The sequence below is a fragment of the Pinus tabuliformis genome, chromosome 3_1, assembly GCF_031772625.1.
Source record: "Pinus tabuliformis cultivar Carrire ecotype Pingquan chromosome 3_1, CPIR1, whole genome shotgun sequence".
NCBI lineage: Eukaryota > Viridiplantae > Streptophyta > Pinopsida > Pinales > Pinaceae > Pinus > Pinus tabuliformis.
The window spans coordinates 411,128,957-411,201,045 of record NC_142301.1 but is presented as its reverse complement, the minus strand read 5'-3'; the positions used below and the strand labels follow the sequence as shown (position 1 = coordinate 411,201,045).

General features: G+C 37.1%; 2 pseudogenes; both read left to right on the top strand.

Moving 5' to 3' along the window:
* Positions 1-46,004: 46,004 nt before the first annotated feature.
* Positions 46,005-46,739, top strand: LOC149187482 (O-fucosyltransferase 23 pseudogene; annotated as a pseudogene).
* A 32-nt stretch (positions 46,740-46,771) lies between these two features.
* LOC149187481 (O-fucosyltransferase 23 pseudogene) lies at positions 46,772-47,725 on the top strand (annotated as a pseudogene).
* Positions 47,726-72,089: the final 24,364 nt, after the last annotated feature.

Sequence of the window (72,089 nt, the reverse complement as noted above, 5' to 3'; positions counted from 1 at the left end):
AAGACTTTCTTTTGAATTAGTTCATCTCAGAGTTGTACGAAGTCCACAAAGTTTGTGTTCGGCCCAATGTGCGGCGGTGGTACCAAATATTCACCATGATTTTTCATCAAAATTTTAAAATGCCAATAAAACCCTCAACTCTCTTCTTGGAAATCCATCCTTAGAATTCTGGCCACACGTTATAACTATATTTAAAAAAATTAAAATTAAAAAATATGTTAATTTCAAATTTATGAAAGAATTTTATGTTTCAGAACATAATTTTATGTTTCTTCTGGAAAGTGGTATAGAGTTTTAATATTTAATAGAAAAATTTCTGTGAGCTAAAATACATTATTTTCCGAGCAGGTGACATCCATCACTTACCTGATTAGGGTTTCAAATTGAAAATTTTATAATTAAATCACTTCAAACAAGTAAATAAAAATTATTTTATTTGGAATTTGATTTTTTTAATAAGTAAATTTTTATTGAGCTTTATTAATTTATTAAATTAATTTATTTTTATAAAATAAAAAATAATAAAAATATTTTATTTGGAATTTGGTTTTTTTAATAAGTAGATTTTTATTGCGTTTTATTGATTTTTTAAATTTATTTATTTTTATAAAATATAGAATAATAAAATTATTTTTTTTGGAATTTATGCTTTTTAATAAGTAATGTTTTATTGTGTTTTATTAATTTATTAAATTTATTTATTTTATAAAATAAGGAAAAATTTGCTAAAATATTTGTTAATACACGATTTTATAATAAACTATTATTACTTAAAATCATAATTCTAAATTAATTATTTTTTATTCCATCAAAAATATATGTTTAACTTAAATTTAAAATCCAATAAAAGAGAAAAATAATATATTTCGCTGAAATGTTTTCATTCTTCTCAAATTTCAAAACTAAAGATCAGTTGAATTTGACGGTGTTGACCACCCCAATACCCGTTTTAACCATTTCAATGAAAAAAATAAATGTCCACGATGTGACGGTTCTAACAATATTTTCAACGGTATTCCATTGCATCAAACTGAACGAACTCTGCCTTATCACACCCGAACACTAAATGGAATAAAACATTTCGTCAACCACATCAGTTAAGAATATTTGCCACGTTTTCCTTCTCAAATTTCAAAATTGAGTCTAATTTACTCAATCTAAGGTAAATGATGAACGATAATAAATAGAAGGTTTCAAAGGTTAATTGGCAAAAATTATATGCGATTATTTTGAAAAAGTTTTTCTCTTTCATCACCAATTCTTGTTAGAGGAGTTTTGGTGTTTGGAATTAATTTGTAATAGTCTTACTGATGTTCAAATCTCTGGCGACATCCCTAGAGTAGGAGGATACAAGCAATATGAAAGCAACTCCCATCACCAATTCTGCCTTTTGGAGTTTTTTGTTTGGAATCGATTTGCAATAGTCCCATCGGTGTTGTATAGTTTTGGCTTTTAAGTGTTTATTTTTTGGCTTTTTAAGTGTTTATTTTTGTTTGGAATCGATTTGCAATAGTCCCATCGGTGTTGTATAGTTTTGGCTTTTAAGTGTTTATTTTTTGTTTGGAATCGATTTGCAATAGTCCCATTGGTGTTGTATAGTTTTGGCTTTTAAGTGTTTATTTTTTGCCTATTCTGTTTTTGGAGTTTTTGGTGTTGTGAATTTTTTTTTTTTTTATTGCTTAAAATTGGTTTTTGACTATAGCATTTTAAACACTTGAATTATGGAATATTCACAACTTAAATTTATGGTTCTAACAAATTTATGTCAAATTTTAAACTAATTAAACCAAAAAATACATGAAAAAACCCTAAAAACATATCACAAATTTATCACAATTTATTTCTCTTCCAGCATAAAATAGAATAACATGAAAGTATTTTAATTATCTAAATTTAAAAATAACTAAGAATGAAACTGTAAAAATACTAATTATTTTAATTTAAGATGAAGTAAGAATCCTTTGAAATCATAAAATAATAAAGTTTAAGTTCAAATTTTAATAATTTAGGTAAAGACTTTTACATTATACAATTATAATTTTATCTTTTTAAAACGAAATTTTTAATAAAACTTATATAATTATAATAAAAAATTTGCTCAGATTTCTTAGATTTTATTACCCTTCAATTGACACACTCGTAAACCTAATGGAATCTGAACAACAGTACCATCTTCCACTTTAAACTGGCAATATAAGTGACAAGCCATTTGGTTAGCCACAACGGTTAACGAATAGTTGCCACGTAGCTATTTTTTTCCAAATTTTAAAACCTTGTACAAAGCCCTCCACTCTCTTCTCTGAAATTTATCCCGAGAGTATTGGGGTGCTCACACCCTCATTTCCATATGCTCTCTCCCTGGTATTGGCCAATAGGCACCAATTACTTAATTATTTTCCAATTAATGTTATATGAGGATCGAACATGCTTTTTTTGGGGAAGAGAGTAGGATTCACAATTTATTCTACCATTTATGATTTCGATCCTATCTGAACCACCATGTATCTTTTCAACTATAATCATCCTGAAATTGCAATACAAGGCTTCCTCCTTGTTCCCCAAAACTAGAGTGGATTTTGTTGTTGTTTTTCACGGTACAAAAATCAGACACCATTTCAAATGGTGAATAATCTGATATAATTTGATATAGACAACCATCCATGGCGGGCACTAAAAGGGAAGAACACTAATAGGTTCTTCGAAGAGGCAGAGTCCTGCCAAATTGTGCAGGGACTTTGTGTATCGTTTCAGTAAATTGGGAAAACCTAGAAACATGTTTTAATAAATGGGGAAAGTCTATAAGCATGTTTATAATTAATAATTACTAAGTATGCAGGTTTATAATTGATTTTATCATATCAAAATTTTATATACTGGGTTAAAAATATATATTAAAAAAATTAATATATATAAAAAATCAATTTACATATCTAATAATAATAAAATTTGAATTATTACATATATAGTAAACATATATATATAAATGATTGGAATTCTATTTTAATGAACAACAAGAAGTTAAAATTAGATATCAAATTCAAATCCTCACCAAAATTATTTATTTATTTTCTATGATATATGAAATGATATGTGAAAAGTAGAGAAAGAAAAGGGCAAGTAGATATTATTATATGAGTGAGGCTAGATTATGTCAATTCATTTTCTCTGATGTATGAAAGGATATGTGAAAAGTAGAGAACGAAAGGTGCAAGTAGATATTATTATATGAGTGTGTGGAGTATGCCTTAAAATTACTTCTACTTGGTTAAGAGATCATATTTCTTGGATATAAGGAAACATTTTAATGATGCAATACCTAGAGACATCTATTATGAGTGAAAGACTATCCCATTATGGACTACGAGTGGGTAATTTCAAGTGGCATGGTTTTCTTTGAATGACAATGATGAGTCAACCTACATTATGAAATAAAAGGGTAATTTCAAGTGGCATGGTTTTCCTTGAATGACAGTGATGAGTCAACCTACATTCTCATATAATAGCCAGTCATGGATGTCCCCACTGTTAGTGTGACAAGTGAGTTATGACAGGTTATCCCATAGTTTAAAAAAAAGATAGATGTCCTTATAGAAAGGATATAAAGTATTTATTTTCCAAATTTTGTTATGTTGTCACTTCATTAAAAAAAATTGGGTTATTTTCAATGGGTTAAGTAAGTGAGTCCAAGAATGGATATGTGTTAACTTCAAATTAGGTCTGTTAAATTGGCTATCCCTTCGCATGCAAACAGATGATTAGTCTCGGAGGATATGTGGTTAATTTGACTTGCTTTGAGTCTCAAGATAAAGTAAAGAACACTAAAATATTCTATAAGTTAGAAGCCTATAACGTTTTTCAATAGTCTCATATTAACATTTTACTATTTTGAACTCCCGATCTGAATTTATGCTCATTGACGTGCCGAGAATCCATGCATAAATAGAAAGAAGCAAACAACCTATACAGTGAATTGACCAGCAAACGTGCCAATATATCCAGATTGGTTATTTTATCATTTTAAAGCGTCTATACCTAGCCAATTAAAATTAAATTATGTCCACTATATGTTCTATATGATTTCAAAAAAATTATACAGTGAGAACGTTGCTCCATCTCTTTATTCAAAGTATCGACTCTGATCAATTTGCACAGATAGTGTAGTCGGTGCTGACTTCAAAGGTTCGACTGTGATTATATTATTTTATTGGAAGTAATGCTTCCATGTCATGTGTAGTTGTTATTAGGAGTTATTTTGTTTCCAATGTGTGAGTTGTAATGGTGATCTATTTATGTCAAAGTCAGTAATTTGTGTCTTATATATTTGTGCCTTTGATGATCAATAAAAGTATCAAGCAAGATTTGTATTGTGTGTAATCGCTCTTTGCCCTCTCATATCTCATTTTCTAACATGGTATCAGAGCATGTTCTAGCTTGATTCCTTTACGGGAAAGCTAGGAAGATGTGAGGAAGCTTTGAGTGTTATTTTCTTTTTTTTTTGGGCGTGGTTGACGGACACCTTTGGTTCCTTTGATCAACGATGGCGCTACATCCACTGGAAAATTCTAGGCTGACACCCTGCGGCCTACTGCAAGACCTGACCCCAAGAGCTTTTGGGAATTGATCTTGTGACCTCCCACCTCGCGAGGCCCCATCTTGAACATTTAGGCTAACCCTTGGAGCTTGGAAGCTTTGAGTGTTATTGTTCTATAAATAGATAGATTAATTTGATTGTGTGAGAGTTTATTTCTGTTGTGAACTTTATTTCTCTCTGTTTAAATCTATGTGAGAGTTTGGTTTTGTAGATCTTTATGCAATAAGTAGCAAGAATTTGTAGTTGTGAGCTTTCAATCACAGCTGAGCCTTTTGTTATGAATCCTTTCCATATTTCGCCTCTGAATCAAGCATGATAGCATGCATTCCTGAAGCCTCAAAAGAGGGTCGTTACGTTGTCATTATTCTCGTGGAAGAAAAATTACATGGGCAAAGATAAATTAAAATGCATAAGCCACATCTCGAAATAAGAAGAGTTGACGTTTAAAAATTAAAATAAAAAAATCTTGAATAGAACTTCAAGCAGTCCACACATTTGGGAAAATTTAATGGAAGAGATTTCCTCTTCATTAGCTTCTGCAAATGAATTCAAAGAGAATTTGATTGTCAAATTCTATTTCTGGAACACTTTTGTCTACAGGATCTCGTATGAAGTAGCTCACATCAAAAGCCATGCTCACATTGTTGCCAAAATCATTATTGTGGCTCGACTTTATGCACGTATCTTCAAAGTTGCAAAGAATTGGTTGTTCATGGATGGATGCGTGCAATCATATGCTAAATCATGTGTGAAAAAAATCTGCCATGATCATGATTTCTCTATTGTGCATTCTTCTCTGGCGTTCTTCTCTCACTATCTCTCGGACTTGTATTTTATGTTGCCCACAGTGGAAGTATGTGCTAATTCGACCTTATCCATCACATCTTCTTATGGCCGAAGGCAAAAGTAAATTATTGTAAATTATTTTGAATGAAAGGTTGACGGATCAGACCTAAGGTGGAATCGACCTGGGCACCGTGAAATAGTTGATCTAGATCTGTTAATTGGTTGTTGGATCTAAGATCTAGCTGTCATAGAAAACCGAAGATCATCCAGAGGGAGGTGTCAACAGCAACAATGCCAACCGAGAATGGTTAAATTCAAAGAGTTTGGTGATGTATGTTGAAATGGTACTTTCAACTGCAGCACCCATTAAACGGTGACTGCAAAACCGCCAGTTCCCCTCGCACCGCCTTTTGCTGAACAGTGGTATTTCTCGAGAGGGAAGCGAGCACATCCATCAGCGAACAAGTGTCTGAGCAGTTTTTGTCAAAACAACTTCCCCCGCACGTAAATATCAGTAAATGAGTCCGTGCGATATTGGCTAACCACTGTGTGATTAACATGGAGTAAAATCCACGGTTAATAATAAAAAAACATATCGCCATGCTACATTAATTAATGTGAAGTACCCTCATTCCATAAATTAATTAATCTGAAGTAATTACGGTTGGTAAATGTAGGTAAAGTTTTTAATTTTATTTTTTTATTCATGGGAGTATTGCACAAGTAAAAAAAGTGTATTGTCATGTTTTTCTTGTTGTCGAAAAAGGGTATTGTAATACGCAACAGCAGCGCGCGAATGAAACGAGTAAGAAAAAATTTTACACACAGCAGTGCAAATGTAATGAATTTTTTTTACACACAGCAGTGTAAAGAAAATGTAATGAATTTTTTTTACACACAACAGTGTAAAGAAAATTTGCAAGCAGAGACATAGTGTTTTGAAATGCACAGCAGTGCAAAGTAAGAAGGAACAAAGCAGTGTATTTTCTAGGAGAGACAGAGTGAAATTTTTTTGGGACTGCCTCTGAAGTAGGTTTGGTGTAATCCTTCTGTTGGAGGAAGAATTTTTTTTTGTAACAGTAGTCTTGTTAATGAATGCAAAGCTTTTTTTTGGTGCCTCAAAAACTTTGTTTCCTATGTTAAAAAAAAATAGAGAATTATTCTTTGTTCAGTTATTTTTGTTTCGAATTATCAGAAATTCTCATCATGGTACCAGAGATTTTCCAGGATCTTTGAAGGTTTCAAAGAAGCTGAAGGAAGGATTTCTTGTTGTAGCAGCTTCTCCAGTAGAGTGAAGACTCAGTCAAGAAAGAATCCAAGGTATTTCTCAAGTTAGTTTTTGTGTTACTGTTGAGTACAGTCAGTTATTTTAAATACACAATCAAGTATTTTGAAGCATAGTAAAGAGTGCAAGAATAGATGGAACAAGACTAGCATGGGTATTTGTAATACTTAGCTCCCACAATTTAATGGGAATAACTATGACTATTGAGCAATAACTATGACAGCTTTGCTTGCTTCCCAAGACTTATGGGAATTTGTTGAGGATGGTTTTGAAGAACCAACAAATGAAAATGAGTTTAATAATTTAACTCAGGTAGAGAAAGATCTGTTGAAGAGCAATAAGTAGAATGATTCTAAAGCCCTCTACTTTTTGTATCAAGCAGTGCATGAGAGTGTGTTTCCAAGGATAGTAGCAGCCAAGAGATCCAAAGAAGCATGGGAAACTCTCAATATGGCCTATCAAGGCATGGAGAAAGTGAAGACGGCAAAACTACAGTTGCTGAGGAGAGATTTTGAGACTCTTTGCATGAAGAAACCAGATAATATTGACTCATTCTTCACACATGTGATTGGTCTGGTCACACAGATAAGGTCTCATGGAGAGATTCTTTAAGAAAGGAGGATTGTGGAGAAACTACTGAGGATCCTTCCCTCAAGGTTCGATGTGATTGTCACCACCATAGAAGAGACAAAGGATCTCACAAACTTCTCAGTTGATGAACTATGTGCATCACTGATAACACATGAGTAGAGATTGAGTAGAAATGAAAACTCATCTCTATAGCATGCCTTTAAGACCCACATGTTCTTTGGAAGAGGAAGAGGTCAAGGCAGAGGAAACAAGAGAGGAAGAGGCAGAAGCCAAAACAGAGGTGGAAGAAACAGTCCAGCAAATGCTCAAGGAAGAGGCATCAATCCAAATCAGAACCAAGGCCAAGGCAGCAGCCAACAAAGTGGACAACATCATGCTCAAGGACAAACGTATGATAAATCCAATATCGAATGTCACTATTGTAAAAAATATGGGCATTATGCAAATGAATGTAGGAAGAAGCAGCATGATATGAGTAATAGAAATAGTGCAAACTTCACTAGAGAAAATATCTGCCAAGATAATTTGTTTTTAGCCTATAATATGACTGAAGCAAAGAGTGAAGATGTATGGCTTCTAGACTCTGGTTGCAGTAACCATATGACAGGAAACATAGCCATGTTTCTATGTTGGATCAGAGTGTGAAGTCACAAGTCACAGTAGGGACTGATAATAAAGTTTTTGTTATGGGAAAAGGAGAAGTAAATGTCTTAACAAAGAAAGGTGAAAAGAAAACCATATCAAATGTTTATTATGTTCCTGGAATGAAATGTAACCTTATAAGTATTGGACAACTTACTCAAAAGGGGTACAATGTTTTCTTTATGGATGAAGTATGCACCATCACGGATAAAACACCCAACAAACAATGTATTGCTAAAGTGAAGATGACAAGGAACATGATGTTCCCTCTCAGAATGAAAACATATTTAAAACATGGAGAAGAAATAGCAGCAGTGACACAAGAGGCTTTCCAAAGCGAACCAAAAGATGAAAATTGGTTGTGGCACTTGAGATTTGGACATCTCAACTTTGGAGGTCTTAACTTGTTGAATAGAAAAGGAATGGTAAGAGGATTACCATTGATAGAGAAACTAGACAACCTTTGAAGGTTGCATCTTGGGGAAACAACACAGAGAAAGTTTTCCATCTGGGAAAAGCATAAGGGCAAAAGCACCCTTAGAGATTGTCCACTCAGATTTATGTGGACTGATGCAAACTCCATCACTTGCAAGCAGCCACTATATACTAACATTTATTGATGATTTTACTAGAAAAACTTGGGTTTATTTCCTGAAGAACAAAAGTGAAGTGTTTGAAAGATTTTGCAATTTCAAAGCACTTGTAGAAAACCAAAGTGGGATGCATATCAAAGTTATAAGAACTGATAGAGGAGGTGAGTATATCTCCAAAGAATTTCTACGGTTTTGTAGAGAAAATGGAAATCATAAGCAGTTTACCACTAGGTACACCCCACAACAAAATGGAGTTTCCAAAAGGAAGAATAGGACAATCATGGATATGGCGAGGAGTATGTTAAAGGCAAAGGATTTGCCAAATGATTATTGGGTTGAAGCTGTACATTGTGCAGCGTACATTTTGAATATATGCCCTACAAAAGCAGTCATGAAGAGAGTGTCGGAAGAAGCATGGAGTGGGACAAAGCAACGAGTCACCCACATGAAATTTTTTGGATGTGTGGCTTATGCACACATTCCAGATCAACTAAGGAAGAAGTTGGACAAAAAAGGGGAGAAATGTATTTTCATTGGATACAATGAGGAATCCAAAGCTTATAGGTTGTATAACCCTTCCACCAAGAAGCTTATTATGAGTAGAGATGTTCAGTTCATTGAGGAGGAAGCTTGGGATGGAAGCATAGAGAAAACAGTGAATGCTAAAAACTCTTTGTCACATGATGAAGATGATGAGGAGATGGCTGAAATACATCCCCAAACAGCAGCACCAACACAAGGGCAGCAAGAGACACCCTTGAAGAGAAATGAAAGTGCTTCTCCAAGCACACCACAAGGAGGAAATTCAAGTGCTTCTTCAAGCACTTGTACACCAAATGAAAGAGGTAAGAAGTTCAGAAATTTAAGTGACATTTATGAACAAGAGGCAGCAAATGAAGGTATGAACTATTTGTTTTCTTTATATTTTCATGTTGATGACCCTGTTCATTTCGAAGAAGCAATTAAGGATAGGAAATGGATAGAAGTTATGGATGAGGAGATCAATGCCATAGAAAGAAACAAGACATAGGATTTAGTTGAACTACCAAAAGAAAAATAAGTCATTGGAGTTAAATGGGTCTACAAGACTGAGAGTAATGTTGAAGCAAAAATAGAAAGACACAAGGCAAGACTGGTTGTCAAAGGATATAAGCAATAGTATGGGAGAGACTATGAGGAAACTTTTGCAACAGTTGCTAGAATGGAAACCGTGAGAGCAGTGTTGTCCATAGCAGCACAAAACAAGTGGAAAGTTTACCAAATGGACGTGAAGTTAGCGTTCCTAAATGGAGTGTTAATGGAAAAGGTTTACATTGAACAACCTTTAGGCTATGAAAAGAAATGCCAAGAGCACAAATGGTGCAGATTGAAGAAAGCTCTTTATGGGCTGAAGCAAGCACCAAGAATGTGGTATAATAGGGTAGATTCCTATCTATTGGAAAATGGATTTGAAAAATGTGAGGGAGAACTCACCCTCTACATCAAAGAAAAGTATGGTAAAATACTAATCGTTCTGTTATATGTTGATGATGTTATTTTCACAGGTAATGATGATTATCTTCTTGAAAATTTCAAAACAGACATGAAAGAAGAATTTGAAATGACTGACATGGGTTTACTGAGGTACTTCTTAGGAATAGAAGTAGAACAAAATGGAAATGGGATTTTTATCTCACAAGCAAAATATGTTAATGAAGTGCTGGAAATATTTAATATGCAGGAGAGCAAAGCAGCAATCACTCCCACAGTGATCGGACTAAAACTTAGCAAACATGACAACAACAAAGATTTTGATCCTAGTTTGTACAAGAGCATAGTTGGCAGCCTCATGTATTTGACTACAACTAGGCTAGATATAATGTATGCTGTTAGTTTAATTTCCAGATTCATGGAGAGGTCAAAGGAAGCACATTGGGAGGCAGCAAAAAGTATTCTGAGGTATGTTAGAGGTACTAAAAGGTTTGCCATTTTATATACTACTTCAAAATGTTCAGATTTAATTGAATACACTGATAGTGATTGGGCTGGAAGTGTAGATGATCAGAAAAGCATATCCGGTTATGTTTTTCACATGGGTTCAGGAGCCATTTCATGGGCTTCTAAAAAACAACCTATTGTAGCAAGGTCTACAGCAGAAGCAGAATATGTGGAAGCTACAGCAGCAACATGTCAAGCAATTTGGATGAGAAGGATGTTAAGGAGTTTATTCCAAGAGCAAGCTAAAGGAACTGTGATTTTTTGTGACAATAGCTCAGCTATTGCATTATCCAAGAATGTTGTGTTTCATAAGAAAACGAAACACAGTGACACAAAATTTCATTACATCAGGGAATTGGTAAACAATGGAGAAATTGTTTTAGAACACTGCAGAACTCAGGAGCAGGTTGCAGATATTCTGACCAAGCCATTGGGGCAGAAAAGTTTCGAGTTTTTGAGGAAATTTCTGGGTATGACTGATAACCCAACGATTGAAATTAAAGGTGAGTGTTGAAATGGTACTTTCAACTGCAACACCCATTAAACGACGACTGCAAAACCGCCAGTTCCCTCCCGCACCGCCTTTCGCTGAACATTGGTATTTCTCGAGAGGGCAGCGAGCACATCCATCAGCGGACACGTGTCTGAGCAGTTTTTGTCAAAACAACTTCCCTGGCGCGTAAAGATCAGTAAATGAGTCTGTGCGATATTGGCTGACCACCGTGCGATTAACGTGGAGTAAAATCCACGGTTAATAATAAAAAAACATATTGCCATGCTAAATTAATTAACGTGAAGTACACTAATTCCAGAAAATAATTAATGTGAAGTAATTACGGTTGGTAAATGTAGGTAAAGTTTTTAATTTTTTTTTTTATTCATGGGAGTATTGCACAAGTAAGAAAAAAACGTATTGTGATGTTTTTTTTGTTGTTGAAAAAGGGTATTGTAATACGCAGCAGCAGCGCGCGAATGAAAGTAGTAAGAAGAATTTTTACACATAGCAGTGCGAATGTAAGGAAATTTTTTTACACACAGCAATGTAAAGAAAATTTGCAAGCAGAGACAAAGTGCTTTGAAACGCACAACAGTGAAAAGTAAGAAGGAATAGAGCAGTGCATTTTCCAGGAGAGACAGAGTGAAATTTTTTTTGGGACTGCCTCTGAAGCAAGCTTGGTGTAATCCCTCTGTTGGAGGAAGAATTTTTTTTTGTAACAACAGTCTTGTTAATGAATGCAAAGTTTTTTTTGGTGCCTCAAAAACACTGTTTCCTGTGTTAAAAAAACAAAGCATTATTCTCTGTTCAGTTATTTTTGTTTGGAATTATCAAAAATTCCCATCAATGTAGATCAGAAGGCCGAGAGCTGGAAAGTGAGAGGATTGTTTGATTGCAATGGTAGCTTTTTTGCCATCATTTGTGGGGAAGCCCAACACTGTTAAATTTACTTCAAATAATTTCCACGTTGCAAAAATAAATAAGTCCAGGAGGATGTGCGCTACTATAGAAAATTGAAAGGCTTTTGTTCTTATTTTAGATTTGAATTCATAAAATATTTGTTCATTTTGTTTGTTTGTAGTGTGAGTTGTAGTAGTTTTTTATTTTTGTAGTTTCGGTAGTAAAACGATTGGTGTTTCTTAAACTAGAAATTTCGGTGTCTGAAACATCAATTCTTGCGTGGTAGTAATTTTGGTTATAAAAAGAGTTGGTGGTTCTTAAACTAGAAGCCTAGTAATTTTGATTATAAAAAGAGTTCGTGGTTCTTACACTGGAAGCCTCAGTATCTGAAACATCAATTCTTCTGCAAGTTCATGTTGTTTGATCAAATCTTGAGCACATTCAGTATTCAGATCTCTACCTTATCAACTGATGGATAGCTGAAAGAGAAATATTCTACAGATGGTGTTTGGTCCATAGGATGGTTCATTACTTTATGGGTCTTATCGCAGAAGCCCCAGTGAGTCAATTTGTCAATATTGTTGATCCTGCAAAGTTCATTAACGATGGTCAGGGGCAGTTACGTTTTAAATGGAAGTAAAGTGACAGCTCAAATATGTGGTGGTGAAAGAGCAGTGTTTGTGAGATTCCAAAGTGGATGTGCATGCAGATGAAGACCAATCAAACATATATTTATTTATTGTTGTAATATGTTTTCCATGTAACCATTAAGGGAGGGTGTTGGAAGTAATGCTTCTATGTCATGTGTAGTTGTCATTAGGAGATATGAGGAGTTAGTCTTATTTCGAATGTGTGAGTCATAATGGTGATATGTTTGTGTCGAAGTCAGTAATTTGTGTCTTATATATTCGTACCTATGATGACCAATAAAAGTATCAAGCAAGATTTGTATTGTGTGTAATCACTCTCTTCTCTCTCCACTCTCATTTTCTAACATATTATGCAATATGAATACATTATGTTTTATTTCTTGGTCCTTCCTAAAATAACAGATTTCGCTAGAATATTGAGGGGATACACACTAAGCATCTATCGCAGAAGTCTATCATTTCTAGACTTTTCTAGGTCAAACGGGTTTCTAGGGCAACAACTTATTCAACCGGTGGAGTTTATCCACTTGTACATTATTATATATCTTTAAAAAATAATTCACACAATGAAAAAAACATTGAAATTTGAAATGGCGAATTTTAAAAAAGCATAGGCGAAGATGTGGTTAGAATCCCCGAGCGTGATAAAATTCGTCGTAGTTGACAAAGCTTAGAAGACCGCCAAGGGTGTCAATGAATATAGATAGACATGAAAATGTTAAGTTAAATACATAAATGTGGTGTGTCATTTATAACAGACTACTTTTAGCGTTTTATTATTTTTTGTGGAATGTTATTATAACAATAATTTGGTTATTATTTTTGCATTCTTTATTCTTTTATAAAAAATATTTATCAATTTGCCTAATATTGATAATTTTACATTATTATATTTTGCTTATGATTATTTATTCATTTACTTAATGTATAATATCAAATAGATAATTTTAAGTGTTTTTTTTAATATTAAAATTTTATGTTTTTATCATTTTATTGGGTGAGAGATTTGGCTCTCTCCATAATGTGGGGTTTTCTTTAATTAATAAATTTAATTTAAATGAAAAAAACATTTTGGAGTTAAATATCAGTTTTTTATCTGTGTATATCACTAACAATATGCTACATTATTTTATGGAGTTTAAATCCCCACCACCAACCTAATAATTATTGATAATTCTTAAAACCCTATTAAAAAATATAAAATCTATTAACATAATTATTAACAATTATGAGTTTATTTAATGATTTATTTTCAAACAATTAATTGACTTATTTTGATTTTCAACATAACAATTCTATCTATTATATTATTGTATGGTTTTCTTGTCTAGCAATCGAAATGATATCAAAATCCTAGATAACCACCATGATTACACCATAAATTAAATTTTGAAAAATATAAATAATATTTTTCTTTTAATATTTTCAATGTGTGGTGGGATCCTCAACGACCTTTTTCCTTTTTCCACAATCCAAAAATTCTCATACTTGCTCAAAGGCTATGAGACACATGAATAAGTATCAAATTTAGAAGGTTCAATGGTGGTTGTTGTATGTAAGAAAAATATAGCAAGCTCACACATGTATTTTATTAATAAAATCAATCATTTCATTAAATGTTGGTAAAACAATGTTGTCATAACATTGACCAATGCAAGTTATAATATTTAACATTACAAAAGTATATATTTCAATATGGATAACTCCCTCATATATTTTATGTCTTTATTTCTAAATATTATTTTTATTTTCATGCATGATTTTTAAATACGTATAGTGATTTTTTATTATTAAATTCTACAAGAAAATCATTCAAAATTAAAAACTTTTGAAACATTTGAGACTTAGTAAATATTATTTTTTTTTAATTCGAGTTTTCTTTAGTGTGACTTTTGGAAGCTTTTCTGGTGGGTTTTTCTGGTCTAATTTCTCTAAAATCGAGCAACAATTTATTGAAATCACAAGTTTTATGGGTAACCCCTGCACAATCCAAGTCCCCTAGGGTTTTTTCAGGGTGTTTTTCAGGTGTTCAATCCATATATAGAGTCAAAAAACCCGTTTAAATGACACAAATCAAGCTTTCACCTCAAACATTTCTGTCAGATTTCGACATTGGAAAGTCCAAAAAGTCGCATTAAAGACAACTCCTTTTCCATTGCCTACTTTCTATCATAATTTAAATCTTTGCATAAGAAAAAAAACAAGAATAAGAAGTAAATAAAAGAATTTTGTCGAGGTCTAAGACCTGGGGAGAAAATTAATAGTGGGAATCATGAACACACTCATCATCTTCATAAAGGGAAAAAAATCAAAAGCTTTGTGTTCATGGATAGTTGACAGAGTATTAGAGTAGGGAAGCGCACAAGAAGGACAAGCCACAAGAAGACAAAGTCAACCTTAGCTTACTATGTTAGATTGGGGAAGCTAACTTGAAGGACAAGCGATTAGGGTGCTCGCATTGTTAGTTTAATGGGGAAACTAATATTGGTGAAAGGTTTATTCACATCTTTTTATGGCAAAATATAATTTCCTAAAAGTTGGAAGGAAAAATATTTGTAATGAGATACTCTGTTTTTACATTTCGTTTTAATTAAATTGTAAAAATTAGCATTATAATATTAATTATGTTTCTAATGAATTAGATGTTTTTCAAAACCCAACTCCAATAAAAATCACTCTTTGACTTGTGATAAGGATCTTTCAAAAGTATTTAATTTGAATTAAAAAAATGGCTTATGACCCAATTTTTTTTTGGTTGAATACTAAATATACTCTTTTTTTTTTTGGATCATGATTTCCAAATCATACCCATTAATGTTTTCTATCCATAATTGTAATGAATAAGGGTGTCTTTGCTTAGGAGTAGAAATATGTTCCACTTACCTTTGAAGTGGAAAATTATTTGTTGATAATGAAAAACATTAGGTGAATGCCATACTAGAGAGTTTATACAAAAGCTCCATGCATATTATCATCCATTAGATGATGTAGAATTATAAACATTTCTATTTCCTGCAACATAAAAACCATCATTTAAATAGTTGTCACATCTTATATTGTAGGTGACAAAAGATCTCATTTCTCATTGCTAAGAAAAGTGTTCATGTGGCACCAACTCTTGTTTGATATGTATAGACAAACTATGGAACTTTCATCATATCAATATTTCAATTATTATTTTGATTTAATTTTGTAAGTTTTTTCATTGAGCTAACTTACAAGTTTGTAAAAATGTAAAGAAAATGGTTCTACAAATCTACAATTTCTTACTGCACCTAAAACTTACTGTAGTGTCAAGTGAGTATGAGATGACTTAATTGCACATTCCTCTAAATTTAAAAAAACATATATATTAAATTTGTATTTAAATGAAGTTAGATAATGATAATGTAAATTCCATTATCAAACACGTATAAATTGATTTCTTTTGTTATTATTTTCTAAATTTTAATATAGAAATGATTTATTATAAAAATCCAATGAAAAATTAGTGTAAAAAAATTGAATGAAAAAAATGTACTTTATATTATTTTTAAATAATAGTGTACTAGAAATTTCCCCTAAAAGTGTAAATATACACAAAAGGACATAAATATGCCTATAATGTTATGGCAAAAATGTTGCAGTAAAAGAAAGATAATAACCTAAAGGGTGAAGGATGGAGGAGAGAAAATGTGTTCAAGGTTGCAATAGTCTCACACTTGTTTGAACCACCTTGCTAAATAATTTTTTTTCCAATCATACCACTATGTGAAAATATTATATACCTATTATATCCAAGCTATAACATCCAAGGTAATGAGGAGAAAAATTACCATGAGAGTAAATAAATAGCATATTTCACTCAAGTGACCTTATTCCAAGATATTCTACAATCAACATAAAGAAGGGGGTTTGTTTTATAATTTTAGCTATCTACCTTAAAAAAAATTAAATTAATTTGGAGACATTAATTCCAATTTTAAATTTAAATTTAAATTTTGTCTAGCCAAGATTTGTTGGATTTGCAAATTTATGTGTAGTTACAAAATCCAAGTGTTTAGGTAAACTTTGAACAAATTGTATCCATTTATGCATTCAAAAATAAAGTTTTAAAAATGAAAAGTTACACATGCTATATGGATATATAGAACCAATATAGATCCATTTTAAAGAGGATTAAATCTCTTGAGGTGCATATTTTTTTCTTCAAACTTTGTTGTAAAAGAGGTCTCATAGGTTAATTTTTTCTGTCTCATATGTCAAAAAGTAATTACTGTTGCCTTTACTGAAATTGTGCGGGTGCCACACTAACCAGTAACCATGTAAGTTAACTATAGTTAAGAAGTCTTTATGTCAAGGATGGTCATTCCTAAAAAAAAATACTCAATAACGTCTCAGGAGTAAGTTAACCATAGTTAAGAAGTCTTTATGTCAAGAATGGTCATTCCTAAAAAAATACCAAATAACATCTCAAGTTGAACGTGATTTAAGGTGGGACTTTATCATAATTAGTTAAAGCAATTTTGTGCGAGAGTTATCTTAAGAATCCCCAAAGTTGTAATTCCTATATGAACTTGACCTAAAATTTAGATATTTTCTATTATATAAAAAAATTGGTTAGGCTATGATCTCGCTATAAATTCGTTGAAAAAAACAAAATTAAGCCCATTAATTTTTCAATTAAACATTTTATATCATTCTACCTAAAAAAATCACTTAAACACCTAAAGGAAATATTTAAAAATACATAATTTAATGTAAATCTGATCATATTTATTAATATGCTAGCATCAAGAATAGTGTAAAATCCTGTAAAATCCCATTATCAAAATGGCTTGTTTACATAAAATTTAATTTAAAGTATTCATTCCTCACTACATCATAAATATAATGGATTTTGAACATGAAACTCTATAACCACATCCTAAAAATAAATATATTTAATTTTTATTTATGATATATTCATAAATATTTCACTCCATATTACGCATATCAGAATCAATCTTTCCTACTTATATTTTCGAATGTGATATGATTTAAGTCACCACCATACATATAATCATGCCTCTTCTTTATGACTTGCAAACTTTCTATGCATATAATATCACTTCTGCCTCTTTGAATAATTAGGCCCATACGTCTTTCTTTTAAATTTGTCCACTTGATCTTTTCGTTACTCTTCTTGCTTCCTTATGACAACTGTGGACAGATATTTAGGTTATCCTCTTCCTCTTCCTCTAGGGTTGACATTTGTGTGTACCATATTTACTGGTGCACCATGTTCACGCATAAGCTCAAAAACATCTGGAACCATTTGTTGGAAGAATCACTGCACCTCCATAGAATCCATAATTTCCACCCTGGGGATCCTAGTTACTGGTTTATAATGTTTACCAACACCTACGGGTTTTGATGTAATGGAAAACCTCCACATGGTATCAGAGCTTGGACCCAGGTTCGATTCCCCCAAGTTGAGTTTGAGGGGGGGTGTTGGAAGACTCACCGCACCTCTATAGAATCCGTAATTTCCACCTTGGGATCCTAGTTACTGGTTTATAATGTTTACCAAGACCTATGGGTTTTGGTGTAACGACAAACCTCCACATGGTATCAAATCTTGGACCTAGGTTCGATTCCCCCAATTTGCATTTGAGGGGGGGTGTTGGAAGAATCACCGCACCTCTATAGAATCTGTAATTTCCACCCTGGGGATCCTAGTTACTAGTTTATAATGTTTACCAACACCTGCGGGTTTTGGTGTAACGACAAACCTCCACATGGTATCAGATCTTGGACCCAGGTTCGATTCCCCCAAATTGTGCTTGAGGGGGGGTGTTGGAAGAATCACCGCATATCTATAGAATCTGTAATTTCCACCCTGGGGATCCTAGTTACTGGTTTATAACGTTACACCAAAACCCGCAGGTATTGGTAAACATTATAAACCAGTAACTAGGATCCTCAGGGTAGAAATTACGGATTCTATAGAAGTGCGGTGATTCTTCCAACACCCCCCCTCAAACGCAACTTGGGGGAATCGAACCTAGGTCCAAGCTCTGGTACCATGTGGAGGTTTGCCATTGCACCAAAACCCATAGGTGTTGGTAAACATTATAAACTAGTAACTATGATCCCTGGGGTGGAAATTATGGATTCTATAAAGGTGCGGTGATTCTTCCAACACCCCCCCTCAAACGCAACTTGGGGGAATCAAACCTGGGTCCAAGCTCTGATAGCATGTGGAGGTTTGTTGTTACACCAAAACTTGCAAGTCTTGGTAAAAATTATAAACCAGTAACTAGGATCCCAAGGGTGGAAATTACGGATTCTATAGAGGTGCGGTGATTCTTCCAACACCCCCCCTCAAACGCAACTTGGGGGAATCAAACCTGGGTCCAAGCTCTGATACCATGTGGAGGTTTTCCATTACACCAAAACCTGCAGGTATCAGTAAACAATATAAACCAGTAACTAGGATCCCCAAGGTGGAAATTACAGATTCTATAGAGGTGTGGTGATTCTTCCAACACCCCCCCCCCCCATCAAACGCAACTTGGGGGAATCGAACCTGGGTCCAAGCTCTGATACCATCTGGAGGTTTGTCGTTATGCCAAAACCCGCAGGTGTTGGTAAACATTATAAACCCGTAACTAGGATCCCCAGGGTGAAAGTTATAGATTCTATAGAGGTGCAGTGATTCTTCCAACACAAAACACTTTCATCAATCATAATAATTATTTTGAAATATGTTTTAGCCATGAAGACAAAATTCAATGCCATGGAAAGAAGATTCAAATATGACAAAATTGAATCTTAAATTCAAAGACGGTCTCAGCCTGACTATGCTTGGTTTTAGCCTTTCCCAAACAGAAACTATTATAAACCTGCAAAGTATCTAATATTAACTGAAAACAAAAATCTTAAAAAGTGGTAGTCCTATAGTAGGGTGTTCTGGAATTTGGACATTAACTCGTTTAACCGCCATAGAGGTTTTGTGAATATCTCTAGCGTTGCAAGAGATTTTCGTCGGTTAACCACTTCTTGCAATCATTTGATCAGCCAGATATAAGTCACTTTAAGGAGTGCATAATTCTTCTACTCCTTGAGAATTGAGGTGATTTTAAAAATTTACGAAAAAATTCCATAATGGTATCCATAAGAAATGAAATAAAAAAAATAATTGTTCAAGTAGTTGGCTCCGAGTTTGATTCATGTAAGGGGAAATAAGCGCAAACTTTTATTTGTCATCGTTGTTAGCGTGCCACATGAAAGAGTTGGTCACAGAGAGAGGGAAGAGGCTCTTGTAGTCCAAATAACTCATCACATGTAATGTGATTTCATGAACAAGTTGATCCATCATCGATCACGTGGCCTGGGTTCCATTTCCCTGGAGCAAGGATCGCATTTTGATATCAGTTCTTGAAACAACATATTTTAGTGGAGATTTTAGTCAATTTCAGGAGAAACGTTGGAGTTCAAAACCTAATTCTAGCATGAGACCAAAAAAGATAATGCCTCTCATAAGTAAATCAGTGGGTCTGTCTACATCAAACCGCTGATCCTTGGCACACATTTTCTCGCCACTTTATCCCACTACCAAAACTTGAACTTGCAGTTAACTAATTGGCCAACTGGACAGGATTACAAAGCAGATAGGTACATGGTATCTAGAATTGTCCGAAAAGTTATGGAAATTCTAGTTATATTTAGAGAAAATCTGAGAAGGATTTTTTTAAATCCAAGTTATAGTTGTTAAACTTCAAAATTTTAGGTGTCTTAGAAGTTTTTGATGGTGCTGAATCCATTTCCACCATCAAAAACACAATTCAAATAATGCCTCTACTAGATTTGTTGAATTTGTTTTGTCTAAATTCAGACTACTTTTAGCTTTCCAGGCAATTTATCCCATCGTTAGATGACTCCAATGGACATGGGCATCATCCATTTGCCACGCCAGTGTTGTGGAGTAATTCATGCTTCCACATGCAGGAGAATAGTGAAAGAGAATGGTTCCAGATGTTTTTGAGCTCATGCGTGAACATGGTGCACCAGTAAATATGGTACACACAAATGTCAAGCCTAGAGGAAGAGGAAGAGGATAACCTAAAAATCTGTTCACAGTTGTCACAGGAGAAAGAGAATGGTTCCAAATGTGGAGGATTCACTCATGGATAATTTTTGCATGTCAGTTCTGTCAGAGACCTAGTTGAGATCAGATGTGGGATAGTGTACTATCAAATGCTTGACTATTTCTAGTAAGTAGTTTTTGCAAGGTTGAGGAACTAGTGTCCTCAAGGGTTGTGTAGTTGGACCATTCGTTAATTTGGAAGTTTGGAATTAATAGCACATGCTTTTGCTATTATTTCCTAATCAAACTACGCAAGGACCATAGGTAAAGCGTATCTAAATAGGGCTTGGTTGGTTCATGAGATATATCTTCATATCTTCATAGTTTCATTGAGAACTGCATAGCTTGAGAGCTAATTCTTTTGTATTGTGAAGAGGAATTCCACTTGATTGATAATACATGGTTGGGGTTTTATGTTGGTGCTTTCCCCTAGATATATCTTGTGTTATGTGTGATTATTTATCTTGATCAGTTATGCATGTTTCTACTTGATGTTGCTCATGAATTTGATTATGCTTCCACTTAATGTTTTATAGAAGTAGAACAAGTATTATGCTTCAGGACATTGCATATATTGGTTTGTTCTCTAGGTGAAATTTCTACATGGTATCAGAGCTAGCTGATTTGTAGAAAAATTCTACAAAATTCCACATGGTATCAGAGCAAAGGTGATCAAAGGAGAGAACAGTATACTGAGAGGAGATTTCAAAGTTTTGAGTTTTGGGCCGAGAGTTTACAGAGCAGATCTAAAAATTTCTGTACAAAATTTTCAGAAATAAATAGCAGATTTGGATTCCTTGCAGAAAAATACCAAAAAAAAAAAAATTAGCTAAATCGAAGTTCGGATGAGGGAGATATCGCTAATTTAAAATCAGCTCTTTTTCTAGAGAATTCCGTGACAACGGGAAACTGGAAATAGATTGGTGTGCTAGCCAAGAACCTATATGCACTTGAGGTACAAGATGTTAAAAGAATCACCACACCTCTATAGAATCCGTAATTTCTACCCTGGGGATCCTAGTTACTAGTTTATAATGTTTACCAACGCCTACGGGTTTTGGTGTAACAGCAAACCTCCACATGGTATCAGAGCTTGGACCCAGGTTCGATTCCCCCAACTTGAGTTTGAGGGGGAGTGTTGGAAGAATCACCGCACCTATATAGAATCCATAATTCCCACCCTGGGGATCCTAGTTACTGGTTTATAACGTTACACCAAAACCCACAGGTATTGGTAAACATTATAAACCAGTAACTAGGATCCCCAGAGTGAAAATTACAGATTATATAGAGGTGCGGTGATTCTTCCAACATCCCCCCTCAAACGAAACTTGGGGGAATCGAACTTGGGTCCAAGCTCTGATACCATGTGGAGGTTTGCCATTACACCAAAACCTGTAGGTGTTGGTAAACATTATAAACTAGTAACTAGGATCCCCAATGTCACGCCCCCAACCTGGCGGTAGTCTTTCAACCACGCTTGGCGAGGTGCGGTGCCACCGAACACTTTCTTTTCACCAATACTTATGTTCGTGGACTACGCCTAACCACTTACTCCTACTTAGTTTGTGTTTCGCAACCAAGTATTATTATGTTATCCTTTATACCAATGAACACCCATACACATTCATTATCATCATCAATTATAAATGAAGAACAAAATTGCACAGTATAAAGCGAGCGGCAACTCCCTGAGCAATGAGTCTGCCCGATAATATATTATACAGTCCTTTACAATAGTTACAAAGCTTTACAAGTATACTTGGAAACCTCAAGTTTCATACTTAGCCAAATTTACAATCTTCGGCAAACTCGGTTGCGCATCTCGTTGGCACCTCCGCACGGTCGCCGCATGACTCACCAACCCTTCGTTCACCTCGTCGCACGATTGTGTTGTTTTCCCAACTTGGGCGTGCCTCCAAGTCGCCACACATGGGCGCCCCCACCTCAAACACACCTTTGTCTACAATCTCAAAACTTCACCAAGTCACCGTGCACACTTGCACGATGGGTGGGTGCTCACCCGAGTCACCCAAGAACCCATGCCAAGTCGTCACACAAACTGGGTGCTCTCCAACGTTTCACCATCGGGTGCTCCTGCACATCACTCGGGTGCCACACACACACCGTGCATGCCTTCCTCAATCAGCGGGTGACCCTGCCTGTGCCCCTTCACCCAAACCAAGAGATAGCACTAACTCCATGCGGCCTTGCCCAAGAATGGGCGCATATCCAACTGCGCGTTTCTTCCTTTGTTGCGCCCACTCCTGGTATCTGTGCACTCCCTTTCCATGAGCGAAGATGATTCTTTGTATTTGAGGGATGAGCGATGGTGCAAATGCTTCCAATGCACCATCAATATATATGATTCGTAAGGCAAGGTCATGGTTGCCCAGCTAACCTGCCTATGCCCTCAACCATTAGCGCAATTGCATCTAACTTCAAGTCGGCCTCTCATTAAATGTTGGTCGGCTCGTGGGTTGAGCCACTCGTTACCCATGCCATATAAACAGCTCACCCTCCTTTCATGCCTTCGCATTATCCCATAATGCTTCCGTACAACAAGTCGAACTCGCACCCTATGCCGAAACGCTGTCGTACTTCAAGTCGTGAGCGCTCAAGGATCACAAGTCCTTACATCCTCCTCCACCTGAAGTCGTTGTTGTCCCCGACAACATACCATCCTGGTAGCCATCCACCAAGATCAACATCAATGTTTGTATCATCCTCGGTCCATGATGTCAACTCCCCCACATACTGCAAACATCCCTGCAACATATGCAGAACTCCCATCTCCATCATGTGTCGTCCCATCTTGTGAATTGTCATCCTCGTATGCCTGATGTCAACATCTCTCTGGTACACTACTAGCCCTCATGACTTGAACTAGTTGGGTGATCAGTCCAACTATCACGCTCAAATCATAAGAATGTCCATCCTTATGCCTTCACCAGTCTATCTTGGATTCTGCCACATCTCGGACTCACCAAGAATCTCTCCCATGCTTAGGTCCATGGAAAATCCATCCCATCTGCAACATGTCATGATGCTTGATGCCAAGCCATCCCTGCACTATCTGTCATACCTGCTCAACCTGTTTTAAGGACTCATTGCCATGATAAGCTACCAATGAGCCCCATCTTCTTGTCATCTAAGAAGATGTGGAGGGAGTAGAGCCTGAAGGCTCACCCTCACTAATCATCTCAATCCATCTATCAGGATTTTCTATCTCCGTCCTCTGTAGATAAGTGACCTGATCCTCCTCTTGGACATTCGGCCTCACATATGCCTCATCATCATCATCCTCAACCACTTCTAGCCTTCTTGATAAATCCAAGATACTATCTGAAAGTTTCCTGATGACCAATGACTGCTCGGTAAGCTTTGGTTCAACCGTAGACAACCGCTTGCTCATATCTTCCATCCGCTTCTCATCCTCCATTTGCATCACTGCCACCTTACAATCAGGCCTTGTCACTCCAATGGTTGGAACACTAATGGGTACATCTTCCCTTCCATCGTAAATGTACAACTTCTTCAAACTTGGAACAATTATAGCATCGAATTGTTTCATGAATTCCATCCCCAGCACAGCCTCATAGTCATCAATCCACACTATAGTGAAGTCGACTTTCCCGGTCCACTCACCAAGTGTTGTGTCCACTTTTTCAGCTACACCAAGAACATTATGAGGAGGAGAATTGATTGTCTTCATCTGTGCCTTCACCGATACAAATTTTAGCCCAATTCTTCTCGCAGTATCTTCACCCATGAAGTTGTGAGAAGCCCCATTGTCCACCGTAGTGAGTATATCAGCACCTCCGACCTTTATCCGAACATACTCCAAACTGTTCCTCTTAGGATCCCTTCATGTGACCACCTCTACAGTAGTAGCAACACGAAGTATCTTCATCATCCCCACAGAAGCTTCTGCATTCTTCGTATTAGACTATGCAATCGCAACCACTTTTGGTCTAGAAGGAAAGTTCTTCACCGTATGTGGTCCAGCACATATCCAACACTTCAAGGCTTTCTTCGTCTTCAAATTATCATCTGATTTCGAAGCATCATCCTTCTACTTTTCTTTCGGCTTATCAAACTTCTTCTTCCTATCATCAAAAGTCTCATTATAATGCTCCACCAGCCTGTCTGCAGTAGCAAAAGCGTCCTCAAGTGTTCTAATCGTCTGCCTCCTCACATCATTGCGTGCCCAAGACTTCAACCCAATAATGAAATTGAACACCTTGTCCGTCTCCGCCATGTCAGGAAGTTCCAGAACCGCACTTGCAAACTCCCGCTGATATGTTTGAAGGTTCTTGGTCTTCTTTATGAACTTAATTTTCATCCTTGCTTCCCACGTTTCATCCTGAGGAATGAAATGGGTCTGCAAAGCTTTTCTCATCTCGTCCCACGAAGTAATGTCACCAGCACTGCCATTGGCAATCTGATCCATCCTTCTTCGCCACCGCATCTTAGCATCCTTTGTCAATAACTGAGCAGCTACCTTGACTTTCCTCTCATCATCAGATAGACCCAATCGTTCCAAGTACTGCTCCATGTCCCATCGAAAGTTGTAAAGAGTCTTTGCACTCATTGTACCATCATGATATTCTGCTTCCTTGACTTTCACATGAGGCACTCCTCCACCTGAATTATGCCTCATGGCCTTCTTCAACACCGCAATCTCATCTCTTGTTGCGTTAAGAGATTTCTGCAAGTCCACAATCTCTGCAAGACCTCGATCTCTTACCTCTTCAACCTCCTTGACCCTTGCACCAAGTTGTGTACACATAAGATTAGTGTACTCGTGTTGAGTCCGGAGTTCATCGAGCTCTTCCTTCATCTTCGAATTGGCCTCTTGATCTCTCTCAATCAAGTCCATCTTCTTAGTCCAGAAAGCTTCCAAGTCCTCCATCTTCTCCAACACATTTTCCATGAATGCCATAGTAGCATCCTTCGCACCGTGACTAGACCTAGCCAGAGATTCAGCTGCCATTGCTAACAACTTCCTTCTTCTTTGCGATCTAGTTTCGGCCATTCACAGCTTCACCAAGATGCCTGCAACCTGAACCATCTCTTGTTCCACTTGTATGTGAAACAGCTTCCTTCACCTGCAAGTACTTGCTTCACTGTCACCAACTGTCAAGCTTCTTCAACCCTAAATCAGCTTCAATATCAGTTACGAAGTGGAGATAAACACCAGCTCCAACCGAGCTTTGATACCACCTGTCACAACCCCAACCTGGCGGTAGTCTTTCAACTACGCTTGGTGAGGTGCGACACCACGGCACACTTTCTTTTCACCAATACTTATGTTCGTGGACTACGCCTAACTACTTACTCCTACTTAGTTTGTGTTTCGCAACCAAGTATTATTATGTTATCCTTTATACCAATGGACACCCATACACACTCATTATCATCAGCAATTATAAATGAAGAACACAATTGCACAGTATAAGGGAGGGGAAACTCGCTGAACAATGAGTCTGGCGGATAATATATTATACAGTCTTTTACAATAGTTACAAAGCTTTACAAGTATACTTGGAAACCTCAAGTTTCATACTTAGCCAAATTTACAATCTTCGACAAACTCAGTTGCCCAACTCGTCGGTGCCTCCACACGCTCGCCGCACAACTCACCAACCCTTCGTTCACCTTGTCGCACGATCGTGTTGTTTGCCCAACTTGGGCGCGCCTCCAAGTCACCACACACAGGCACCTCCACCCGAGACACACCTTTGTCCACAATCTCAACACTTCACCAAGTCATCGTACACACTTGCACGATGGCGAGCGCTCACCCGAGTCACCCAAGAACCCGTGCCAAATCGTCGCATAAACCAGGCGCTCTCCAACATTTCACCGTCGGGCGCTCCTACACATCACCCGGGTGCCACACACACACCGTGCATGCCTTCCTCAATCGGCGGGCGACCCTGCCCGCGCCCCTTCACCCAAACCAAGAGATAGCACTAACTCTGTGTGGCCTTGCCCAAGAATGGGCCCATCTCCAACTGCGCCTTTCTTCCATTGGTGCACCCACACCTTGTATCTGCGCGCTCCCTTTACATGAGCGAAGATGATTCTTTGTATTTGAGCGATGAGCGATGGTGTAAATGCTTCCAACGTACCATCAATATATATGAGTCGTAAGGCAAGGTCATGGCTGCCCATCCGACCTGCCTACGCCCTCAACCATCAACACAATTGCATCTAACTTCAAGCCGGCCTCTCATCAAATGTTGGTCGGCCCGTGGGTTGAGCCACTCGATCCCCACGCCATATAAACAACTCGCCCTCCTTTCATGCCTTCGCATTATCCCATAACGCTTTCGCACAACAAGTCGAACTTGCACCCTATGCCGGAAAGTTGTCGTACTTCAAGTCGTCAGCGCTCAAGGATCGCAACTCCTTAAACCCACGGTGGAAATTACGGATTCTATAGAGGTGCGGTGATTTTTCCAACATTTTGCGTTGTCCGTCTTTGTAAGTCACAGATGCATTTGTCTACCTTAACACTTATTTATTCTAAAGTAAAGATACCATCTTATTAATAGAACTACATCTATTATTTGTTGGTAGTGAGGATTTGTGGTAAGGATTTTTGCAATGTATTTAATTTAGTCCAAACTAAAGATAAAAGTCACGATAAAAATGTGATTAAAGATATTTTTTAACTGGTCACCGTAAAAAAACCGTTAATAAAATTTTTGTTTAAGTTACTGAAAGTTATTATAATTTTTCTAAATGCCTTTCGTTAAAAAAATACATTACTTCCCAAAAAGACATTAGTTCCAGTATCCCTATTGTGTCAACGGAATTTTAGTCAAAAAGTTCACGTGTCAAGATTTATTCGGGAAAAGCAGAAACTTTGCATAGAAAGTTCAAGTTTCACGGATTTTTGGGCAGAGCTCACCTACTAGTTAGAAGTTTCAGACGAAAGTTCAGCTCGTATGGATTTTTGTACAAAGTTCACCGAGATGTTTTGTTTTTCAGAAAATTCAATAATTAAGTATATTTACTAATGGAATGAAGTCTACTGAGCGATATTTCCAAAATTCCTTCCAAAATTATAATAGAAAGAAGCAAAATACATGGTCAGAACTAAAATGTTTAATGAATGTCTCTTCTCAAGGACCCTCTTCCAATCCCAATGTCTTTGCACACCCACTCCTGTATCAAGTCGGTTGCCTATGTCCTCATGTTTTCTACGTCACTGATATTTATTGAAAAATAAATCAAGGAGATAGCAGAACACATTGCTTTGCTCCCGTTTCAGTGCGATGTCTCTAAATCTTCTCCTTCACCTTGATATATACACTCTGATCGTCCTCTTCTGCTCCTCAATATCATGTGTCCTTAAGAATCGGAACAATTTTTATGTTAATAGATGTCGCAATTTCAATTTCAGCTGTCTGTTTGGACTTAGACATAGACAGTTATTTTGAGTTTGACAAAATAATAGATGTAGTTCTGTCAATAATATGGTATCTTTAGTCTGGACTAAATTATTTTGTTATCATAATTAATAATTTATGTGGTAAGTATTTTTCACACTACTTAATTTTGATAATAAAAAAAATACCGTGTAGGTTTTTGTGGTTGAATATTAAAAATATTTAATTTATTTTAAAATAGCGTGTAGGTTTTTGTGGTTGAATATTAAAAATATTTAATTTATATTTTTGGGTCACAGTTTATTATTTTTGGTTTCTTTTTAAATAATGATGAAAATATAAAATTTAGGTAAATTATTTGTAAATAATGTTCATTAGTTTTTCCTATCCATAATTGTAAATAATAACCATGTCTTTGCTTATGAGTGGAAATATGTTCTACTTGCTTTTGAAGTGACAAAGTATTTTGTTGGTAGTATAAAACATTGAGCGAATACCACTATACTAGAGAGTTTATACAAAAACTCCATGCATCTTTGGGTCCATTAGATGATGTAAAATAAAAGTTTCCATCGCTGACAATATAAGAATAAGAACCATCCTTTGAATGGCTGCCACATCATATATTGTACGTGACAATAAGATCTCATTTCTCATTGCTAAGAAAAGTGTGTATATGGCACTACCACTAGTTTGATATGTATAGACAATATATGGGAATTTCACCATCTCAATATTTCAAATATTATTTTAATTGTGTGTTACCTACTTAACACAAGCACACTAAACAACCTAAATCTAGTACAACAATTGATATTTCAAATGAAAGTACAAATTTTCCAATTTAACAATTCTATCGGCGTCTCTTTACACTTTTTGGGACATTTTATAGTAATATTTTAGTTAGAAACACAATTTCAATAATCAGTGATAAACTTTTATGAGTCAAAAATAGTCTAAGGAATGTGATATTTTGGTTGCAGTGCAAAATTATTACCTTATCATATATCATTAAATTCAGCGTGGTTATCATAAAAAGTTATAACCTTTTAGTTATAGGCAAATTAGGATCGTGACGGATTTCCCATCATTAAAATGAATCCCAACTCTTCTGAAGAGAATGATAGGTCTAGAATCAAATATTGTGCCATCAAACCCTTTGACATCTCTAAGAAAATTCCATCACAACATTATGGTTCTCCTATTGATATTCATTTATTTTATTCGAGTATCATATATATCCAGGTAGTTTCTTATGGGCTCGATAATGGTATACATTTTCCTGTTGATACCTTATGAGGTATCAATTTGAGGGTGGATCACAAAAGTGTAGATTTGTATGGTTGATACTATATTCAAATTCCTTGGACATTCTCTTCTCAATTTTGAGAGACAAATATTTTTCATGGCCAAAATATACATTTTAAATAACATTTCTGAAACATCAAGAGTAAGTCTCACATCTTTGGATCTTCTTTTATCAATAAACTAGAAAATTAAAAACTGCAAAGATAACTTTTTATCACTAGTATGTCTAATAACTCATGGTTTATTTATGAATATTTTATTATGATGGAGATTTACGAAGACGTGCAGGTGGCTCTACCTTTGTGGTTTTCATAAAGGGAAAGAGAAGCCTAGTTTTCTCCTAGTGTTCAACATAAGCAATACGCCACAAATTTGATATTAACGAGATGGAGTAAATTTCCTTCAATGTTCACTCTCATGGAGGCTAGTTATTATACCTGCCAATAGCATCAGGTATATAGCGATCCATATCACTTTGAATTTGAATTTATCTTGTTTGAATTTTAAAATATCAAATTCTATCTATTATTTTAACCAAAGTCTTCAACAAAAAACTGATAATTCAAATTATTTAATTAATTTTCCCAAGTTTTTCATTTGCTATTCAATTGAAATCTTATTGCAGATTTATTGTTTTTCGATTCGCCTTGCTATTTTATCCCAATTGTGCAACCACCTGCGTTACTTTTATCCAAAGTTTGATTCTCTCAAATTTTCGATTGCATTTAGTTAATTTTACCCAAAGTTTCAATCACCTATGGTGATTGAAATCTTATTGCAGATTTATTGTTTTTCGATTCGCCTTGCTATTTTATCCCAATTGTGCAACCACCTGCGTTACTTTTATCCAAAGTTTGATTCTCTCAAATTTTCGATTGCATTTAGTTAATTTTACCCAAAGTTTCAATCACCTATGGTGGAGCCCATGGGGCAGGAGATCCCAAAAATACACCTGCCACCAAACATACGCCTCCCACCCTCCAAAAAAATACACATGCCACACAGCGAATTACACCTGCCACCATATCCATCTATGGTAAACTAGGGCAGATTCAAAGCTCTGCATTCTTCTCCACGTGACAATTGAATGAGCATTTGGTGGGGAGAAGCATTAAGCATTCTGTAATTATGGATGGCATGGCAGGAACTAAATAGCCCAGAACTCATAGGGACAAACCGGCAGTTGGTCTCAAGCAAATATTTTCCATAAGCTTTTTTGAATTTGTTTTGGGTAAATGAATAGAGGTATTCATTCGAGCAAAAGAGATGGTTCCTTAGGGCGTGGTTATATTTTTATAGACTTAAGAGACCAGGGAACTATCTTTTATATGGAAGATATGCCTATTGCAATGCATCCTTGTTACATATTAACATATTAAAAGATGTATCATAATAGTAGTCAATATGGTTTAAAATTTCTTAAGGCATGTAAAAATGCCTATACAATGACAAAATAGGTATTAAATATTTCTCATATTAAAATTCCAAGTGGACGCTTTGCACCGAAATTGTGAGGAATCTTGTCCCTCATCCTAATTAAGAGAAATGATGTACTTTCTAAGACGAATATGCCAATTCAAAATCAATTCCTTTCAAAGATGATATGGAAAAATAAATTACAAATTTATTTTGCTATCCTACATCATCATTAAACCATAAAATTTCATGTAAGCCTTGTAAGGAAGAGAAACAAACATGTGAAGTGAATTGTTGCACATGATGTATGTAAAAATCATATTTTAAGGCAGCGGAACCTAACTTGTAATGAAGAGAAACAAACATGTGAAGTGAATTGTTCGATATGATGTATGTAAAAATCATATTTTAAGCCAACGGAACTTAACTATGAGTTAGGTTGGATAGGCTAAGAAAACGAGATAACTAAGGATTTTTCCAAGAAATTATCCAAGAATATAGGAAAAATAATCTCTTAGTTGTACCATTAATCAATAAAGTATTAAAAAATAATTCACGAAGCATTATAAAATGATCAAAGCTTCATAAAGCTTCATAGACGAGACCTAGAAGCGAAATAAAACTTGAGATGTAAAATACCTTGAATATTCTACTAAAATAGTTTACCATAATAGATCTTATAGTATTCCAAAATATTAGACTATGAAGACTTATTTTCTTAATTCCAAATTAATTAATTACTAAATTTTATTTAAAATTATAAAATAAAAAATCACAAATAGAAAGAGTTGACACATAAAAACACCATAAACAAAAATAAATACAATATATATCCTCCGAAATCAATATGGGAGAAATCCTATCTAGAAGGTGAGACTTATTGTGTTCTCAATTTGTTTCGATTATAAAATTGCAGACATAATTAATGGGGAATTTTATAGATTACTTTTTACGTTATCACAAGAAAAGATACAATTTATGGATTCCTCCTCTCTTCTATTTCACTCAAAAAATAACTCTATCTACAATGAAAAATAATGGAACTCTTCTCCTTCTAGTTATTCATTAGTTAACATAGTTTGATATCCTTCCTTCCACGGTTAGCGGTTTAGCTCCCTTTACCCTCAATGTTATCATTTTTTAACCTTCTAGAATGATATTCAATTTCCTGAACTAAGTAGAACCACATGTGAGTAAACAAGGATTCCATGATATTCATCAGTACCATGGTGGTCAATAGGTAGGTCCACTTGTAGGAGCCATAATGTTCACATATAAGCTTTGATTAAGGTGACATTTCTACCATTTGAAGTACCCTAGGGTGTATATCATTTTGGAAGGTGTATGTGGAAGTTCTAAACATTTTATCACCAATGAAACCCACTTGATGCTAAAAATGGCAGCAAATAGTAATGAACAACAATTTTCCAAAATGGGAATTGCCATTAAATCGGGTAGTCCAACTTAATTCTTGTTGTCTTCAAACCCAACATGTAATAATAAAGATGAAAAATAGTTTGGATATGTAATCGAAATCACATCTCCTCATTTATGGAGGCTTTTGGTACATCAAATTTTTATTGAAAAAGGTGAGGAATTTTTTTCTCTACCATCTCCTTCCAATACTATTTTGTTTTCCTAAAAGCTATCCTTTCATGTGAGCTATGCCCTATAGGGAATGTAGGACATCTTCAGTTCCAAATAGACATATTGGGGAACATATTTCACTTTGTTGTATTTATCAAAAGTTAAATATTGTATGAACTATAGTTAATAAATTCGGAATAAATATAGTGAAATAAAAATAATAAAGTGAAAATTTATCACAAACTACAAAGTTCTATTAATTAATTTAAAATTTTCCAAAAGAAAGTTTGATGTTTCTATGTCATTTTAACATTTAAGATAATATTTTCATATTCCCCTATGTTGATCAATAGTTTTGATTAAAGTCTATTTAATAACCACGTTAAATATTATTCCTTAATAGATATAAATTAGTAGAATATTTTGTTAAAAATTTATAAGGAAAAAATTACCAAATCTTTAAACATAAATATATTTATTAATATAAATAATTAAAAATGAAAGTAAATACCATCTTCAATTCATAAATTTAATAACATAAAAAATAACATATTTACTAACAAACTATCACTGAAAACAAACAAACATATCACAAGTAGATAAATACTAAACTATATTATTAGAATAAACACATTTTTTTTATTGAAAACAAATAAATCATTAACTCATATAAATTTATATCTAAATTATTTGGAACATAATAAAAAAACTAGACCCTACAAAAAGCTAAATACTAAATATTATTAGTAAAACTGTGACATTCCTTATTGAAGAAGAAAACATGTAAATCATTAAATTGTAAAAATTTATATCTAAATTATTTGAAACATAATACAAAAAACTAAACACTACAGAAAGCTAAATACTATACACTATTCGTGGAAGTGTCACATTCTTTATGGAATAAGTAAACAAATAAATCATTAACACAAAAAAATATCATATCTAAATTAATGGAAATTATTTTTATATCATATTATAAATTAATTAAAATATTTTAATAGATTATAAAAATATTATACTTTACTAAGTTATAAACATATTAATTTAATTTTCAAAATATACATACATAATCAAATAAAATTTTCAAAAAGTGAAGTTCACAAAAATTTCTTTCTTAAAATTATCTTTCAATACTAGACCGTATTTGTAAGGACCTGTGGTCTGGGTCACCCTCACCATGCGAAGTACATGTGAGGAGCATGTGCGAAATGAGGTTGAACGAGCCTTGGACGATTGGGCAAGCATTGAGGGGGCAATCCCATGTGTTGGGCAGGGCGACCCTCCTCTTGGGCGAGACATCACAACATGAACGAGTCAGTTGGGCATTTGGCATGGGTCGGTCGGGTGACACAACCCACCACCCGCTCATATACATAGGCAAACGGTTTGTGGAGATAAGCCATCATTCCACCACGCAGTTCTTCGTTGAGTTGGTTGGAGTGTGAAGTTGGACGCAGGTATAGAAGTGCGAAGGGCGCAAGAGATGTGCCTGCACTTTAGGCAAGTCATTCAGGAAAACTCGTGCGAGGTCGTCGGGTGAAAAACTTGTGCGAGGTCGTCGGGTGAGAAACTCGGGCGAGGTTGTCAGGTGAGGAACTCGAGCGAGGTTGTCGGGTAGAACTCGGGGAAGGTCATTTAGGTAGAACTTGGGCGAGGTCGTTCAGGTAGAACTTGGGCGAGGTTGTCGGGCAGGAAAATCGGGCAAGGTCATTCGGGCAAACCGGGTGAGGTCATTCGAGTGAGCCGAGTGAGGTCGTCGGGCGACCCCAGTGAAGTTGTTCGGGCGATCCTGGTGAGGTCGTCAGGCGACCCAGGTGAAGTTGTTCAGACGAGTCGGGTGAGGTCATCAGGCAACCTGGGTGAAGTCGTTCCAGCGAGCCAGGTGACGTCGTGTGGCGACCCGGGTGAAGTCGTGTGGCGACTCGGGTGAAGTCATTCAGGTGAACGAGTTTGGGTGAACGGGTGGACGTGCGGATAGGTGACTGGGTGAGGGCACGTCGTGCACACCGAAATGAAGGTTGGAACTGGATGTCGTGAACAAAGAGTCGGGTAGGCAGGACTACGTGTGGTCCACCGAACGGAGGTCAGGTAGGATAGCATGATTTGGGTGTTCGCTGACCAAATGGAGAGCGAGTCAAGTGAAGACGAGCGACGGGGTGAACGAAGGGTTGGTGAGTCATGCGGCGACCATGCAGAGGTGCCAGCGAGGTGGACAACCAAGTTTGCCGAAGTTGGAAATTTGGCTAAGTGTAAATTTGGGGTTTCCAAAGATTTAACTTGTACTTATAAAAGAAGATTATATATATTGATTCGAGCAGACTCATATTATAGGGAGTTGCCCCTCCCTTTATACTGTTGTGCATTTCTATTTTATAATGTTTTTTATGTGAATGTTATGGGCTTTCACTGTATAAAGGACAAAGATAATACTTGGTAATGAAAAATAAACTAAGTATGGGACAAAGATAATACTTGGTAATGAAAAATAAACTAAGTATGGAATGTTAGGCATAGTCTACTAATGGCAGAAGTGTCCTCAGACACATAATTTTATTAATCAGAAAAAAACAATTACATAATTGATTTTGCAAGAGTTTACACCCGAACAATGCAAACACTCTTGCAATGAGCTATTTATAAGCTCCATGTCCTAACTACCTCTAATTATGGATCACTTATTAAATAACAAGTGTCCATTTACAATAAATGCTATAAAAACCAACTAGCTAACAAATCTCCTAAAATAGAGCCTAAGATATGACACATTTAGAGAGTCATATCTAGTTACAACAATATGCTAATTCTAAAAGTCTCCATTAAATAATTAAACATTCTAGAATAATAATTATTAATTTAATATCTTAAATTAATAATTATTTTATTCTAATTTTATAACCTATGATAAAATTGTATTTTTGGATCATCTAACATTCCCCCCTATGATCCAAAGATACATTACAACAGATACCAAGTTCATCCCTGAACTTAATAAATTTTATTCTGCCAAGCGGTTTCATGAAAATGTCAGAGATCTGATCTTCGGAAGGACAATAAACTGGCTTGAGGACATATTTGGAAATGAGAGATCTGATATGATGATACTTGGTGTCCACATGCTTTGTCTTTGAATGAAAAACTGGGTTCTTGGCAAGTTTGATGGCTGACTGGCTGTCAATGAATAATGATGTAGCTTCTGCCTGAGAAATGCCCAAGTCCTGCAAAATTCGGCGCAATCAAACAATTTCACATGCTGCTTCCCATGCTGAAATGTACTCTGCTTCTGCTGAAGAAGTGACCACTGTAGCTTGTTTCTTACAACTCCAAGATACTGCTGTTGACCCCATGTTCATTAAATAACCTGATGTTGATGCTCGATCATCAATACTCCCAGCAAAGTCGGCATCATAATATCCACCAAGTACAAAATTTTTAGTCTTTGTGTAAAGAAGACCAAAATCTTTTGTTCCTTGGATATATCGAAGAACTCTTTTGGCTGAATTCCAGTGGCTGTCTCGTGGTTCCTGCATAAAACGTGAAATAATACTGACTGCATAAGATAGATCAGGATGAGTATTTGTCAAATAAATCAAGCTGCCAATCAACTGTCTGTAAGTTGTACTATCCACCTTTTCCCCCCCTTCAAATTTTGAATGTTTCAAGTTTTGCTCCATGGGGGTAAGAACGGGCTTGCAATCCTGCATGCCAAATCGCTGACGAACCTCTGCTGCATACTTACTCTGAGAAATGAAAATATGATGTGGACGTTGGAAGACTTCAACTCCAAGATAGTAGTGAAGTAATCCCAAATCTGTCATCTTAAAACCTGCATGTAACTCCTTTTTCACCTGTGCAATATGATCATCATGATTGCCAGTGATGATCAAATCATCTACATACATAACAAGAATGACCAGATATTTTCCCTGTTGTCGCACATACAAAGTATCATCAGATTCACTTCGTTCAAAACCAACTTTATTAAGGTATTCATCCATCTTTGCATACCAAGCTCGGGGAGCTTGTTTTAATCCATATAAAGCCTTGATCAATTTGCAGACTTTATGTTCTTGTCCTTCAACTTCAAAACCTGGTGGTTGGGTCATATACACTTCCTCCTATAAATCTCCATTGAGAAAAGCACTTTTCACATCCATTTGATGAACTTTCCACCCTTTCTGAGCAGCCAATTCAAGTGTTAATCGGATGGTGTTCCATTTAGCTGTAGGAGCAAAAGTTTCCTCATAATCAATGCCTTCCTGCTGCGCAAAACCTCTTGCGACAAGTCAAGCTTTATACTTTTCAAGTTCTCCCTTTTGATTATACTTAATTCTGTAAACCCATTTGCATCCTATGGGTTTAACATTTGCTGGACAATCAACAAGTTTCCAAGTGTTGTTATCAATTACTTCTTGATATTCTTCAACCATAGCCTATTGCCATTCTTTATGTTTTACTGCTTCTTTGTATGTGGAAGGTTCAGTAAAATCATTTGCTATCAAGGAAAAATTGCCTTCACTTCTATGTGCCCTTCTGGTGCCTGTTTTATTCTGCTCATCAGGCTTTACATCTTTCAAAAGTTGAACTGCCCATTTTGGTAGTTGGTGCTCACTTGTTTGTGCTTCTGTAAAGTCTCCATCATTGTAAAGAGGATTAATATAAACTGATGTTCGTCGTTCAGGTGAAGAATGTGGAGAATCACTATCAAAAGAACTGCTGCTACTTGGAGATGTGGATGAACTGCTAGAAGACCCAGATGATGTTGTTGATGTAGATGGACTGGATGACTCATCTTCAAAGGAAGGAAAATCAAGTTCATACCAATTTGGTGAAGTTGGTTGACTTTGCATTTTTCCATTTCTTTTACTTCCCTTAGTTTCTAACTTGTGAAGAAGATTTTCAATTTCTTCAGCACTCTTACTTTCAGTTTCATAAAAAATGACATCCCTGCTCATAATGAATTTTCCATTGGTCAAAGGACGATACCCTTTCTTCTCATCAGAATAGCCAATCATTATGCATTTTAAACTTCTTGAGTCAAGCTTAGTTCGTTTTTCTTTCGGAACTAAGGCATAACACACTGACCCAAAAACTCTAAGATGTTTAACTCGAGGTTTGAAACCAAACCAAGCTTCATAAGGTGTAATTCCGTCTAAAGAAGCAGTTGGAGATCTGTTTCTTAAGTAGAAAGCTGTATGTATTGCTTCTGCCCAATATGTTGGACTTAATCTCTTGAAAGTTAACATGGATCTCCCCATTCCTAACAAGGTGCGATTCATTCTTTCGACTACTCCATTTTGCTGTGGTGTGTAAACATTAGTAAGATGTCGTCTTATGCCATTTTCACTGCAATAAGTTTTGAATTCATTTGAAGTGAATTCTCCCCCATTATCCGTCCTGAGAGTACCTATCTTTTCTTTGACTTCATTTTCAACAAGTTGGCGAAAAATTTTAAACTTATCAAATGCTTCTGACTTGTTCTTCAAGAAGTAAACCCAAGTCATTCTGCTGAAATCATCAATGAATAGTAAGAAATATTTGCAACCACGAAATGAAGTTTGTAGTGGACCACAAACATCACTGTGAACTAGTTGTAGCCGCCTGTTTGCACGCCATGAACTTGTTGGAAAACTTTCTCGATTTTGTTTGCCATAAATGCAAGCTTCACATTTTTCATTTTCCCTTTTGAAAGTGGGAAGTCCTTTAACCATTCCTTGTTTCTGCAATTGAGAAAGACTCTCAAAATTCAAATGTCCATATCTTACATGCCATAGTCTTATAGGTGAAATACCTGTAGTCACTACCCCTGCAAAATCAGAATGCCTTGGAATAACTGTCCCTTTCATCCGTAACAGTTTTCCATCTTCATAACCTGTCATGACTGTTTTCAAGTTCTGTTTGATTGAATTAATCTTGACTAAACCATCTTCCATAATCACCTAATGTCCTGCTTGTCGAATCGTGACTAAAGAGAGCAAATTTTTCTTAAAACTGGGTACATACCATACATTGGAAATCATTTTTTCTCCAATGCCAGGGAGAAAAACTTTTACTACTCCTTTTCCATAAGGAGTATGTTTTGTATCATCAACAAGAAAAATGGAATTAAGTTGGCAATCTTGAAAATTCCAGAAAAAATCACGTCGACAAGTCATGTGCTAAGTTGCCCCGGAATCCAAGATCCAGGCATCTTCATAGTCACTTCTAAGATGGGATGAAAGTTGTGATGCTGGTGAGGAAGTAAAAACATATTCTGAGTTATCTTCATCTTAATCATTGGCAAATTGTGCTGAATGCTACTGAAACTTGGGAATTTTATTAAGTGAAGTTCGACAATCTTCAGCGTAATGGCCAACTTTGTTACATCTTCGACACACAATTTGACTTAAGTCTCTTCCTCTTCCTGAAGATTTTCCTCTGCCTCTGCTTTGACTTCTATTTTGAGATTGTCCTCTACCTTGAGTATTATATCCTTGTCCTTGAAAATTTCCTCTTCCTTGGTTGTTTCCTCTACCTTGAAAATTATTTCTTCCTCCTCTGTAAAAATTGTTTCCTCTGCTTTAGCTTCGACCTCGATTATGTGCTGCTTGATTCTGATTCCATCTGCCTCTGCCTCGAGAACTATCTACTGATGACTTACTAGTGCTGGCCTCTGTGAGAAAAACATCTTCACCAACTTTCTTCTTCTTCCCAAAAGTTTTATCATGTTGAGTTAACATTTCACAGAGTTCATAAAACTTTAGTTTCTCTAATTTCCCAGTTACCTGTAGAGTCTCCAAAAAATGTGTGTAGGAAGAAGGAAGTCCAGCAATTACAATTGTGACCATAAAGCTATCATCAATTGCGGGAAAACCAGCATTAATAATTTCTTGCCTGATATTCTTAAGTCTTGAGATATATTCAAGAACATCACCGCCTTCAGTTAATTTTTGTTGCAACAATTTTAATTGTAGATCGACTTTATTTGATTCAGGCTGAGTATCAAATAGGTCTTTAAAAGTTTTCAAGGCAGACCATGCATCTGTAGCATTTTCTATATGGACATACATTTCATCATTCACAGAAGATTTAATAAGAGCTAACGCTTTAGCATTCTTGATTTCCCATTTTGCTAGTGCAGCTGCATCTGTGGGTTTATTCGGCTTAACATCTCCATCACATATTCCCTGCCATAATTCATTGTAAATGAGTGTGCTTTCGATGAGTCGATGCCATGTTTTATAAGATTTTGTGCCTTCAAGTTTGTCATAATCAGAAAACAAATTAATCAACTTAGACATTTTAGCATTGAAGCGTCGCACCAAGAATCATAATAGAAATGACAAGATAGTCAACACAACACACCACGCAAGAAACATGATCTATCGGGGCTTGGCCTTGACCCTCGAATAGTCGTCAAAACAGGAGAAAATTGACTGAGCTTTGCACTTGGCTCTAGTCAATTTCTCAAATTTTTACAAGGCAACTTTCAAAATTTGACTTTTTACAATGGTGCTTTTGCACAATATGGTAAAAAGGAAATTACCCCCCCTCAAAGTAAAATTACTTTGAGTTACAATGTGATGATCCCAGAAAACTTCTTAAAAACAAATTACCCAACACACCTTATCTCTCCAATTTACAAATTACAAATAAAACTCCTTATTACTCCAAAAAATTTCAAAACATCACCCTTATTACTCCATTACAAGGCTTTTAAAAAAATACTTTTAAAAAGCTCACTCATCACTCTATTACAAAGCTTTTTTAAAATATACTTTTATAAAGCTCACCTTATTTCTCCCAAAAAAAATCACTTATTTCTCGAGTAAAATATATACCTTCCAAATTACAAATCAAATATGGCAAATAACTAGTGGTTAATACAAATTTAGAGTCAATATTTCCTTGACTCAATATAGTGTGTTTGCACTTCACCGATAACATACGTTTTTCCAATTGTAGCAGAAGACCCTAAATCTGTTTTATCTGAGAAGCTTCCTAATATATGCCCTCTTTGCAATTCTGTCCCATTTCCATTTGCACACGATCGCCTGATTGTCTCCAATCAGCGTTGTTAACATTAAATTTATCCGCCTTCTGCTTCTGTTTTCTTTTGGTCGTGGTTGCCTTGTCAGAGTAATTCCGCATGGGCATGTCGAATTAAATTAAAAAACGCTGCAGTGTTTTTCGACCACGTTGTTGGAGACTTGACAGTAGGCAAGCCTGAGCTGAACAAGCTTCCGGACAGTTTTGATGTCTACAACTATGGCGTTGTTTTGATGGAAATCATATCGGCCAAGTTAGTTGTGGACATTAGTCGGGAAAGAAATCATCCTCACTAACTTCTGGGGAATGGATTTCACCACTGATAAGCTTAGATCCTTGGTCCGCAAGTGGCAGACTTTGATTGAAGCTCACGTGAATGTTAAGACAACAGATAACTATGGTTTGCGTATGTTGTGCATTGGATTCACAAAGAGGAGGCCCAATCAAGTCAAGCGAACATGCTATGCCCAAACGAGTAAAATAAGACAGATTGGTATGAAAATTTTCAGTTTCAGGAATCCTAGATCAGCACTTACGCAGAAGGTTGATAATATACTCCCCTGGTAGGCCAGCGACATAGCAAGGATCTATTGGCTCAAATTTGAATGGGAGAAATGCCAAAATATGATTCCTTTGAAGATGATGCTGTGAATTTTGTTAATGGCAGTAAATATGCGTCCGCTGCGCCAGTAATCACCTCGGTGAAGTCACCGCCTGGTTTCGCTAGCGCATTGTATAATTTCTCTTATCTCTCGAGCAATGGAAAATTTACCGAACCAGTTATGCAAGAAATCACAAAAAAAATGGTTGCAGCAAATTTCTTCAAAGCACTTCCCCCTTATCTCATGAAAACAGAGTGCAAATCTTTGACAATAATAAAAAATGGTTTTTAGATTTAAAAACCTAAAATCAATAATAAAATTCCCTTTCCTTTTAAACAAAAAGCCAGACAATTTCCATACCAATAATCTGTTGATCAATTCAATGGAGTTTTCCAAGAACTTGTAGAGCTGGAATCTCCTCTTCACATCAGCTGCATTATTGGAGCTCTGATACCACAATAATGGCAGAAGTGTCCTTAGACACGTAATTTTATTAATAAGAAAAAAACAATTACATAATTGATTTTGCAATAGTTTACACCCGAACAACGCAAACACTCTTGCAATGAGCTATTTATAAGCTCCATGTCCTAACTACCTCTAATTATGGATCACTTATTAAATAACAAGTGTCCATTTACAATAAATGCTATAAAAAACAACTAGCTAACAAATCTCCTAAAATAGAGCCTAAGATACAACACATTTGGAGAGTCATATCTAGTTACAACAATATGCTAATTCTAAAAGTCTCCATTAAATAATTAAATATTCTAGAATAATAATTATTAATTTAATATCTTAAATTAATAATTATTTTATTCTAATTTTATAACCTATGATAAAATTGTATTTTTGGATCATCTAAAATCTACATTTGTAAGTATTGGTGAAAGGAAAACAGTTGGTAGTGCCACACGTCACTATAGTGCGGTTGGAAGAGTACCGCCAGTGTAGGGGCGTGACAGGTGGTATCAGAGCTGATGATCAGGAAGCTGATCAGGGTTGACAATGAAGTGCTGATCCCACTGCACTATCGTGACAGGTGATATCAGAGCTGGTGAACTGAATCAAGGAGCTAATTCTATGAATACCAAAGACTTGAAAGGAAGTTCAAGTTTTGCAGGTGACAGGTGGAATATCAGGGGGATGATTCAGGTGAAGGGTGAAACAAGTTTAGTAGAGGTGAAGCTTTGTGCTTGGGTCAGGCTGAATGACAAGGCATGGTAGGTTTAGAAGAATGCGAAGGGAAGCTCTAGCTTACCTTATACAAGTTGAAGTGTATGAAAGAAGAGAACCCCTAGATTTGAAAGGAACTTGAAGTGTTGGAAAAGAATGTTGAAGACAAAATTCTTTAACTTGGTTGGACAATGGAGTAGGATGAAGTTGCAGATTGTGCTGACAAGGAAGAGGAAGTCATGATGATTGAAGATGTTGCAGATATGACAACCATGGAGGATGAACTTGAGATTGGTCAAGTTGGACTAGGATCGTGCAGTTTGCAGACATGGATGGATGGGGATACTCACATGGAGTAGCCTCATGATGATGATGTAAGCACTATTGATACTTGTGTTTCATTTGAGCATTTGGTGGATGGACCGTATGCAGGGAAAAGCAAAGTCAGTTTGCCAATGCAAGGGATCATCTTACCATGGATGTCTATAATGAGACCTTGTATGGAGAAGCAAGGGTTGTTGATTGTTGTAGGACTTGTTGGGGTTGTTTGTGACCTTATGGTAGAAGGTGCAAAGGCACGTGACAAGGGAGGAACATGATGATCGTTGCAGAGGATTGGGTCATGCTTTAGCCACATCGAGAATTGGCTAAGCGCTTAGCATGACTCATTGAAAGATTGGAGGAGGGCACACACTTGAGGTACGATGATACTTGGGCAGACTTCTCATGGCCGAGACCAAGAGCAAGTCTTGGTGGAACCTTTAGTGGGAGATCTATGATGGAAGGGATTCGTGATGATGATGATATGGTTGGGTGACCGAGTTCACTAGACCGAAGATTGTAGACTTGGATGGGGATGACTGATTTTTGTGATGGGTCTACTTAGTTGGACTACGTGGGCAACTTGGTCATGGACATGAGGTTGGATACATGGAGCATGGCAGTCTCATGCAGGACATTTTTCAGCACATGTAGAGATGTCGCTTATGGGCATCCAATGAGGAGTGCCAAGGCAGGGATGTTGTGCAGGGTGGATTTGCTGGTGTGACATGGAGATGTTTTGTTTATGAGCCGATGGAGAGGTTGTGCACTTATGTACAACAAGGCCATGGACTTGGATGGAGTTGTGAGAAAACTATGGAGCATTCCTACTACATGGAGAGTTGAAGCATCTTGCAGAGACCTTTGGGCCGAGACTTGTATGATTGCTAGATGTTGGTTGGAGATGACTCATGGAGCTTGTGATGACATGAGGTTGTGACTTGATGAGTTACAACGATGATGATGCCTTGGTGGCAACACTTTGGCATGGGTTGAGTCGAGACTCAACCACTTTTGACACATGTGAGCTGATAGATCTATGATCATGGGCAGCACATGGGAGATGAGATAGGTGCATACTCGTTTCTATGATAGACTTGAGGGATGGCACATACAGATATGATGGAGATTGCTTCATGGACCTAGATGTGGCACATCGAGAGTCAGGGTATGAAGAGGAGATCTCTTCACTTTGAGGAGATGGATGTTTTGCAGATGGATGACGATGTTGAATAGAAAACATCACGGATAACATGCTGCAGATGAGATGGAGATTACTTCATGGACCTGAGCATGGCTTATACTTGTATGGAGATGGATTATTGATTGATTTGAGGATGTAACGAGATGTTTTGAGAAACGACTAATGGTGACATGAGGATGTGCATTCTCATGGTTTGAGTGTGACAGTTGGATTGATCACCCGACTAGTTCAAACATGGGGGCTATCAGTGTACAGAGATGTGTTAGCATTATGTTGGAGTATCATGGCAGAAATTCACACGATGACGATACATGATGAGGTCGACATGATATGTTGTAGGAAGCATGTAGCTTGAGATGGACGGGCCAACCTTCCACGAGGGGGAGCAGCATGTGGAGATTGTGACAGGATGGTTGATGATCATGGATTGAGATGAATCTCTAGTGTATGACATACCGATTGGGGTGGATGCCTTGGTATCGATATCTTGATGACAAATGGTTGCTGAGGTGAGATATTGTCAAGGACGACAATGACTTCCGGTAGGGAAGGATGTAAGGACCTGCAATCTAGGTCACCTTCACCGTGTGAAGTACGTGCGAGGAGCATGTGCAAAATGAGGTTGAACGAGCCTTGGACGAGTTCATATAGGTGTTGGGCAAGTGTTGAGGGGGTGGTCCCACGACTTGGGCCGGCCAACCCTCCTCTTGGGTGAGACATCACAAAATGAATGAGTCGGTTTGGCGTTTGGCATGAGACAACCGAGTGACATAACCCGCCACCTTCTCATGTACATAGGTGAACGGTTTGTGGAGACAAGCCATCATTCCACCATGCAGTTCTTCTATGAGTTGGTTGGAGTGAGAAGTTGGACACAGGTGTAGAAGTGCGAAGGGCACAGGAGATGTGCCCGCACTTCGAGCAAGTCGTTTAGGAAAACTCGTGTGAGGTCGTCGGGTGAAAAACTCGTGCGACGTCATTGGGTGAGAAACTCGGGTGAGGTTGTTGGGTGAGAAACATGGGCGAGGTCGTCGGGCAAAACTCGAGCGAGGTCATTCAGGCAAAACTCGGGCGAGGTCGTTCAGGCAAAACTCAGGCAAGGTCGTTCAGGCAGAACTCGGGCGAGGTCGTCAGACAGGAAACTTAGACGAGGTCATTCGGGCAAACCGGGTGAGGTCGTTTGGGCGAGCTAGGTGAGGTTGTCGGGGGACCCAGGTGAAGTCATTTGGGCAAGCCAGGTGAGGTCGTCAGGTGACCCAGGTGAAGTCGTTCGGGCAAGCCAGGTGAGTTCTTCAGGGGATCTGGGTGAGGTCGTTCAAGTGAGCGAGGTGAAGTCGTGTGGCGACCCGGGTGAAGTCGTGTGGCAACTCGAGTGAAGTTGTTCGGGTGAACGAGTTTGGGTGAACAGGTGGATGTGCGGACGAGCAGCCGGTAAGGGCGTGTCGTGCACACCGAAACAAAGGTTGGAACCAGATGTCGTGAACGAAGAGTTGGGTGGGCAGGATTGCGTGTGGTGCACCGAACGGAGGTTGAGTAGGATAGCACGATTTGGACGTTTGCTGACCAAATAGAGAGCGATTCAGGTGAAGACGGGTGATGAGGTGAACGAAGGGTTGGCGAATCATGTGGCAACTGTGCAGAGGTGCCGACGAGCTGGGCAACCGAGTTTGTAGAAGTTGGAAATTTGATTAAGTGTAAATTTCGGGTTTCCCAATATTTAAATTGTACTTATAAAAGACGATTATATATTGATTTGGGCATACTCATATTGCAGGGAGTTGCCCCTCCCTTTATACTGTTGTGCATTTCTATTGTATAACATTGTTTATGTGAATGTTATGGGCTTTCACTATATAAAGGACAAAAGTAATACTTGGTAATGAAAAATAAACTATGGAATGTTAGACGTAGTGTACAATCGTAAGTATTGGTGAAAAGAAAATGGTTGGTAGTGCCGCACCTCGCTATAGTGTGGTTGGAAGAGTACCGCCAGTGTAGTGGCGTGACAGTATTCGTGGAAATGTCACATTCTTTATTGAATGAGTAAACATATAAATCATTAACATGCCAAAAATTATATCTAAATTAATTGAACTTGCTTTTATATAATATTATAAATTAATTAAATTATTTTAATATATTATAATTAGGCCGATAGGCCTTCCTTTGAAAGGGACTTTCGTCGTCCTTTTGATTCTCACGCTGACACCTGGCGGACTGGGCAATTTGCTTAGTATTTGTTCAGGCTTGATTCTCATGCTGACACCTGGTCGATCGCCTCTTCTCGCTCCATCGTTTCAATTCCCTCTGCAACGGCTTCGTTCGCATAAGCAGCATGAATTCCCGTAATTTTTCCGATGTTTTCGTTGTGGCTAAGGGGAGTGGGCGGCGGTGGACAGTGGAAAGGGATATGGCACAACTGGAACAATGCAATACCCCTGAAAGCGATCGGCATACCGTTATTAAATTGGAGGGTAAACACCCTTTTCTTTGGCATGACCATTGGCCTGTTCTTGATTATGCCAGAATCTTTGAGTGCCTCATTCTTGTTGATAATTTGTCCGCCGAAGTCCTCAGAGTTGTATCCAAGCTAAAGAGCTTAAGCTCTCGAACTGGAATTGATCAGAATAAAATCAGAATTAGCCCATTCATATTTCAACCCAAATATGTGGTGGTTCATATGAGAATTGAGAAAGACTGGATGATCCATTGCAAGAAGCTTGAGATGAGGTCCAGAGCTAGAAATGGCAAGGACTTGAAAATTTGCAGTAGTAAGGAGGAAATAATGAAGAGGGTTGCTCACATTCTTGGACTGGAGAAGCCCTCTGTTGTTTATTTGTCTATTGCCGACAATCTTTTAGAGGACAGGGTGCTGTTAGAGGGATGGAGTGACTTCTTAGCCCCTTACGAAAAGAAGAAACTGGTTGTGCTGGATATCTACTCAAAGTATCCCTATCTCATTCAATCTGCAATTGATTATGAAGTATGCCTGCAGGCTGATACATTTGAGGGGAATAAATTTTCTACATTTTCGAGTCTCATAGTGTTGCAGAGGATCCAATTTGCTTAGTATTTGTTCAGGCTTGATTCTCATGCTGACACCTGGTCGATCGTCTCTTCTCGCTCCATTGTTTCAATTCCCTCTACAACGGCTTCGTTCGCATAAGCAACATGAATTCCCGTAATTTTTCCGATGTTTTCGTTGTGGCTAAGGGGAGTGGGCGACGGTGGACAGTGGAAAGGGATATGGCACAGCTGGAACAATGCAATACCCCTGAAAGCGATCGGCATACCGTTATTAAATTGGAGGGTAAACACCCTTTTCTTTGGCACGACCATTGGCCTGTCCTTGATTATGCCAGAGTCTTTGAATGCCTCGTTCTTGTTGATAATTTGCCCGCCGAAGTCTCCAGAGTTGTATCCAAGCTAAAGAGCTTAAGCTCTCGAACTAGAATTGATCAGAATAAAATCAGAATGAGCCCATTCATATTTCAACCCAAATATGTGGCGGTTCATATGAGAATTGAGAAAGACTGGATGATCCATTGCAAGAAGCTTGAGATGAGGTCCAGAGTTAGAAATGGCATGGACTTGAAAATTTTCAATAGTAAGGAGGAAATAATGAAGAGGGTTGCTCACATTCCTGGACTAGAGAAGCCCTCTGTTGTTTATTTGGCTGTTGTCGACGATCTTTCAGAGGACAGGGTGTTGTTAGAGGGATGGAGTGACTTCTTAGCCCCTTACGAAAAGAAGAAACTGGGTGTGCTGGATATCTACTCAAAGTATCCCTATCTCATTCAATCTGCAATTGATTATGAAGTATGCCTGCAGGCTGATACATTTGTGGGGAATAGCTTTTCTACATTTTCGAGTCTCATAGTGTTGTAGAGGACCATGAGAATGGATAGGGCGCAGGATTGTGAAGGTTCAACTGTGGCTTCTTATGCTTACAACATTGAAGGCCTAGCAGGAGGACCTAAAAGATGGGCAACCAACATGTTGGATTTGAGCCTTGCTGCTATTAGCTATGGATCTAATGAGGTCTCTTGCCAGTGAAAGACTAGAACCAGATTGTTCAATCTTAAGCACAGATTCAGGCTTGAATCTCAACAAGGTGATTTTCTGTAACATTATTTTGTAAGTTGTATGCTACAAAGAAATTGCCTGGTCAATACCTCTTGCAGAAGCTACAGTTTATGTGCATTTTGTATGATTCTTCCTCACAATCATGCTCTTCAAATATGATCTAATAGCTTCTTAACAGAGAATGGGAGATTAATGGTGCCTCAATACCAATTGGTGTTGTTCAAAACAAATTGTTATATACTATTGTTAAATTGGGTCTATATTTATTTCAGAATTAATGAAGTTTGTTCTTGAAGGTGTTTAGATGTTTGTTCTTGGTGGTTTATGTACATTGCAAACACAGACAATATTTAGCCATCTCCATTCCCTCTTAGGGTTTTATTGCACATCTCACGCTCTGTATCTCTATGTTTTCTCGAATAGATGAATATATAATAAAGAAATAAGATAATCACAAGTCTGATTGTTGACATTTTTTATTATTACCAAATCTTACATTAGTATTCTGCGTTAAACATAGATGTTTGTGTGAGGTCCTGGGCCTCAAATATACTTGACGAAGATGACACAGGCTGGGTTTTTTTGTTTCCTCTACAGTGCAAGATATTCAAGAGGGCAGTCTTTAATCAAATGGATTGTCATTTGCTACAATTGCAAACACAGTTGGTATTTAGCCATAGGAATTCTCACTGAGGGTGTTGTTGCACATGTCATGTGCTGTACATCTTTGTGTTTTGAACGTGTTATCGGCCATTAATAGTTATATTCACAAATTGATGAATGTAAATAAATACAAGAAACACGACTCTGGTTGTTGACTTTTCTTTCTTTATACATGAACCCATAGATTTGTATTGAATATAAATGTCTATCTAAATGGATGCTTTCATGGGTTGCATATAGGTACAAGATGGCAGAGGATTGCGCAGATGATGACGATGATAAATCATCAATCAGTGAGCTACGAAAAGCGACTGGGGAGGAGCCCAATCTGCACAATTCCTTGGCTAAGGTACAATTACATACTATGTTTTGTTGAGTTGTGATTTTCTCTAAGATCAAATCATTATGTGTAGTTTTTGTTACATAAGCTTCCATATATCTAGTGCGATGCCTTGTATCTGAAGTTAAATGTGACTTTATGAGTTAATTGGTATTTGGATTCTGTGCTAGCTCAATGTGGTTTCCAGCAGGCAAAACGTTTTTAAACTAATTCCCCTCTCTTTAGGGTTGGTAGTCAGCCAGAAAAAATAATCTGAATTGTATTCCATGCTTAAGACTACTTTAAGAACAGAGATTTGTGTTTTTATTTTCGTGTCAACCCTTTCTTTAATATATATCTATATGTGCCCTCTTCCAGGAAGCAATGTTTTAACTTTCGCCCAATTATTAGTAATGAAATTAGTTTTGTGAGTTTAAAAAAAATTATGTTCTGGACTTGCATGTTTTGTAATGTTATGTTGTTTAATTTGAAAGATGGAATTTTCTCTGAAGCTTAGAGTCTTCATGCTTTGGCTTGATAAACGTGACAAAAATTGTTTGCAAAATCTTTTTAGATTATTGTCTGTGATTATTGTCTGAAACTTACACTCTTCATGTTTTGGCACGATGAAAGTGAAAAGAAGTTTTTCTAGATTACAGCATGAAAAAGCACATCTGAATGAAAGGGTTCTGCTAGAGGGCAAAAACAAAATTTCATTGAGAGTTTAAGAAAAACTTGATTCCCTTGAGTGTAGTTGGCAACCTTTATTGGATGTTGAGAGTTTTCCCTCAGAAATTGGGATCATAGGGAAATTGGGAAAGAGACCACAGCTTCTTCAGCAATCTCCCATCCACCAACCCTCTGATAAATCTAGTGCTCTCATATATATGTGTGTGTGTGTTGTGCCATACATGAACTCTTAAGAAATTTCAAAAGCCTTCACCTAATGCAATCCTCCAGGTTTTTCAAGACACCAAAGAAAACTACTTACGATCAGTTTCTTAAACATGGAAATTTTACAACACACTGCTTCCAAAACAACCATCCAAAAGGTCATTACTATAATAGCTTGATTAGAAATAGATTGAATGAGAAGGTCCATATGGGGTATTCAATCATCTCCATCCATCTGTTCTGCATCCTCAGTGCTTACTTGGACAATATATCAACCTTCATTTTTATCCCTTGCAGACATGCTGAAAAGATAAAGACATGGAATTTTTCCTTGTTTCTCTCATTCCGTCCAATGATGGGCCAGCTGCAAATTTTCGTGATTGAAATTTCCATTTGACCTCTCTGCAATGTGTTTGGAATCTCTTATCACCTGTAGACAATTTAAACTTTTCTCTATTGCTATTTTCAGAATCTACCAAAAAGCATAAAGTTCTTCTATGTTGTTTGATCCATCTCCTACTGCTTTGAAACTGGTCTCGTAATTGTCTCTTAAAGTAATGCCTCATGATCCACAATAGCTGGGATTACCTTGACAAGCCTCGTTGAAATAACTCCACACTATTGTTATATATATATCTGGGGATCTTAGTATTATTTGTTTCTTTTCCTTTAAAGGTGGCTGTGTCCCTTAATATGCATATCTATTCTTGTGTCAAACTTGATTAGTAATAACATCTTTGTTTTGAATTCTTTTAATTTCTTGGTAACCAAATAACTTAAGTCACTGTACAAGGACAGTTTGATGCCCACATGTAGTTAATACAGAATGTATTTTGAAAACTAGGATTTAGCTTTGTAGTGCTTGAATCATCATTTCATGTTGGTTTTCATTTCTTAGTAGCTAGATCATTTCTCTTACAATATGATTGTAATATCTTTTGTTTCTCTTACAATATGATTGTAATATATTTTGTTTCTCTTCTGTGGGAAATTTTGTACAGGAGTTCAAACAATGTATATAAATAGAAAGATGCAGAAAATGATAGTCAAATTTTGTACTCATAATTATGACAAGAAAGCCCCTGCTGGGTTTGTGAGGAAAAAGAGCTTCAACACCAGTTCTGTCTCCAACCGCCAAGATGATCAGTACACTACTAACATGTTTAGTGAAGAATTTATGCTATTCTCTTGTAATCTATAGGCCCCCAAAGCTCCTCATAGATGAGAATATTTGCAAGATGTTAATATTGTTGTAAGTTTGTAGTAGTTGTGGAATGACTTACTTTTGTGCTGCTTCTCATCTTCAACAACGAGAGTTTCTGTGGTGAATAAGCAGAATCCATGTCCTGCCTGGTGAAGCAGCTCTCCACTGTGATAGCGTTCTTTGTAATGTCTCTGATAAATCCTTTAGACTTCTATTTCATTCAGTAATATGATGGGATTCACTCTACAAGATTAGGGGATTCACTCTACAGAGTCCATGTCATACCTTCTGAATCAGCTCTCCACTTATGCTAATTTTCTCTGTAATGACCCTAATAGATCCTATATAATGAGATTTCATTTTGTAATATGATGGGATTTCACTCTACAAGATTGGTTTCAGTTTTACTTGTATTGAGGTATATGAAATTTCTCAATTTTACTTGTAATAGGATGGGATTTCATTCTGTAATATCATGAGATTTCCCTCTGCAATATTTGCTACTAAATTTTACAATTCCAAATTAATAATAAATTCAAACAGTGAAGGTCCTAAAAATTTCTTTCTCAAAACTATCTTTCAATACTTGACAGTATTCGTGGAAGTGTCACATTCTTTATTGAATAAGTAAACAAATAAATCATTAACCTACCAAAATTTATATCTAAATTAATTGAAATTACTTTTATATAATATTATAAATTAATTAAATTACTTTAATATATTATACTTACTGAGATATAAACGAATTAATTTAATTTTCAATATATACATACATAATTAAATAAAAGTTTCAAACAGTCAAGGCCGCAAAAATTTCTTGTCAAAACTATCTTTCAATACTAGACAGAATTCGTGAAAGTGTCACATTCTTTATTGAGTAAGTAAACAAATAAATCATTGACATACCAAAATTTATATCTAAATTAATTGAAATTACTTTTATAGAATATTATAAATTAATTCAATTACTTTAATATATTATAATTTACTAAGTTATAAACATATTAATTTAATTTTCAATATATACATACATAATTAAATATAATTTTCAAACAGTGAAGGTCGCAAAAACCAGATGAAGGCACAGAAGGATTTTCATGGTCCTCTGCACATCCGACTTCATCATCCTCATACCTCGCATGCATATACACATATTTCAGTTGCGTTATTATCACAGTCTCCATTATTGTTGTCATTATCGTCCTGAACAGAGCAACATTTCTTCTTCTATGATCCACAATATATCCGTTCCACTGACCCGAAACTGCGCTTTTGAGGAACCTCCGGATCCTCACGGATGTGATGATTCTGCCATTGAGAAAAAAAGCAAACGAAAAAGAAAGATAGTAAATCACCCTGTTCTTTCGGCCAAACCGACCATTGTTGCACTGAATGTACAGGCAATGGACGTAATCTATGCTTGTCCATCAAAATGGCAGCATAGAAGCACAGTGATGCATCGATAGATAATGTACAGTCTGCCTCTGCGACGCTTTGCTACAGCCATGCAACGCCTTATACTAAGCTTGGGGCGATGATGATAAGGCTGTAGGTTGGTCGCTTTCCATTGTCGTTTGGGCTTTGTTACAGTACGAGTGGAATAGCACTGACCCACTTTTCCCGAACACGGCCTTCAATCTACAATGAAGACCCCGGCATGCCAGAATGAATGAACCAAGTACCTGGAAGAGATGACTAAATGAAGGAATATTCGACGCATTAGGGTTTTAAATCTGATATTTAAGGGTGATGGAATGCCATTGTTACTGAGCTACGGGAATTATGCGCACTTGCTTAATCCGTGGGTTACAGTTAACTTGGTTCCCTTAATCGCGGGGCTGTCGGTGGGAAACGCTCCATGGCTGCTCCTCCTGTTAAGCCTGGCCATATACAACTAGATATACACCGCTAGAGCGGGATTAGGGTTTGTAAACTCGTCTTACTGATAAAACTTTTCCTTTTTCATTGGAAGCTGTGTTTCTTGATTTCATTGCAGCACCACAAAGGGATATCGACATCCATGTATGGGACCCAACAATTTATCAATGCGGATGCTCATACCACATACATACTATCCAATTTCCCGACGATTCTTGCGACCAACCCGTACATTGTTTGCACCCTTTCATGTTTTTCTCCATTCATGGGTATCGTGAAAACTACCAATGCGTAGATTGTTTCCACCCTTTAATGTTTTCTCCATTCAACGGTATCGTGAAGACTAGACTCGTGGTACCACAATAAATACATAACTAACCACTAACAAAACATGCTGGACAACAGTATCTATGAAAGATTTTGAAATCACACTTCATAGAGAAGCATCCCTTCGTGAATTGTTCCTACGCTTCTTATTCATCATTCCGCATTGCGATACCATATTTTAACATATAAGAAACCGTTAAATGAAAGTTCCGTTACAATGTTTCCGCTCAATCGTAATAACCACCAATGTAGATTCTACCCTCAAACAAGTTACAAGGTACCCTGATTGAAGAAAACTAGAATAAGCTTACGAGTCTGAACACAATTAAATTGCTCTTAAATTACACACACACCTGCAAAGTTCATAAAGAGTAAGGTAACCCTACCATTGGGTCGCATAAATACCAAGAACTAAAAGGCATAAAAAGTGAGTTGTACCGCTAAAAAAGACAGCTCGCGACAATTAAATTTCTCTTAATGTACATACACACTTGGGAAATTCATAGATACTTAGAAAACACACCCTTGTGTCACATAGACACCAAAAACCAAAATGCACACAAAGTGAATTCGACAAAAGAAATAAGGAAACATTGATCTTGTTAGATATATTTTGCAAATTTAATTTTCATTTTCGCGCATGGGAGAGATAGAGAGTTATGACTTTCGTGAAGCTAGTTTTTGCGAAACTAGGTTTGAGCACCGCGAAGCCGATTTGGCGGAGCTACCTTCGCACAACGCGAGGCTATTTTCCAGTCTTGAATTTCGCGCACCATGGAACTATTCTAGAGACTTATTGAATATTCACAGGAAACATAACACAGGTTTGGAGCAACACACTAAAACTTAATATTCATTTCTTGAACATGAAAAATATATCTACATGAGACTGCGGCTCATTTACAAAGTAAAATAAAAATTTTACAGAGATTTAAACTTCTGCGGAGTAACACATAGTAAAACAGAGCAATTGTTGTTTTCACGCGTCCACCAAAAATTGCCGCACAATTTTTTCCACAGAGACTTGTGCTCTTTTCTTACTTCTTACTCTTTAACCTCTCTACATAGTCTTACCCTTACGAAATGACTTTTACATTCATATATGACTCAACATACAATTTTACATTTAATTCATGACAGAGTGAAATTAATTTTGATGTTCTTGTTGAGTGTGATTAGAGTCGTGCAGGGGCTTCTGGAGTGTGGGCAAGGTTGTCGAATTAATGCTTTCCCATATTTGTTTACCTAAGTACACAAATTCCTTAAATTCCTTTTCTGAGTTTCTGAATGGTTCGCGTCTGGCTTCGGTCCTTCTACCTTCATGCTCAGATGCAACCTGCAAAAATGTCTTCAAGTAGAGATGCAACCTACAAAAGTGTCTGACATGTATGGCTGCAAAAGTGTCTGACATGTATGGCTGCTATCCTACTGTTTATTGCGGTGGTTGGGATTATTATTTCCAACACTCCCCCTTAATCACAATTGTCGCCATTGACAATTCCCAAACACTTTCTAAGATAAACAAAATTTCTCCTGCCAATGGCTTTTTGAAAATATCAGCAAGTTGTTCCTGTGACCTGCAGTGCTGCAACACAATTTCATCATTGTTAATCAACTCTTTAATAAAATTGTATTTAGCATAATTATGCTTGGTCTTTTGGTGGAAGACAGAATTCTTTGACAATGCAATTGTTGAGGTGTTGTCGCAGGAAATGGTTGTCGCGCCCTCTTTTTCATGACAAAGATCCCTCAACATTCTTCTCATCAAAACTACCTGACACGCTGCTGTTGTTGCTACGAAATATTCAGCTTCTGCTGTTGACAGTGACACTATTGGTTGCTCCTTGGAGGCCCATGAAATGGCTCTAGAACCCAAATGAAAAACATATCCTAACGTGCTCTTTCTATCATCGACACTGCCTGCCCAATCACTGTCAGTGTAACCAACTAGCCTGAAATCACTGGTGGCTGTGTACAAAACGTCATACTATTTTGTCCCATTAACATATCTCAGAATCCTTTTAGCTGCTTGCCAATGTGTATCCTTCAGCGTCTCCATGAAACTTGACACCAAACTTACTACATACATTATATCTGGCCTAGTGGCGGTCAAATACATTAGGCTGCCTATCATGCTTTTGTATAATGTTGGATTGGCATTGCTGCTGCAATCTTCTTTGCTCAACTTCAACCCTATGACAATTGGAGTTAGTGCGGACTTGCTGTTCTGCATGTTAAACCTATCCAAAATTTCTGCCACATACTTTGCTTGAGAGATAAAAATTCTGTTTTTTGCTTACTTCACTTCTATGCCCAAAAAATATCTTAGCATTCCCAAGTCAGTCATTTCAAACTCACTCTTCATGACTTGTTTAAAATCATCGATGAGGAAATCATCACTGCCTGTAAAGATCAAATCTTCTACATATAAGACGCCAATGAGAATCTTACCTTCGCTCTCTTTCATATAGAGAGCAGGCTCACCATCACATTTGCCGAAACCATTGTTCAACAAGTAAGCATCTATCCTACTATACCATGCGTGCGGTGCTTGCTTCAACCCATAAAGAGCTTTCTTTAACCAATATACTTTGTCTTCTTGGCCTTCAATCTCATAACCAGGTGGTTGCGCGACATACACTTCCTCTTTCAGCACTCTGTTCAGGAACGCTGACTTTACATCCATCTGATACACTGTCCATCTATGCTGCGCGGAAATTACCACAACTGCGCGCACTGTCTCTATCCGCGTGACTGGCGCAAACGTCTCTGCATAATCTCTTCCATGCTGCTGCTTGTATCCTTTGACAACTAGCCTTGCTTTTTGCCTTTCAATCTTTCCCTCAATGTTGCTTTTGGTCTTATAGACCCAGTTCACTCCAATAACATGTTTTCCTTTTGGAAGGCTCACTAACTCCCATGTATCATTCCTTTGTATTGCTTCTATTTCTTTCCCCATTGCCGCAACCCATTTTTCTTCTTTGACTGCATCTTCAAAGTGGATTGGGTCATCTACATGGAAAAATAATGCAAATAAGGAATTCAGACCTGCACCACTATCAACTTCATCTTACTCATAAATTTCATTTAAATTTCTGAATTTTGGCCTTCTTGTGCTTGTTGAAGATGGACTTGATATGTCACTTGGTGTCGTGCTTCGCAGTGTGCTTGGAGAAGCACTTTCTTGGCTACACGAAATTGTCCTATTATTTGTTGATGGCATTGCTTGCTACCTGCTTTGTTACGCTTGAATAGGAGTAGAGGGAGACACTGTTGAGGAATTACTTGATGTTTTTAATTCCTCTCTGTCCTCATGTAGTATGCATGCTTTGACATTGATTGTCTTTTCTAAACTTCCATCCCATGCTTCCTCTTCTATGAACTGCACATCTCTATTGATTATGACCTTCTTGCTTAATGGATTGTAGAGTTTGTATGCCTTGGATTCATCACTGTATCCAACAAATATGCATTTCTCCCCCTTGCTGTCCAACTTCTTTCTCAACTCATCCGGGACATGTGCATAAGCCACACATCCAAAAACTCTCATGTGAGCGACACTATGCTTTCTTCCACTCCATGCCTCTTCAGGAACAATGTTCTAGACACTTTGGTTGGACATTTATTCAAGATATATGTTGCACAAGAGAAAAATTCAGCGCAATAATCATTTGGCAAATGCTTTACCTTTAACATACTCCTTGCCATCTCCATAATGGTCGTATTCTTCCTTTCTGTCACACCATTTCGCTGCGGTGTATATCTAGTTGTAAATTGCTTATGAATTCCATGCTCCCTGCAAAATTGAAGGAATTCATTTGAGAAGTATTCACCACCTCTGCCAGTCTTAAGGACTTTGATGTAATGTCCACTTTGCTTCTGAACAAGAGCCTTGTAATTTCGAAAACGCTCAAACACTTCACTTTTCTATTTTAGGAGAAAGACCCATGTCTTCCTTGTGTAGTCGTCTATGAAGGTCAATACATAGTGGCTGCCACCAATTGATGGTGTTTTCATTGGTTCACATAAGTTTGAGTGGACAATCTCCAAAGGTGCCTTTGCCCTCATTGACTTTCCTGCTTGAAATGTATCTCTATGTTGCTTACCCAAGATACATCCTTCACATATGTTGTTTGGTTTTTCTATGAGTGGTAAACCCTTCACCATGCCTTTTATATGAAGCAAATTCAAACCTCCAAAGTTGCGATGTCCAAATCTCAAGTGCCATAACCAGTTTTCATATTTTACCTTTGCTTGAATGTTTACTTGTGTGACAGCTGCACCATTCTTTCCATTTTCTTGTGAGTTCATAGATAGTTGTGCTTGTGCACCTTCTTTCTGCAAATCTGATATTATTTTTAGGGGAAACATTCTATTGTCTATCATCTGAACCTTTACAATCAATTGTCTGCTTGGAGGCCTATCCAAAGTTGTGCACGCATCATTTTTGAAGAAGACATTGTAACCTTTTTGCATGAGCCATCCAACACTCATGAGATTATGTTTCAGACCGAGGAGAAAGTAAACATCAGAGATGTATTTCTTCTCCACCCTCTTTGTTAGGATATTAAATCTTCCTTTACCCATGACAGAGACTTTGCTGTTAGTCCCCAATGTCACTTCAAATTTCACACTTTCCTCTATATCAAAAAATATTTCTATGTTTCCTGACATGTAGTTGCTACACCCTGAATCTAGATACCATATATCACTCTGTTTTTCTTGTGCTACATTACAAGCTAAAAACATGCTATCATGGTTCCGATATTCTCTTGTGAAATTTACACTTGGTTTGTTACTAATATCATATTGGTTCTTTCTACTAATTTCTTAAATTTAATTAACTTTGATGGTCTTTTGAATTAGATTATTACGATGGAGATTTATTGTTTTTATTATTTACTTTTATAATAGTAGGTTTTATATTACTATAATCATTATAATATGATATTTTATATTTATTTATTTAATTTTAGGTGATTCATCCACATGAAGATGAATATGTGGTTTAACCATGGAGCCTATCGAGAGACTCCGCAGACAATTGAGTGTTTTCTTACGAATAATGTTGTTATAGTAAAAATAGATTTAATAGGAGGTTTTATTGCTCCAAAATCCACTTGAACTTGTGTGAAGAAATTGTAGTGAAACCAATCCCATGTAGATGCATACAATTATAGACATTGCAAATCCAAGAAAATGGAGTGTACCTTCTAATCTACAAGGTTGTTTTTTGGTGCAATGAGCTTGAGGGATCCACTAGAAGTCTCCATTGCTTGCCTTGAAATGTGAAGAACCTACACAAAATCAAACAAAAAATCTAGCAAACCACATATCTTGATCCATTAGCATGACTATAATTGAAATCTAATGTATAGCGTAACAAAGGAAAAGAAATCAATATGATAGGAAAGTAATCAACTTTTCATTAAAATTCAAAATGATATAATATATCGACATTATGAGAGTACTACTCATGAAATTGCAATCCCTTTCTCCTCCTAGATTAGAGATAGTCTCTAAGTACACAACAATATAGTAAGACTCTCTCACTAATTCTGAATAACTACATCTAACTAGATCTAGATCTAGGTAGATCTAGTCAAACCTAAAGTAGAGCTAACCACTTTCCTCTTGATAGGACAAAGTACATGGATGACTAGGTGTTTGAGAAGTTTGGAAACTTCTACAGTAATGAACTCCTAGTTGACTTACACATAAGTAGGTCAAGTTGATATCCTTAGGAATGACAGAGTATACAACTCTTTTCTCAATTATGAAAAAAATATGTTTTCATAATTATGAAATTGGGACAAAATAATTATTAGAAATTACTTAATTATCTAATTTCACCCTGCTAACATGTAATAACTCCATTGTAAGATGCATATAAGTAAAATGAAGGGTGAAACATAATGCACCATGGTGAGCAATAGGGGTGTGTTCAACTTGGGTCTCTCTCACTATAGTGGAGTGAAAAATAGGCTTATAACATATGCCCCCTAATGCATGAGGTGAGAACAGAAACTGGTGGCTGAAATGAATTACTAAAAACATAGAGCTCAAAATGTAAGGAAGGAGTGGGGACTGGAGAGTTGAATTGAAGCAAATATAGTGCTGAAGTCTCAAACATGCTAATAACATCCCCAACTCAGGCATACGTATACTTGTTCATAAAGAAAATCTAGACATGGATGCCAACCATAAACTGCAGATCCATGACATGGAATGCTAAGACATGTCCACGAAGAATACACATTTGATCCATATGACAATACAAAATAGCATAGCAACCAACAAAGACAAAGTGGATCTATCTCAATATATATCAATAGGACTATAGATATTTATAAGATAAGTTCCCCATACTAGCCCTTAAATTATATCAAGTGACACATAAATCCAATGTAGCTCAACAAGAATACCATATAAGAGTGAAATGGCCCTAACCCAAGGTATTCTACACAAACCTAATGGAATGAATATACATCATGCATTTATATGAGTTGATGTCATGCATGGTAGAAATTGCTTCAGTACGGTCATTGAGCTATATCATTAAGAAATGTGAGGGGACCCACCAATGATGAAAATGGAGTAATGAATGGTGGATGAGGTAAACCCAATGTCAATCATGAGGAATACTTCCACTGTGGTTTGCAAGCTCTAAGGTACTACTAATTATTAGATCAAGGTCATGGATAGTGAACTGAAATCAACAAAGGAATATCCATCGAAGGATCACATTAATGTGTGCCCCATTAATCAAAATAGAATAAAATCATAGATGATGTGAATTAGATGAAGTTATGAAGTACAAATGTTTCTCATTTGTGTCCTCACCCTAGTTGTGTTGGTTTTGAGTAGTTTCCTAAGCAATTTTGGTATTATTATTTTGTTTATTGTTTTCATTTTTACCATGAAGTTGCTGAGGATTACTTGGAGTTATGAACTACATCATGAGAACCTCAGTGTTGTGCTCAGAAGATTGTACTTGTTGAGAGCTAGATACAGTTGTTGGCGGTTGGTATGCAACAATCAATTTCCCTAGTTGAGAAACTAACTAGCTAACAAGTTAGGAAAAAATGGAACCAATGAAAACATCAGAATGTGGTCATGGTTTGGTTCATTGAGAATCATACAAAGGTCAAGCATTGATATGAATGACATTGTATAATGTTCTTGATTGAGAATAAAACTAATCAAGATGTTGAACACATAGAATTCCATACTTCTTAGTATCTACCATGACCATGATGACGTCATTGGTTATAGGTGGAAACAAGGATCATGTAAAACAATACCAAGTACATTCATACAATCATAGAAATTGCAAAACATGGAAAATGGAGTGTACCGTATAATTGAAGAGTTTGTTATTTGGTGTAGCTAGCTTGAGGGATCCACTAGAAGTCCTCACTACTTGCCTCCATATTCCAAGAACCTACACACATTCAAACAATATATCTACCAAACCACATATCCCGCAAGATCCATTAGCATGAATACAATGGAAATATAATGTATTACATAATAAATACAAGATAAATCAATATTATTAGAAATGAATTAACTTTTCATTAACAAATCATATAATATACACATAGCTTGAGAGCACTCCTCAAATTTCAATCTTGCACTCATCCTCATTTGAGATAATAGTATCCAGACACACAAAAATATATCAGAACTATATCACTAATTTTGACTAATGACATCTAATTAGATCTATATCTCGTTAGATCTATCCCCCTTCCTTTTGAATGCGTAGGATTATATAGGATCATTCTATTCTCCGGGGGAATGTATATGGACAGCGTTGTGCATGAGAAGTTAGGAAAGTTCTACAATAATCAAGACATAGCCAACTCATACACAAGTAGGTCTCGTTGATCTCCGCGAGAATGAAAAACTCCAAAATTATAAGCTTTTTGAAATTATAAAATAATTATTATGAGAAATTTGTCAATTATGTAATTTCACCCTTTTAACATGTAATAATTCTATTGTAAGATCCATATATGTAAAAGCAAGGCCAAATTGGGATGAATTGTCCCTAGCAACTGAGGTATGTTGAACTAGATCTTTCTCACAATAATCGAGTGGAAAATAGTGTTATAACAATTTTTTGTAATATTTTTATAAAGTTTGATATAGTATAAATATGTATTCTTTTTAATATTATTGATTTTTAATATGAACAAATTAAGGTTCTAAATACAATATCTATTAAATTGGAATATTTATATTAATATTTTAGTTAAAAAATAATTTTGGAACTCATCAATGATAAATTCTCATTAGTCAAGGAAAGTTTGAATGATTGTGATATTTTGGTTCTACTACAAATTTGTTATCTTATCCTGAAACATTAAATTAAACTCAATTGTCATAAGAATCTATAATATTTTAGTTATCATCAAATTAGGATCATGATGGATTTTCCATCATTATAAAGAATTGTATCTCTTTTGGAGACAATGATGGGTCTAGAAAGTAAAGATGGTAGCTAGAAAACCCTTGGACATTTTTCTCAAATTGTATTGCAACACAATGATTCTCCTCATGCTATTTATTTATCTTTTTATTCCAATATGATAGATTATCCAAGTATTTTCTTATTAGGTTGGTAATGGTATACATTTTCATGTGGATACCTCTAGACTTTTATGTAGATACCTTTAGAGATAATCAAATTGACAATGTATCACAAAAACTATGAATTTTCATTGTTGATATTAAATTCAAATTAGTTGTATTTTATCTTCTCAAATTTGATCGAGAAATATTTGCCATGGCCAACCTATACACCTCTAATAACATATCTAAAACATAGATAATAGATTATATATTCTTTTCTCAATAAACAAGTTCAACCACATAAAGTTGAAAACCGTGATAAGAGCAACCTTTTATCACTTGAATTTAACCCCAATAAATGCCATTAGGTTCCTAAAAATGGCTCTAAATAGTTGTGAACAACAATTTTCAAAACTAGGCCCCACCACTAAATTCAGGAGCACAAGCCAATTCCCCAATCTTCAAACCCAATATGTAACATATAGATGAAAATTAGTCCACTTAGAAGTCGAAATAACATCTCCCCATTTATAGAAGCTTTTGGTACTCTAAGCTTCTAGTGAAATAGTAGAGGAAAATCTTCCCCTACCTTCCCCTTAGAATACAAATTTGTTTCCCTAAAAATTATCCTTTCAACTAAGTATTCCAAAGATCACACTAACTCTCTCTTATTTTTGTCTTTGTTATGCTCATCAAAATAAATATTTAAAAAACAATAGTTTATAGATTTTAAAATAAGTAGTATAAAATACATTTAGTAAATTGAAAATTTATCCCAAACTAAAATGTATGGCTGATAAATTAAAAATTTGAGAAAGAAAATTATCTTAAAATTTGAAATAACAATTTTTTCTTAAAAAGTCTGATTAATAATTTTAATTGAAATAGTTAATCATATTGATTGAACTAGTTTTTAATAACGGTATAAAATATTATATATTCGGTATTTAAAAAATATTATGATAAAAAATTACCAATTCTATAATGAAAAATTTAATTATTAATAACTAAATACCATGCTCAATTAATAATTTTGATCACTTAAAAAATGATATATTTACTAACAAACTATCAATCAAACCAAAAAACATAATACAAAAATCTAAATTCTAGAGGGTGTTTCTTGAATTGTGACATTTTTATTGAATAAGAAAACAAGTAAATCGTTATCTCAAATCATTCAGATAGAGTAGAGAGTAAAATATTTTGACTCTCCAGTAGAATCCCAAGTAACAAAAATGTCCAATTAAGGCATTTTGTGGTGAACAAAAAGTCATGAACTTTATCCATATAAATATAAATTAATATAACTTAAATTAAATATAATCTTTTAACTAATTTTAACGATTTCAATAACTCAAGTCACACATTTGCAAACAAACTCAAATTAAATATAATCTTTCATTAATTTTAACTATTTAAATATTTCAAATGACATATATATTTGCAAGAAAAAATAATAAAAGAAAGCAATAAAAACATTACATAACATTAAATTTTAATACGTCTCAAAATAAAGTTTTCCCAAAAGAATTTTCACTGAATAAGAAAGAAAATAAATGGTATCTTAAATCATCAACTTTCATAACACTATTTAAATTGTTTGAAATTATTTCAATATATTATTATGATATTATGCTTTACTAAATTATAAACCTATTAATCTAGTTTTATATTATTGTAATATTATGCTTTACTAAATTATAAACTTGTTAATTTTGTTTCAAAGACATTAGTTTCAAGTACAAAAATTAATTAAGGTAAAAAGGAATATAGGCAAATATATCGTTTTCAAAACATTGAAAATCATAAAATGTTATAAAAATCAAATAAATAATTAATCTTACACATTCGAAAATCAAAATTAATCCGAGAGCATGAGTCATCATTATCATTGTGGGAAGCAAATAAGCAGGGGCCAAAATTTTGAAGAAAATGGAAGAAGGAGATGAAGGCACAGAGGGATTTTCACGGTCTTGTTGACATGAGACTTGTTCATCATCATACCTCGCATGCACATACAAATATTGAAGTTGCCTTCCTTTTCCAGTTCCCATTGTTGTCTTCATCTAGCTGAAACCCACTGAAGAACATAGCGATATTTATTTTTCTATGATCAACAATATATCTATTTCACTGACCTGAAACTCATCTTTTGAGGAACTCTCTGAATTCACAGAAGTGACGATTTCGCCATTAAGAAGAAAAGAAAAAAGGTGGGAAGTCACCTTGTAATTGCCTTCTATATCTACCAAAATCCACCATTATTTGACCCAATTTGCAGGCAATGGACTTTATCTATGCGTCATGTCCATCAAAATACCAGCATAGAAGCAAAGTGATGCATCGATAGATAATGTAGAGTCTTCCTCTGTGACGCTTAGCTACAGCGATGCAACGCCTTATGCTAAACTTGGGGTGATGATGATAGGGCTGTAGCTTGGTCGCTTTCCATTGTCGTTTGGGCTTTGTTACAGTACGAGTAGAATAGCACTGACCCATTTTCCAGAAAACAGCCTCCAATCTGCTATTGAAACGCCAGGTTTACCAGAGAGAATGAACCTAGAACCTAGAAGAGAATGACGAAATGAAGGGATATTTGACAAACTAGGGTTTTAAATCTGATATTTCAGGGTGGTGGAGTGCCGTTATTTCTGAGTTACGGGAATTATGCGGGTTAGCTTAATCCGTGGGCTACAGTTAAATTGGTTCCTGGATAGCGGGGCTGTTGGTGGGAAACCCTCCATGGCTGCTCCTCCTTTTAAGCCTGGCCCCATCCTCCCATGCCTTCCGGGATTAGGGTTTGTAAGCTCGTCTTATTGATAAAACTTTTCATTTTTCATACGAAGCTTTGTTTCTTGATTTCATGTGGCACGGCAAAAGAATATCGACATCCATGTATGGTACCGGAAAAAATTATCTTGTTTTCAATGCCGATGCTCATGGAACACTATCCAATTTCCCGACGATTCTTGCGACCAACGCGTAGATTGTTCCACGCTTTCATGTTTTTCTCCATTCATGGATATCCTGAAAACTAGACTTGGGTTACCACAATCAATACATAAGTAACTGCCAAGAAAACATGCTGGGCAACCCGTATCTAAGAGATATTCTAAATACTCACATCAGACAGAAACACGCCTACTCCTGGTAAATTGTTTCCACACTTTGTTTCGACTTATTAGTAAACAACTAATATAATGTTATCCTCAAACCAGGTCATCAGGCCACCGATTTGAAGAAAATAAATTATAGGAAGCACTTAGTTCTTTAAGAAGAATCACAACACCACACATGAACAAATCAGACCCCAAATTATACATGGTAGTAAGCAACATTTTCAATGCATTTGATATATCGAAACCTGCATCATACGGTTCAAGCAATACATGAAATTACAGCATATTTTTCATTACATGCACACCTCGAAAAGTGATAAAGACTTAGATAACTACACCCTTCCGTTACATTAAGGTGGAATTTGATGGGGGAAATACTCACTTCAGGGTGTCCGGGGGAGGGAGCGAGAGCGGGGAATGCCGGAGAGATAGGGAAGGCATGGTTGGGGAGAGAGAGAGGGGTGGTTAGGGAAGGGTGAGGTGGGTCGGGAGGTATGGAAGGACTGGTGTGGAAGGAGGGAGGTTCTGGTGGAGTGGGTGTAACGGAGGTCTGGATGGGGTAGCAAGATAATTTTTTAATTATTTTAATTTAACTTTTTTTATTTTTTATTTTCTTTTAAATTATGTGTATTTTTGGAAATATTTTTTTTTTTTTTTTTTTTTTTTAGTTTTTATTCATTTAAATTTAATTTTTTTTATTTTTATAAATTAATATTGGTTTTTTTTTTTTTACATTTTTGTTCGATTTATTTTTTGTCTTGAAATAACCCTTCACCACCTCTTGTAAGTGGGACACTGGGTGTGCGGGGACACACGTCGAGGTGCGGTGGGAGAGAGGGCAGCGTAGGCGTTAGGAGGGCGATTGCGGCGATGTTGGGGTGGAAGAGCGAGGTGAGAGGTCGTTGGGGAGATAGGTAAGAGGGAGGGTACAGTGAGCTGGCAATATGGATGGAGGGGTCGGGAGAGAAGTCGGAGTGGGTGGAATGAAGGGTGTCATGCCCCTACACTGGCGGTAATCTTTCAATCGCACTATAGGAGGTGCGGCACCACCGACCCTTTTCTTTTTAACAATACTAACGATTGTGGATTACGACTTACTTCTATACTTAGAATATTTTTCAACTGCTAGGTACAATTCTTCATTAAACACAAAGCAAAAACTTTCACATCATAAATATATTATCACCAATAAAATTCAAATGCATAGCGGAATAACATGAGAGGGGCAACTCCCTGTAAATATGAGTCTGCACGTATTAATAATGATAATACTCAAATTTACATATAAATCCTACAATGGAGGGAAACCCCAAGTTTCTCCTCTTGCTTGCAAAATCTAACTTTGCTGCACTGTTGTGAAGCTTCGCCCAACCACCAGCAAAGATCACACGTGTTGCTGTCCAACTCATGCACTTGTAGCACAATCTGGGCGCTCATTCAACCGTCATGTCAAACATGCACACCTACTCGCCGTTCACCCTGGGTGCACTTCACCACACCTGCTCGTTTCGTCGTTTCGTCGTGTCGTCTGTCATCGCTCACCCATGCTTGGTTCACCCATTCACTGACGCCTTCACCCATCACACAAATTTTCGTTTCGTTCAGGCGCGCCCGCTGCGGCTGGCCAAAACTCATCTATCGTTTCGTTCGTTCATCATGTCGTCGTGCTCGGGGCACATCCACCCGACTCACCCGTCCGTACAACACACCGCATGACCAATCGTTCACCCAGCGCCCTCGCCAGGTTCGTCTACTCGACGGTCCTTCGTTCAACCCTTGTACAAGCGCTTGCCCAAACTCACCTTACCCAACTCGCCTATTCCACCATGCACTCACACTGCCAAACAACCCATCAGTTACACCGACTCGGCTGTCTTGTTAGGGTCCCACCCTAACCCCCTTATTTATGTAATGGGATCACGTCATAGTCAAGAGTCAATAAAGCCCATATTAATAATTGTAAGTGGTTAATCCACAATTAATGACGGAACCACAGTTAGTTGCAAATGGGCCGTAGTATTAGATAGATGGTATTAATAAAACCCATGGTATTGGCCCGTGGTATTGCATCGTGTCTTATTTTGTAGTCGAGCTCTGCTCTATTGGAGGTTGCCCCCTCGAAGAGGCAAGTGAACATTACTCTCTGAATAATAAAATCATTGCTATTCTGTGTTCTGGGTATCTTTTCTTCGCATATTCTATATTTGGGTATCATTTTCCAGGTTAAGAGCATAACAAGTGGTATCAAAGCACTTCCCAGGGCCGGCGGGCTCTCCATTTCTTAGCAATTTTTTTTTTGGCTAGAGACGTGTTCCGGCGTCTTTAAACCACGGGATATGTCATTGAGCACATAAACCTGCGGATTTGGGGAGGCATGCACGCAGGAAATACAAGAGGTGGTCACGTCTGTTGGACTCCCTTGTAACCCCTGTGGGTACCCCTTCGAGTAGTAGCGCATTAGACAGAACCGCACACGGATTGTCTTCCACATACCCTCTGGGTATATCAGAATCCCCCTAGGCTCCCTTGGAACCTCGCCATAGATAAACCATCAGCCGTCTTGCGGCTACAGTACATCGAGAATAGCACTCGGGGAGATTACTCGCCCGTACGATAGGGTAGTCGGGTTGTACAGCTAAGGGTACGGTCGATCCTCCTTAGTTAGAGCCTTGAAACATTGGGCCGAGTACTACTGCCAGACCCTTATGTATATTGCGATCTGTAGCACGTGACACTCCTCAAGACCATAGTTCCCTTTTCTATCGGGGGATCACACAACATCTCTTGCAGACCCGCTTGTGCAAAGGGGTGCAGCAGCAGCAGACATCAGTCCCGCAGTCTCGAGTTCGCAGATCAGCCATTCTGATCTATTAGATCCATCAGATCCACAGAAGCAGTCTATTCCGCCATCAGATCCGCCATTCAGATCTCTCAGATCCACCAGATCGGAGTCGTTGTGAAGGGTTCCTATACCGGGGTATAATTTTCGCAGGACTTTTGGCCGCATTGACATTTTGAGGATTTGGCCACTGCAGTATTGATAAGGAAGGAGTAAAACTAAGTTAGGAGTTTTCAGAAAGAAAAAAAAAGTCTGAGATCTTTCGGGGTGCTTATTGGTGATCTAGCCCATCAGAATCAGGACGATGAGCTGAGAATGGTGGTACCATTCACTTCTTAGTGAAATTTTTTTAGGCGGTCCCAATTTTCAAAAAATCCGGTTGGAGTATGGTAGAAACTAGAGCTCAAGCGATGGCCAATGAAAGGATGGACAAACTTGAAGAATCAATGCACAACCTCCACATTCAGCTTACCGGACTATGTAGCATGGTCGAGAAAATAGTCCCGAACGGCAAGGAGCAAGCCCACGAGGAGGAGTATAATGGCACTGAACATAATGAGGGTGAGTCTAGCCACTCTCCTCACATCTAGCACACCCACCCACCACCCAGTCAACGACCTCCCAAGTTGGATATGCATAAATTTGACGGTTCTCACCCGTCGGCTTGGATAGCACAAATGGAGCAGTATTTCAAACTGAATCACATCTTCGATGATGTGACTCAGCTTATGTTGGGGAGCATGTACTTGGACAATGAAAGGTGGCAATGGTGGGAATGGCATCAGCGTTGCACTGGACCTTTTAGGACTTGGACCAAATTCACCAAAGCTCTTCAAGACCGCTTTGACCAGGAATCATCTTTTTTGGGTCGTCTTACTAAGCTCCGATAGACTGGTACAGTGGATGAATATATTACAGCTTTTGAAGCCTTAGCCTTCCGCACTTGGGGTCTCTCAGATGTGTTCTGCACGGAATGTTTTATCAGTGGTCTTAAAGAAGCTATCAAAGCCCAAGTCCTACTGCACCACCCTCCCACATGGACGGAGGCTTGCAAGGTAGCTCGTAACGTGGAACGTGCATTAGCAGCCCAATACAGTCGCCCAAATTTCTCTGCTAAAGGTCGCCCCCCATAGGCTCACAACACGAATCAAACACTTAAGGTCCAAAAGGTGTCACCTGCGAAAATGGCCGAAAGAAGAAAGAAAGGCCTATGTTACTACTGTGATGAAAAATACTCCCCAGGTCATAAATGCAAGGAGCCCAAATTTTTTCAAATTGATGCCACTGACTACAGCTCAACAGAGGAAGATCCACCACTGGAGGAACAGGGGCCGCTAGAAGAAGACAACCAAAAGGACAATGTCTCTGACGAACCAGTTATTTCGTTGCATGCTTTGGCAGGGATTTCTTCCCCTAAAACTCTCAAAATCAGAGGTTTTATTAAACATCGCCCAGTAGTAGTCTTGATTGATAGTGGAAGTACACATAATTTCATCCATCAAAAAGTCGCAGAAGCAGTACATTGTTTTGTACGAGCAGTTTCTAACTTCCAAGTTCAAATTGCGGATGGAGGCATAATGAAATGTGAAGGCCGCTGTGAAAATGTCAAACTTCAAATGGGGGATTATCAGTCGAAAACCCACATGTTTGCCATACACATGGGGGGTTGTGACATTGTCCTCAGCGCTGAATGGCTCCGCACTCTTGGGCCAATCACAATGGATTTCCAGGAGTTATATATGAGTTTTAAGCAGAACAACTACACACATACCCTCCGTGGACTCCAGGCGGGAGCCCCCTCTATCATCAGCTCGCATAGGATGGAAAAATTGTTAAAAAAGGGCAATCATGGAGTTGTAGCTCAATTTAATGCCATCCAGGCAGTCGAAGCAAAGCCTCTGCCAATTAATCCTGAGATGCAACAGATTTTAAATAACCATCTGCTGGTCTTTGACAAGCCTCATGAGCTTCCACCCTCGTGAGGGGAACATGATCATAGGATCACCTTGGTTCCAGGGGCCCAACCCCCAAATGTGCACCCATACAGATATCCATTCACCCAAAAGAATGAAATAGAAAAAATCATCAAGGAACTTTTGGAAGCAGGTGTCATTCGTCCCAACATTAGTCCTTATTCATCCCCAGTGGTCATGGTGCTCAAGAAAGATGGGGAGTGGCGGATGTGTCCCGACTTCAGGGCCCTCAATAAGTTGACAGTCAAAGATAAACTTCCCATCCCGGTGGTTGATGATTTGCTGGATGAACTCAATGGGGCTCAATTTTTCACTAAGCTGGATCTTCGCTCAGGCTACCACCAAATTCGCATGAAGGAAGTCGACATCCCCAAGACTGCTTTCAAAGCTCATGAAGGCCATTATGAATTCCTGGTCATGCCATTTGGTCTTTGTAATGCCCCCTCTACTTTTCAGAGCCTTATGAACCACATTCTCAAACCATATCTCTGGAAATTTGTCCTTGTCTTCTTCGATGACATCCTCATCTATAGTTGCACTTGGGCTACACATCTTCAGCATGTAGATCTACTCTTGCAACTGCTCCGCAAGCATAAATTATTTGTCAAGATGTCCAAGTGTTCGTTTGGCATGGAAGAAGTAGAGTATTTGGGCCACATTGTGGGGCGTGAAGGTGTCAAGGTGGACCCCAAAAAGATCCAGGCAATGCAGGAATGGCCTCAATCTAAGACCTTGAAGAGCTTGAGAGGATTTTTGGGTCTCACAGGCTATTATCGTAAATTTTTCTGCAACTATGGTCACATAGCGAAGCCCCTCACCCAACTCCTAAAGAAAAATTCATTCTTCTGGAATGAGGAAGCACAACAAGCCTTTACAGCTCTAAAAAACGCCATGTGTTCCACTCCAGTCTTAGCACTACCTGACTTCACCAAATCTTTTGTCATTGAATACAGGTATTGGGGCGGTCTTAATGTAGGAAGGGCGACCGTTGGCCTTCACAAGCCAACAACTCAGTGGGAGGAATCTAGGCCAATCTACCTATGAGAAGGAAATGATGGCCATCTTACATGCAGTCGAGACCTGGCAACCTTACTTATTGGGGCGACGTTTCCAAATCTGCACAGATCATCACAGTCTTAAATATTTTTTGGAGCAACGCCTATCCTCCCCACAACAAAATAAATGGCTAGCCAAAATGCTGGGATATGATTATGAGATCATTTACAAGAAAGGGAAAGACAATAGTGTAGCAGATGCATTATCTCACCAATTTGACGAGGAAAGTACTCTGCTAGCAATTTCCCTCCCCATTCTAGAATGGATTGAAGAGGCTCGCAGGGAATGGTTTTCACACCTTGGGCTCTCCCAACTCATTTCTCAATTGCAGGTAGATCCAACTTCCACCAAGGGCTACTCGTGGCAGGATGATATTCCTCGCTACAAGGACAGAGTTGTAATATCACCAACATCCACCCTCAAAAGTCGCATTTTGGCAGAATTGCACTCATCTCCCATTGCAGGACATTCGGGCTTTCAGAAGACGTATGCTAGCACCAGAAGATTATTTTTTTGGACAGGCATGAAAAAGGACATCCTTACTTTCGTAGAAGAATGTGATGTTTGTCAACGCCACAAAGGCGAAACCGTCAGCACACCAGGCATGTTACAGCCATTGCCCATTCCGACATCAATTTGGACGGAGGTTTTTATGGATTTCATTACAGGTCTTCCAAAGTCAGGGAACAAGTCAGTCATCATGGTGGTTGTGGACCGACTATCGAGGTATGCTCATTTCTGCGCCCTACCGCACCCGTTTACACCAACTTTTGTTGCTCAATCTTTCATGGATCAGATCTTAAAATTGCATGGCATGCCCACTTCTATTGTGTCCGACCGCGACTCGATCTTCACCAGTAATTTTTGGCAGGAACTCTTTAGAATACAAGGCACTCAATTCAAACTTAGTACTTCCTATCATCCGCAAACAGATGGTCAAACCGAAGCCGTCAACAAATGTCTAGAAACCTACCTTAGGTGTTTCACTTCGGAAAAGCAACACCTTTGGGTACAGTGGTTACCTTTCGCTGAATGGTGGTATAACACCAACTATCATGCCACCACCAAACTGACTCCCTATGAAGCAGTATATGGTCAATTCCCCCCTTCACCTACTTCGTATCTCAAGGGATGCTCAAAACTACAAGCAGTGGATCAACTCCTACAGCACTGCGTAACCATGCTCACCCATCTTCGAGAGAATCTTCATCAATCTCAGAATTGCATGAAGCAATAGGTAGACCAGCATCGCTCAGAGCACCAATTTCAAGAAGGGGATCAGGTCTTTTTACGGCTACAACCATATAAGCAAACATCACTCAAGGACAAGGGGTGTCAGAAACTCTCTCCCAAATTCTACAGACCATATCAAGTACTTTAGCGCATTGGAGAAGTGGCCTACAAGTTGGCCTTGCCACCTACTGCAAAAATCCATCCAGTTTTCCATGTCTCATGCCTCAAGAAAGTGATTGGGAA